General features: G+C 53.0%; 1 protein-coding gene across 2 annotated transcripts; it reads right to left on the bottom strand.

Moving 5' to 3' along the window:
* Positions 1-9,266: 9,266 nt before the first annotated feature.
* On the bottom strand, positions 9,267-58,286 carry SLC4A3 (solute carrier family 4 member 3). 2 transcript variants are annotated; one of them, XM_067560338.1, is made up of 23 exons: positions 57,803-58,286; positions 57,127-57,279; positions 55,373-55,529; positions 50,085-50,410; positions 49,605-49,741; positions 47,584-47,795; positions 38,683-38,834; positions 37,678-37,858; positions 32,414-32,549; positions 31,074-31,254; positions 29,674-29,773; positions 26,772-26,956; positions 23,404-23,617; positions 22,682-22,906; positions 22,148-22,296; positions 18,964-19,158; positions 18,255-18,461; positions 17,198-17,287; positions 15,007-15,173; positions 14,275-14,528; positions 12,869-13,038; positions 12,274-12,447; positions 9,267-11,379 (listed from the first exon to the last, which is right to left on the bottom strand). In XM_067560338.1, the coding sequence occupies exons 2-23, from the start codon at positions 57,178-57,180 to the stop codon at positions 11,302-11,304; spliced, it is 3,744 nt and encodes a 1,247-aa protein (XP_067416439.1). In that variant the 5' UTR covers positions 57,181-57,279; positions 57,803-58,286; the 3' UTR covers positions 9,267-11,301. The 2 variants fall into 2 exon arrangements, with proteins under 2 accessions (XP_067416439.1, XP_067416440.1); XM_067560339.1 differs by lacking the exons at positions 49,605-49,741; positions 50,085-50,410; positions 55,373-55,529; positions 57,127-57,279; positions 57,803-58,286 and adding an exon at positions 49,462-49,600.
* Between the last annotated feature and the right edge of the window lie 2,069 nt (positions 58,287-60,355).

Below are 60,355 nucleotides of genomic sequence, written 5' to 3'. Positions count from 1 at the left end.
CTGAAGCTCTGGGCTGCTTTTCTCCCAGTTCACCAACAGCGGTCAATAGTGAGCTGCCTACAGATTTATGAGTGCAACGGTAGGACAGGGGTTGCTTCTGATGGCAGAGGGGAGCAGGGCCCAAGAGCAGTGGAACTTGCTTCTGGTTTATGTCTTATGCTCCTCAAAGCTCATGCTTCAGGATTGCAGCCAACCACCTCCAGGGGTCAGGAAGGGATTTCCTCCCTCTCCCCCCTCCCACTGTATTCTGGGAAGGTTTTTTTAATCACCTTCCGCTGAAGCATCAGGGATGGCCACAGCTGGAGATAGGACACTGGGCAGGGTGGGCCAGAGCTCAGAGGTGGCACCCAGCATTTTCTCTCTCAGCGGCTTGGCTGGCTGGTTCTTGCTCACAGCTACGGACTGGGGACCGACGGGCTAGGCAGCAGTTCTGCAGAAAAGGACCTGGGGGTTACAGTGGATAAGAAGCTGGATATGAGTCAGCAGTGTGCCCAGGTTGCCAAGAAGGCTAATAGCATATTGGGCTGCATTTGTAGGAGCATTCTGCAAGGCAATTTATCAGCAGCTGTCTAGAGGGGTGACACTGAACAGAACTGGCAGCCCAGCCGGGTTGGTCTGTGTCATGGGGTAATCAATGCGATGCTGAACTGTGTGATACTGTTCAGCCACTATGTGGTGCTGCGTGTAAAAACAACTTTTAAACTCACCTCAGCCACACCTGGCAGAGCATTAAAGGATCCTCCTATGATGAATACATCTGGTGTGTACCCTGCTATGAAGGAAGCTCTGTAGCCAGTTCATATCTCGTACAGGAACTTGATATGATATCAGAAGTAAACTGAGAACAGAAACAGAAGAAAAATTGCAACAAAGATTGCAGACAGAAAGAACAAAGCAATCTTCGAAGAACTTTGGCTTTGACAAACCTTCCAAGTGGACAGTCTGGAAGCAACATTTCGCAAGATTTCACATTGCAAACTGGAGCTATTCAGGTATCTTCTTTAATTACGTTGCAGAGAAAGAGACAGAGCATATCTTTACTTTATTTGACTTCCCTGAAGACAGTCACAAAAATGACTAGGAAAGGGGTCTGGCTATGTTTGATGCACACTTTATACCTCAGAGAAACATGATTTATGAAAGAACTTGTTTTCATCAGAGAATTCAAGAACCAGGGGAAATGATGAAAGTTTTATAAGAGCTCTGCATACGTTGTCTAAAAACTGTGATTCTGGGAATGCACAACAGCAGAATATCAGGAACAGTCTGGTTATTGGGTTAACAGATACAAATCTCTGACAGCAGCTACAGCTGAAGAGAGACGTAACCCTAGCAGCTATACAGAGCACAAAGCAGGCTGAACTAGTCAAACAACAGAACAAAAGGCAGGAGCTACTTGAAAAACCTGAAACTAGCTCCGAAGCCATAAACAGAAAAAAAGCCTCTGAGGAAAGAAGAGAGAGCTGTCAGGCTAAGAGGGACAAATTCCACACAGGATCAGGAGCCATTGTTTCTGGGATCTGTCACTTGTGATGACATAGAGCATGCCTGGAGAGTAAAACGGAACATTCACGGCAAGACGATTGACAGTTAAATTGACTCAGGAGCAGCCTTCAGGGTCATCTCAGAGGAATTCACAATCACCTTCAGCCCCTCCCAGAGCTGACGTCACCTGATACAGCTCTGGCTAGCCCTGAAGATACTCTGAACAGCATGGGCCAGTGCATCACAGCAACAGCTTACAAAGACAAAAGCTATGCGTTCAGCGTGTAGGGGATCCAAGGAGCACAGACCAACAGGCTTCTCAGCTGCAGTATGGCAGCCTAGCCAGAAAGGAGGAAGAACTCGATTAACCAGTTGATAATATTGGACTTTTGAAAGGAGATCCAGTACAAATCATGAACCATGCAGTGTACTTGCATCTGACAGGATTCCTATTCTGTTACTTCCTAAAGTGGAAACTGAGTTAAGGGGATGGAACAGATTGGCGTAATCGAGAAAAATCTCTGTGCTGAAAGCATGGGGTGCCCTAGTGGTGCCAGTTATAAAGAAAAATGGGAAAATACTAATCTACGTAGCTCTTAAAAGACTTAATGAAGCAGTTGTGGGAGAAAAATATCTCCTCCCAACACTGAATGACTTCTGCGCCAGAGGGAACAGGGTTACCGTATTCTGTAAACTGCATGCCTCAAGTGGAGTCGCCCAAATTCCTTTAGCCAAAGAAAGTGCTGAACTGACCACATGTATCACACCCTTTGGGAGATTTTGCTTTCGAGGCTTACCTTTTGGGCTTACCAAAAGAAAGATGGCAGAACTGTTCAGTACAGACTGAAGCTAAACAAAGAAAATGCATTTTCCACCTACCCCCAATAGAGTTTTTGTGACAGACGATAAACAAAGATGGAATAAGTCCTGGCCCTGAGAAAGTAAAAGCAATTTGAGAATTGAATGCACCAATGCATGTACAAGGATTGAGATGTGCACTGAGGATGGTAAATTACCTTGGTCAACACTTATAAGACCTTGTTAGAGCGACAAAACCACTGAATGAACTGTTAAAGTCAAACACATCTTGGCTAGAGAGGCCAAATTAAAAAATGGCCTTCCAAAAGGTAAAAGAGACGATCTCCACAGCTCCAGTTCTCAAGTACCACAATGTGAACAGTGGGCAGTGTGGAGGCAGGTGGTGTATTGTTGGAACAGTATGACTCTGAGTTGGAGCCAGTTGCATTTTGCTCTCTCACGCTCACAGAAACAGAAGAACTACATGCATAGACTGAAAAGCAGTGCCTGGCAAGTGAATGGGCATCTGACCTTTACTGCTATCTGTGTGGATTGGATTAGTTTACACTGATAACAGATCATAAATCGCTTGGAACTCTCATCAACAGAAAATACCTGAGATGCCAGTGTCTATTGATAAGGTTAATGTGATTTAACCCAGTTGCTAAATACATTCTTTGGCAAAATCTGGCAGGAGCAGATACTCTGTCCTGGAGCCCAGCATTCCACTTAACGACCTGAATTTTTTAATTTTCCCACACAAGCCAAGCCCCTCACTCCCTACTCCAGAAAAAGGCCCAGTTGCATTGATCACCAAAGGAGGGGCTCAGATTTGTAAAAGACCACATCTGTGTTCCCCAGGACCTGTGAGTGGTGGTTCTTCCAGTATGCCATGACTCCACACTGCCAGAATGCTTAGGGTGATATAAAACCTGATAGCCCCGTATGTGCCCCAGGATAGCAACCTTCCTGCCAGATGTAGGCCCAGGCCAAGCAGTTTTCCCCAGCGCTGGACACCCCAGCTCTGCCCTGGGAGGCCATTTCCTTGGATTTTGTGGTGGAACTACAAGAATCCAGTGGTTTCATGGCCACCCTGACAGTGGTAGGTCACTTTTCTAAGATGGCCCTCTTCTTTCTCTGCACGGGTTTACCCTGCAGAGGGGAAACCGCCTGGCTCTGGATAAACAATGTACTCCATCTTCATAGCCTCCTGAACAACATCACCTCCAACCGGGGACCACAGGTTACTGCCAGCTTCTGGCACAAGGCCCTGTGTTTATTAGGGGCCCTCAAGCACCTGTCCTCTACCTACCCACTTCAGTTGAACGACCAAATGGAAAGAATCAACTGGATCCTGGAACGGCACTTACAATGCTACATCAACCACCCCCAGGATGACTGGGCTTCCCTGTTATCCTATGCTGAGCTCTCATACAACAGTGCAGGCCGCGCATCCACAGGCCACAGCCCCTTTTGTACCACCCTTGATTTCATCCACAAATACCCACATCCCCCCCCAACCCATCTGCCGCAGATCAAGTACAACACATCCATGAGAGGTGAAGGGACACCTTGAAAAGGTGATGGACTACAAAAGCACATGGACAAGCACAGACAACATGGCTTCATACAAAAGGCATGGCTTTCTACAGAACACATCCGCATGGACAGATCTTCTGGGAAACTAGACTGCCAGTTCCTTGGCCTGTACTGGATTCAGCGAGAAATCAACCTGGTCACCTTTGAGCTCCAGCGCCCTCGATCCCTTAGCGTCCACCCCATGTTCCACATCTCACTTTGCAAACCATGCACCACGAATGCATTGCCCCATAGAGCCCAATCGCTGCCCTCAGTGCAAGTACAGGGTCAGGAGGAATATATTGTGCATGAACACTTCAGCTATAAGATCAAGTGGGGGAAACCATGGTCCCCGACGGATTGGGAAGGTTACGGCCTGGAGGAACGCACTTGGGAGCCAGCCGAAAACATTCCTCCTCCCACCCTGGTTCAGGCCTTGCCTAGGAGCCAAGAAACCTGGACCCATATCACCCAGAAGGTACCCCCGGGGGAGGAGAGGGGGTGATGTCTTGACCCATGGGCCTCGAACCCAGACCCTCGGGGTCATGGGAGGGGCCACACTCCAACCTGCCACCTGGCAACCTGCTGAGAATGGCTTACCTGGGCCCATGTAACCCACCCTAGCGGTAGGCTCGCCCCTGAGAGCCAATCGGTGGCACCCCAGCGTGGCTGATTGGCCCACCAGCAGCAGGAAGAGGAAGCTGTCTGAACAGGTGGGCCCCACCCGGCTCGGGACTGTGTGCTTCCGCCTCCACCCCTGGTCCTGCTGCTTGATTTCCTGGCATCTGACCTGTGGTTCTGGGCTCCCGTTTGGCTCTTGCCTCTGACTTCCCGGTATCCTGACCCAGCCGACTCCTGGCGCCTGGCTGCAGACGCTGGCTCTGACCACGGGCCGGCCGTGACAATGCAGGATATGTAAGGAAATGCTAAACTTGTCGTGCTGTTCAGCCATGAGGTGGTGCAGTGCGTAAAATACCCGCTGGATGCGAACACCCAGAGCTGGCCGACCATGAAAGGTTCTTATGCTGAACACAGCCGGTGCGTCCCTCGCTCAGCAGGAAATGCTGTAGTCCATCCAGCTCTGCTGCAGCAACATGGCACGTGCTTCCTGCTCTCAGAAGCCAGGTTTCACTCTGCTGGGAGTTGACTAGTCCCTAGCAGATGCCCAGGCTGTCTCATGTCTGCGCACTGGCTGTCCAGGCAGAACCAGCTGATTTGCTGACCAGGTTGTTTCTTGCGTTTCTTTTCAGTGAGGTCTTGCTAAGGCGCTCGAAGTCACAATACGGTCCTGTGTGACACTTGTTTTGGGTCCTTCACATGTAGTAAAGCTTGGAGGCCATGGCCTCTCGGCCCTAGTTCCATAGTCCTGACAGCCCACTGCGGTAAGATCAATGACAGTCCATACAGGAGGCTGCTGTACCATATCGTATCACACATGCAGTAAGAGCCATGGATACTGCGCCTGTCTTCTGCTTGGGCTGGAAGCCACGCTGCCTGTAAGTGGTGCATGCCAGCCCTTGAGCACAGAGACTGCGGTTTGAACTGAAACTTGCCTGGGCTACACTCAGGATATCACCAGCAGTGGGGGCAAGTCTTTGACAACGAAGTTCTGTCAAAGAATTTGTCCATGCAGCTTAGCACAGAGAAGGGGGCGGTACCGTGTTCAGAGTCGCTGGTCTCTCTCCCCGGGGGTTTTGCAAGGCTATTACTTTTGCTCTGCACCAGCCCTTATGTATTTAATGTGCCAGGATAACACTAGACAGAAAGCGGGCCAGCTGCTGCCTGCAATGGGCTCGCTGGGGTTGGCTCATCTCACATTTCTCCACCTCCTTTCTGCCACCTCAGGTCACCCAGGATATCCATGGAAACCTTCTATTCTGCCCTCCAGGATGAGATCCATGCCTTCGAGGAGCACATGCAGAGCTGCCAGAAGAGCTTTGACCTGCACACGCTTTACAACGTGCTGCTGCTGCTGTGTGGGAGCCAGACCTGGGAGGTGACGAGCCTAGAACAGCTGAAAACACTTGTCCAGGGCCGGGACTGGACAGGCCAGGACACAGTGACAACTACAGCCAGCGCTGAGCATTGTGACGTCCCTGGTTACGTCTCCTGGCTCAGCTCCTACCTGGGGTATTTAAGTTCTGTAAAAGAGACGTTTGATGCCAAGGTGGTGTTCCCGTTGTGTGAGCACCTGTACGTCAATGATGCGCTCCATGCTGGGGCTGAGCGCTGGCCTCCCGTGGATTCCCACAGCTGGTCTGGTTCTGGGCCCAGGGAGAAGAGGTCCTACTCCGTGACCACCATTGCAGACATCGCCAAGCAACTGTTCACCGTCAGGAGGAAGTGGGCCCTGCTGCTGAACGGGGGCGTGATTGACGACCGAGTCTTCAGCACCCAGAGTCTGAGCGCCCTGCAGGGCTTTGCCAACATCAGCCCCGTCAGGAAGGTTCTGAGGCTGGTCCCTGACATCTTCCACAAGAGCTTGGCCACGGCGGCGCTCGCCAGGCAGTGGGTCAGGCTCCATGGAAGCAGATACAGCATCCAGCTGCCGTCAGAGCAGGGCCAGGAGGAGGACAAGAGTAGACCTGGGCTGGCTCCTGGCACCCCTGTGAGCCTCCTTGAATCGTCCACAGGCGTCAGTGGTGTCTCAGAAGGCCAGTTACATCCCAGATCAAAGAGAAGCAGCTGCAGCACCCACGACGGAGGAGGCTGGCTGGGAAACAGCAGCACGATGAGAACCAAGTTGCGGGAGAGTCGCGAGGAGCTGATGTTCCTGCTCTGGAGAGTGGAGCGTGCCGGAGTGCTGGAAACTCAGCTGCAGGAGATAACTCAGCGCACCTGCAGCCTGCAGCTGGAGCAGCAGGACAAGAGGAAGAAGCTGGATGTTTTCCAGCAGAGACTGGAGCAGGAAGACTGGGACATGCCTGGCAGCATCCAGCGGCTTAGCAGCGAGTGCCAGGCAACGCTCAGACAGATGGAGGCCCTGGGGAGGGACGTGGCGCTGGCGGAGTATCGTAAGAGCATCCTGCAGAGCGACTGGCTGCTGGAGCTGGAGCTCCGACCATCTCTCGTTCGGCAGATCGATGCAGTAAGAGCTTAGCTGCCTTCATAGGTCATGACGCTCAAAACAGAAGTTCTGGAGTGCCAAGAGCACGTCCCCTGCAGTGAGGCTGTGGGCCTGTTTGTGGTGTGGGGCCGCTGGGTGTCTGTGGGCCTGAGAGAGCGAGCAAGTGAGCGAGCATGCGTGAGTGAGAGAGGGCCTGGGAGGGGTGCATGTATCGATGCGCATGGGCCTGTGGGTGCATATGGACAGGCTGGGCCTGTGGGATACACTGGTTCTCAGGACAGACCCTGAGACTGAGGTGAGAGGGAGGGCGCTCGGGGAGCAGAGGGGGAGAGCTGCTAGCAGGCGAAAGGGGAGGATGAGGATTCTCAGGACAAATGTGGCAGCCAGCTGGGCATCCTCATCAATCATCCGCCATGTGGCCTGTATGGCTAGCGCCTGCTGTCAGCACAGGGCCAGCGCACGTGTGACGCCGTCTCCTCTTTCCCAGTTGCAGCAGCGCTGCAGAGAGCTGGAGCAGGCGCTACAGGCCAGGGAACAGACCACGCTGGAGCATCTGCCAGCAAGTAGGACGGACTCTGCGTCCCTGTGCGACTCGGGTCATTGCTCCACCATGTCACCCACGCCCAGGATTCAAGACTGACTGCTCGTGACGGGGGCGGGACACTGGCGGGATGGACTGGCCGCCTCTATTAATTGATAGACTGAATGTATGTTTGTGTGTGCACCTGCCTCACTGCCCTTCGCTGGCTGGAGGCTGACCTGCTGTGCTGTGTTGCAGGTTCACCTTGCAGGGGCGGGAGACCCACAGATGCCGCTGCCCCTGGTGCGCAGAGATTTGGGGCCACACGTGATTCAGGTGCAGACATTAAACCTGAACAGCCAGGAGCATGAGAACAGGAGAGATTCAGTTCCCCCACCTGTGAGCGGCACCTGCCCAGCAGTGCCCAGTTCAGTTCATCTGAGGAACAAGGCCAAGCTGTGAGCATTCAACATGCCCCACCCAGAACAGTCCTTCCCGAACCCGTGTCTTGCTCAATCCATCCTTTTTCCCTGGCGCCTGGCGCTTCACTGTCATCCGAACACTCGGCCCACCTGCCACCGCGGCCCTGCACAGCGCCAGCCCTAGACCCCGCGTCCAGAGGGGGAGACAATGCAGCCATGATGCTGTGTAATGCCAGTGGTATTTCCAGTTAAATGGGGGAGGGCATAAGCTGTTCCCGTTCTAGGGACCAGGCTAGGGCCCCAGGTCTGCTGGGCTGGCCACCTCCATCAACCAGCCCTGCTGTCATTCAAAGCCTGGAGCTCTCCAAATTAATGCCTGGGCCAGCGCAGCGCTAGCCTCCCCTCCACAAACAACTTTAGCAAAACCAGCCCCAGTCTAGGCCCGAGCGCCCTGCGAGGAAGCTTTGCCCGTCAGTCTCCTGCACAGGGATCCCTCATTCTTCCCCTGCATGATCCCATTTCAGCGCTAGTGCTTTCCCACGACCCCAGCCAGCATGAGTTAAAACGACGTCCTCTGTGCAACGTGACTTCTTCGCGTGCACCACACACACGAGGTCACGCCGCCTGGAGACAGGGCAGGGAGCCAAGGCAGCACAGGGCAAAGCTGGGGTTAGAATCCAGGCATCTTAACTAGCCCTGCTTGAACCTCTAGACCAGTGGTCCCCACACATTTTAGGTCACACCCCCCCCTTACCCATCTGCACCCCCCAAGCTGGGGGGGGGGGCAGGGCCAAGGCTGGGAGCAAGGCCGCGGTGGCCAGGGGTCGAGACTGGGAGTGGGGTCTGGGGCTATGCTGGGAGCTGGATCCAGGAGCCACGGCTGGGGGTGGGATCAGAGCAGTGCTCGGGGCAGAGCGGCATTCCCTCCCCGCCCCCCCATGGGGCCCAGGCCCTGCCCCCCCAAATTCCTCCACGACCCCTAGGGGGCACACCTCATAGTTTGGGGACCTCTGCTGTAGCCAGAGCACGGGGCCAGCTGAAGGAGGATTGTTTCATGTAGGGCAGGGGGTTACTGATGGGCTGCCAGCCAGGAGATCCAGCTGGGTAGGTGCTGGGGCAGCGAGAACTGTGGCGCTGGGGGGCCTCGCCTCGTTGCACACGCCTTCCCCATTTTCTGAGGCACCGGTCGGTCACAGGAGGAATCCAGTCCCCTGACATCCCCCACCCACAGTTCTGTGTGGAAACTGGGATTCAGAGCTGCTTCCTGGCTTCCCACACCAGGGGTGGCCAGCCATGGGTAGGTGGAAGCAGGCTCAGGCAGCCCAGGGGCTCCCAAGGAGCAGCCCTTCCCGGTGGGCTGCAGCATGCGGCTGGAGCTGCACAGAGACTCGAGAGCTCGTTCCTGTCAGGGGTTTATTGGTGCAGCCATTTCCACTAGAGGAGTCACAATGCACAGCCGGGCTGGCAGGGAGGCAGCAACAACAGGCCTCCTACAACAACAGGTAGGACAGGACACACACCGCCACAGAAACACACACACACACATCTCCTAAGCAGGAGGGTGTTGCTGGCATCACAGGGGTGTCGGTGTGCCAAGCTGTGGCCCAGGGGAGCAGGGCCCCTGGCTCTAAGGCTCCTTTCCATGTGGGGCCGTGGAGTCTGAGCCTCCCACACAGTCAGGAGCAACCCCACCCCGCCCTGTGAGCTAGGGGAGGCTCAGCCCCATTTTACAGGCAGGCACTGGGCAGAGAGTCTGTGGCCTGGCCCAGGTCCCACAGCCAGTCTGGGGTGGAGCCAGGACGCCCAGGCCAGCACCATCCCAAGGCCCCCCCTTCTTCTCTTGCCCGTGGGGAGGGGCTGGGGAGCCTGCCTTCTCACATCAGGGCTCCCTGCCCAGCCGAGCTCTGGTGCCTGTGATCCTCGGTGTCCGTGCCCCAGCTGCAGGCTGTGAGCGCCCCTGCCAATCTCTCAGCCAGCTCTGGCCAGACCTGCAGGGAGAGCTGGGCTCTGCAGGACCCCACATGGAGTCAGACCCTGACAGCTGGAGAGACCTTGGGGGAAGACATTCGGGTTGCCCAGGGGATTGCAGGACAGGCCTGGGTGCCAAGGGCTCCGGCTAGTCCATGTTCCTGGCCTCCAGACACTGGGTGGGCCGGTTACGGGGACAGGAGAGGTGGGGAGCCACAGCGATTCAGTCACCAGGCCCAATCACTGCAGGGGAGGCTGTGTGTCCTGGTGCCCTGAACACCAGTGCTGTGGGTGCCTGAAACTGGGACGGCTGGCTGGAGCCCACCGGGGCAAAATGCCACTTAGTGGGGACAAGGTGGGGGAGGGTACGTCTTGGGTTGGACCAGCTTCTGTTGGTCAGAGACCCGCTGTCGCCTTGAAGAACAGCTCCGTGTCGCACGCAAGCTGGTCTCTCAGCAGCAGGAGTTGGTCCAATGAAAGATATTCCCGCCCCCTTGTCTCTCTAGATCCTGGGACCGCCAAGGCTACAACAACCCTGCGTACGGAGTGGAAGAGCCGTTCCCCTGGCAGCCCTCGCAGGCGTCTCTGCTGCCATCGCAGTCGTTAACACCGAGGAAGAGCTGGTGCCCATGGGAATGGCTGGCACCGCAGACACCTCCACCCCCAAAACACAACCTGGAGTGCGCAGCTGGGAACGGGACTCGGACAGGAGCGGGGGGGATGGGCATTTGAATTCCTTGGGGCTCCAGAGGTGAGCCCCTGCCTGTCCACAGGGACAGTGCCGTTGTTGGGATACTGGTACATGGGCCAGCAGCACAGAGAGCCAGGGGCAGGGACTGGGACACAGGCTGCTGAGTCCCCATAATCTTGGCCTGGTTTTATAGCCAGTGCTGCAGCCTGTACGGATCGGCAGAGTGGCAGAGCAGCGGTGCTGACACACCGGACTGGGCAGGGCAGAGACGCAAAGCAGCCCGTGGCAGAGAGTCATGCGAGAGCCCAGCCAGGGACCGGGGCACCCCAGCCTGGGGGCGGCGGAGAGCCTTGCCCTGTCCAGGCAGAGTCCGGCCTGCCACTGGGACTGGCGTGCTGTGCGGGGCCCATGCTGCCTCCTGCTGACGGGAGCGTGGCACCCGGGTTGGCGTTTGGAGCTAGAGCTCCGTGGTGAGAATGGGAGGTGGGGGTAACCCATGTGCCAAATGCAACCCCTGTCTCCAAGGAGGGCCGGGGGAGCCCCAGGACCCGAGGGAACGGCTGGATCCAGGTGGAGACAGACTAACGCTTCCACTGAGTGAATGACAGGTGGGGGCAGGAACAGCCCAGCCCCCCTCCCGCCAGGGTTACGACACAGCTGTTCTTTGGCCCAGAGAGGAGAACATCGGATGTGTAGTACGTGATCGGTCCTTAGCCAGGGAGAATGCGCAGGGACGAGCGGCTTTCCACAGGGCGGGGGGCAGAGCAGCCGCTCACACAGGCATGTGCATCTCGTTGTACTCATCCCGCCCATCCTCGTCGAAGTTCGGCTCCGCGTCCTCTGCGTCCAGCTGTGGGCAGAGGCAGAAAGCAGACAGTGGCAGGGCAGCGAGCAGAGCGGGGGCTCCACACCTCCCGGTGAGCCATCCCGCCAATCCAGACACCAGCCCCAGCGGGCAGGGACCGGGGCCCGCACCCACCGCCCAGGGAAGAGTCAGGCTAGGAGGCGACTGGTAACAAGCGCTGTGCCTGTGACGTCAGAGGCTGCTCACGTTGTCTCCTGCTTTCCTTCCACCTCCCCCTCCCGTCCGGCCCATCCCCCTGCCCACATCCCCCTGCCCCTGGTAGCTCCCGTGCCACCGGTGGCTCTGGTGCTGGTGGGCAGCCTGTCTCCTCCTTTGCTACACGGCAGCAGCCCCTAGGAAAGGCAGTGAAGCTCCTCCTCACCTCCAGCTGCTGACCCAGGCTCTTCCCTCGATGAGGACCCTGGGTGCCAGCAGCAGAAGATGGAGAGGCGGCCCCAGCACCCTACGAGCACAGCTTGGAGACCCCTGTGCTTGACTAGATGAACGTCCCTGGTAGATGGGCGTTGGCTGGGCTGTCCAAGCCACGGCCATGGAGGGGAAGGCCAGGTGTCTCCAGCCCTGAGCGTGGAGAGAGATGGAGCAGGGAGCCTCCTTCCAGGCTTCTGCTTGGCAGTAGCTCTGCGCCCTTCCCCACACCCCATCTGCACCTCCCAGATTGTGAGCTCACTGGCGCAGGGACCCCCGGCTCTGTTGGAAGGTGCTGGGCCCGGCCTGGGCACTACTGCAGATAAACCACCACCCACAGCACCGCCGGCGAGAGCAGCGTCTTCGCAGGCCAAGGCTCTCATGGCCCCGCCGTGCAGGCAGTGCCCTGCATGCCTAAGAAACCGGAGGACAGCTGTGTGCCGGGGAGCAGACGTGGGCCGGAGATCTGCTTACGGCTTTGAGCTCCCTGTCCTGAAAGAAGCGGGGCAGCAGGAAGCGACGTAAGGGCACCGTCATGATCAGGACAAAGGGGAAAGCTAAGGAGGCCACTGTTGACTTCACCACCCACAGCACCACGATGCAGGCCAGCTGAATGCAGGTGAAGAGGTTCATTCGCCAGGTCTTCACCTGGGGACACAAGTGCAGCCTAGCAACGCACCATCCCTCAGGAGAGAAGCCACCCTCCCCATCTACAGCCCCGTCCTCCGCCCGCCCAGCTCGGCTCCCCGTCTACAGCCCCGTCCTCCGCCCGCCCAGCTGTGGAAGAACCCAAACTCGGGTCCTTACTAACATGTCCGTTGCCTAGCGGATGGTCCAGAATAAACCAAACAACAGATTAGCAAAGTCAGAGTTTATACAGCCCCGTCCTCCGCCCGCCCAGCTTGGCTCCGCGTCTACAGCACGGCCGCACTGGGCCCCTCCAGCCAGCGTACAGACAGCTCCCCACTTACATCTACCGCCCATGGCCTCTCATCCTACCTAGTGCCCACCCGCCAGTCCCCCCGTCTCTCAGCCCCAGCCCCTCCCAAAGAGCCCCTGGCTCACTCACCTTGACGACGTAGATGTGGTCCGGGTGGTGCTTGGAGGGCATGAAGATGAGGAGGAGACGCTCATAGAGCTGGATGCCGGTGAGAGACGTGACCCCCATGTAGAGGAAGATCCCGAAGAGCACAGCCAGGGGGATCCGGCGCAGCATGTTACCCATCACGATGGACAAGCCTGCAAGGACAGAGCTCAGGACACACCACTCACCCACGCCTGCTGCCTCCGCACCTGCATGCCCGGTGCACCTGGAGCATTGTCCTGGCACCCCCTGCCTTTCTCTCTATCTACCATTGAGTGCAGGGTAGGTTCTGCTCAGTGAGGAGCCCCCAGCTGGGGGGCTGTGGAGAGCAGGATGGGGCGCTGGCCGGGGGGAGCTGTCGGGGGTATGGGTGGGGGGCACCGGGTACAGGTTCTGGCTGCGGGAAGCTCCTAGCTAAGGGAGCTGTAGAGGGAGGGACAAGGGCACATGCTGTAGGGAGCAGGCCTGGGGTAGGATTGCTGGGTGTGAAGAGATGTGGTAGGGTCACTGGCCGTGGGGAGCTGTGGGGAGCAGGCCTGGGGTGCTGGCGGACACGGGGAAGTAGTGCTCGCCTTGGGGGGCAGGTAGGGGTGCTGGATGTAGGAGGCTGTGAGACACAGGGTAGGAGTGCTGGTTGTGGGGGCAGGGTTGGGGCGATGGCCGTGAAGTAGGGGCAATGGCCATGGGGTGAAGCACTGGGTATGGGGGTGGGGTAGGGGCAACGGCCACGAGATAGGGGCACTGCGTAGCTAGGCCTGACCTGACCTGAATAATTACCATCTGGAGAGAGGCCTCATTTCTTGGAGGACAGAATTCGAGAGGTGAATAGATCATTAGGTCAAAAAAGATAAGACTGTCTGAGCCAGCTAAGACAGGCGGGAGAACTCCCAGGGAACCGTTTACTAACAATGGACAAGATTAGAGAGAACATGGAGGCGAGTTGGGAGTAATTGAGTGTGGACAATTCGTGGACGACACAAGCTACACAGGATTGGGTCCTGAAAATGGGTGATGCCACGTACAGGAGGTGTAAATGCATGTCAAGGAAGAGGCTTGCTGTGTAACTTTGGAGGTGTGCTATGCCCTAGACCCACCCCCGACGCTTGAGTCTGACCAACTCAGCGTAGTTTTGCGGTGTGCCAAATAATGGCGCCTGAGTGATGAAATCTGGAATCCAGCAGTGTTTTGGATTCCAGAGAACGGGACGAAGTGTTCTCCCAGAACTGGACAGGCGGCCTGGATAAGCCATGTGGAAAAGGTCTTGGATGGAGTCCCAACGGGCTGGGGAGGGGTGTGTGTGTGTGGGGGGGGTAGATCCACTGACCACAGGCTGCTGCTGACCATATCCCTTGGCAACCCGGGGCCCCCAGGCTGAGTCGCTTGGAGCTCACCAACAAGGACGGCTATTACAACGCCCGTCACGCGCTGCTCCTTCACCTCCTCGATCTTCGGCTTCTCCCCAGGGGCGATGGCCTTGCTCATGACCGTCAGGGCATTGACGTGGGTGACCGAGCGCACGGTGGCAGCGGTCAGCCACGGGAGCCCAAACAGTGCACACAGCCCACCCATGGTGCCGATAAGCAGCAGGTCCAGATGGAAACCACAGCCTTTCAGCAGCTTCCTCTCCTTCTTACTGACAATCAGGCTGGAGGGGAGAGGAGCAGAGGGTCCCGCTGTCAGTGCCAGGCCTCGTCAGCCCTGAGTCCCACCCTGCAGTGGCGTTGCTGGGACAGAGCAAGTGCCCAATGGCCCCTGGAGCAGGGAGAACCTGGCTGGGAGCTTTGCTCACCTTACCGCACAGAGGGGAGAGGGGACATCTTTGTCCTCCTGGCCATCATCCTGTCTGCCAACCCCAAGGGATGGGCTCCCTTCCTGGATTAGGCTGGGACAGGCTGTGCAGACTGCACCGGGGAGGGGAGGGGAATACACAGCCACAGTTGGGCAGGAAGGGCCAGGGCGGGAGAGCCCCAGGGAGCAGAGGCTGGAACTACAGGACCCTGCCTCCCCGCATCCACAGTGGGCATCTCCCAGGGCCCAGCAGAGTCAAGAACACCCTCCAGGCCTCTCGCCACACGGCTGCCAGAGGCCGGAGGGAGCTGGGGCTTGCAGAGAGCAGTACTCACGTGGTGATCTGGGTCTCCATGAAAATGAGGATGAAGACCAGGAGTGCAGGGATGGCTGAAGCAAACATCATCCACATTGGAAAGGCCTGTCTGCTGCCCATGGGGTGAATGAACCAGCTGCGCTTGTGCGGAGATGTGACTGAGAGTCCAGAGGGGACATTCAGCTTCTGTCAGAGCAGCCCAAGACCCAACCTTTAATCATCAACATTCAGCCCCACCATCCCCCATGGCTGCGACCCGGCTCCCGGTGCCGCCGGGATCCTCGGCCCCACACGGCTCCCGGTGCCGCCGGGATCCTCGGCCCCACACGGCTCCCGGTGCCGCCGGGATCCTCGGCCCCACACGGCTCTCGGTGCCGCCGGGATCTGCGGCCCCACCCGGCTCTGACCCGGCTCTCGGTATTATACGTGTTAAAACCAGAAGGGGCCATTATAACACCCGGTCTGACCCTCTGCACAGCACAAGCCAGACACCGTCATCCATCAGCTCCTGCATCCAGCCCATCTGCTGTGACTGAGATAGCGTGCAGCTTACAGAAAGACGTCTGGGCTTGACATGACGACTCAGTGATGGAGAAGCTCCACAACCATGGGTGACCTGTTCCCTCCCTGTTAAAACACGCGGGCCTTATTTCTAGTCTGGGGCTGTCTCGCTGTAGCTCCCATCTGCCGGATGTCGCTCTGCCTTCGTCTGGCAGATTAAGGCGCATTTTGCTCTTGGAGCTGGTCTGCGTGGTACATGAGTCTGAAGCAGAGGGTGTGAGTCCTACTGAGCGAGCGTGCCTCGTACCCTGCCAGGGGCTGGCCCTGGAGCGGGGAAGGCACCCAGCCTGCCTGTGACAGCCTCTGCTCAGGAGAACGAAGCACCCCGCGCTTGCTGGATGGCAGTTAACTAGGTAAGGAGCCCCTGGGACAGGGAGCAGAGCACGGAGCGCGAAAGCTCCTAAAGACAGCTCCTCTCAGAGGGGAGCTCGGTAGTGCCCCCATCAGGAGGAGGCTCCCCGGGAAAGAGCAGTGAATGCCAAGCCCTAGCAGAACTGGGTCCCAGTGAGATGACCTCACCAGGTTGCAGCAGGCGCTGCAGATCACAAGGGAATTAGAGGCCATTCTGGAGAAAGGCTGCCTTGGTTTGAAGCCTGTTGGGGCTGTTCCCCAGAGGCCCTGGCTCCAGACGAGGATTCTGGATTGAGAGGGCCTCACTGGTAAGAAGCCTGGATGGAGGCGGGAGACGGACAAAAGTGGAGTTGATGGACTCAGCCCCTTTCTTCCTTCTCCCCACCCAGCTAGGATGCTGGTGTGGAGACTCATCTGTGAGACACATTTCACCATTTTGGATTAAACAAACTAGACGCCTGAAGGGGCACAGCTCTCTCTCTATATATATGCGCCTCGTTGAATGTATTGGAAGTGTGCTAAGGGAAACTGAGGCAGGGATGCAACCAGGGTTCCATGTACTACGTGGTCTGGGGGACCCTGCTGGTGCGCACAAAAAGTTCCCATTTCAACAGTACTCCATTAACACGCATTAGGGACTTTTAGTGAACGACAGCAGGGCCCGCACTGGCCAGCTAGTGCACAACATGCTAGTGTGCACTAGAATTCACACTCCCTGGGCAGACTAACGCACCATGTAGACAAGCCAGAAACCTCCCTCCAAGGAGGTACTCGCATACAGTGATCAGGTCACCTCGTCACCCCGCTGGGATACACTAAATACAATGAGCTCCTTAATCTCACCACGAGGCAGGTTTTCCAGATCCCCTTTCAGTTGTTCAGCATTCCTTCTGAAGTGTGGACACCAAAACTGGACACAGACTCCAGGAATGGTTCCCGTAATGCTGTATTCTGCGGGAATACCACCTCCCTTCTCCTATTTCAGTTGCACAGACCCTCAGTTGAACACAGTTCTAATCCAGCTCTTGGTATCACGCAGACCCTCAAACTTGCATAGCTCTGATCTGGATCTTGGTGTCCCTTATGACTCTGACCCACATCTTGGAAGGATTCAGTGCCTCCTGGGGCTTTCTCCCATAGCTCTGATTCACAGGAGTATGTGCACAAAAATCTCTCGTACTGACCGAGAAGGTGGGAAACCCCGAAACATCTAGCTACCCAAGCGCAGAGAACGGAATGGTCAGTGGTCCCCCACTTGCAGGTCTACTGTTGGGCCTGAAGGTAGCGCCAGCACCTACCTGTGTGTACGTATCTGTGATGGTGTAATCCACCAGGACCATGACCAGGATCGAGATGGGGATTCCAAAGTCTCCAATGATCCGTCGAGCCTGCAAAGCAAATGCATTTCAGTAGGAACAGAGATGGAATGCCCGGCGCAAGCTCTTAGACACTGCGACGACGCCAGGCGCTATACATGGCTCTCAGACAGACAGACCACCCATCCCAGCCTAGGGACAGGCCAGCTGCCTAGCAAAATTGGGAAAGCTACTAATGAGCAGAGGATACAGGTCCCTCCCTGACCCCACTGGGCTGCTTTTCTCTTGGTTGGGCCCCAGCTGCTCTCTAGCCACGTTCAGGTACCTGGCTGCTCCAGACACCATCTGGCCCCTGGCAGACTAGGTGGGAAGTCAGCAGTCACCGGGCTCATTCTAGCTGGAAATTCCTCAGAGAAGCACTTGGGTAATGTGGCACTGAGATGGGATCCCAGAGAGAACCAAAATAAGTTTATCCCTCCTTCCAGGCCAGGTTGTTCTGACCAGATACTGGAGTCCAGTCTCCTAAGCCTGATATATGGAGACTCAGATACCCGCTAGTCCCTCTGTCTGTAAAGCTCCAGTTTAGCAGACCCCGGACTATGGCTCCAGCCAGAGAAGCCTGGCTGAGGGCCTGAAGAGTTTGGGCCCAAGCAGTGTTTGTGCTGCTGGATCCCTCCATCGGAGATACCCTGAGGCAGACGTAGACAGGACAGATAAGTGTCAGCAGCAGCCAGGTCTTGTCTATGGCCTGGACGCCTGCCCTCTCAAATGGCATTCAGAGCATGTTGGCATGTCGTTTAGTGGGGAGGTCCCGGATGGTCCCAAACTCACCTGCAGAGAGACAAGACCGCAGGGTGCCAGATCTCCCTACCAGCACAGACAGCCCTTGCGCACACAGTGAGTGAACCAGGGCAGGGTACCAGGTTCAGATATGCTAGAATGGATAATGCAGCTGCTACAGAGGGCAGAAGTCTGCAGACAGAAGGGATGCATCATGGGTGAAGGGGCCATTCTGGCTGGACCCCTTGGGACATCTTACCTTTCCACCTAAGAAACGGCTGTTCTTGAACTTGCGCATAAAGAAAGCAATGAAGAAGGTGCCCAGCATGAGGATGAGTGAGAGGAGGGCTGTATTAGGCTGCATCCTGGTTTCCAGGGCCATGGCATCAGCAGAGAGCGTGCTGGCATTCAGGCCACTCTGCAAACTCGGCGGGTAAAATTTCAGCAAAGGATGCTCTGCAAACACCTGGACAGGTGAGACAAGCAGAGAGTGCTGTCACCACCCGTGCAGGGGTGGGGTGGAGGTAGAGAGCAGAGTGTGAGCACAACCCTCTGGTTTGCCAATCCCATCACTTCACATCCCCGAATAGCTCATCTCACAATCTACCCACACAAGTGAGGTTGGAGAAGAAAGAAAAGGAAAAACTGGTTGCTTTTCAAGTGACTGCTACAGGAGAAGGAAGAGTGTGTGTTTGGGGTGTGTCCTGTGAAGTTTCCCCCAATCCCTGCGCACAGCAGCCTAGTTACAGCGCCCAGGGGGCACTTATGTTTGGAGAGTTTGAGGGGTGACAAAGATTTGTTTTCCAGGCCCAGCCAGAAATGCTAAGGCAGCTCTGGCCCTGCGTCAGAGACACTGTTCTTATTGTTCTCTCTATTGATTGTGGGAGGCCTTGGCCACTCAGGCAGTAGGTTCCTAGATCAGACAGATGGACAGACACTCTGCAGCACATATCCTGGGGAAGGTTCACCTGGTAGAGTTTGTAGAAGGTTTCGTAGATGAAGATGAGGGAGATGAGGAAGGCAAAGATCTCTTGTGTGAAGGGAGAGATGTATCGCACCAAGAAGCTGCCTTCAGCTGACACAATGATGAAGATGAAGACGATGAGCCACAGGCCAATCCACACTCTGCCCGTCAGGTACTCGATGCTTTGGCTCTGGCAGAACTGAAATGGGGAAAAAAGGGGTTAGTCACGCCCCATAGGGCAACCTCTCTCCTCTGTTCTCCCACACACACCCTCCTCCCCTCTCCCCCATTTACCCACTGCTGGGATGGCTTATGTACATCTTTCACATAGCCTGGCAGGGAAGGGGTTAAGGTAGGGCTGGAGAGAACAGGAAAGGCTTCAGATCTGTGTATTAATAGCTGTTGTTTCACTGGGCCTGTCCTGCTCTAAACGGTTGTGGTAGTTCCCTAGGGCACACACAAGGGCATACTGTGTACTGCACGTCTCCTCTGCCCTGCTACCATGCGACACAGAAGCCATGACCCCGGTACATGACCCCGGTACGACTCCTACTCAGTCTAGTCAACTGCCCATCCCAGCCCATTCCCAGGAGAGACGGGTCTGCATGACAAAACGCCAATGACAAAAGTGCCAAGAGCCCAGCTGTAGGCACATAAAGGAACTCTGCCAAGCAACAGCAGCAGACACTATGCTTCAGCCAAAGCACCATACACTCCATCCCAAGCCACAAACACACTTCACTCCAGTTCAGGCCTGGAACCACAATACAGACAACCTCCCTCAAGCACACAGAGTGCATAATCAGTACTCCGAACAAACCACAAACCACAAGATGCTTGACTGCTAGAGAGCGCATCTCTCTAGCCCTTCACCAGTTACAATCTCCACAACCACAATTTAGTAATCTAACGACAACGCTACATGTCATCGTAGGACTGTTGACCAGATGGCGGGCACCACTTTCTATGCATTTTATAGATTTCCAAGAAGCCACTGAGACAGTGGATAGAACAGTTTTATGGAAGTTGCTATGCTGCTATGGAACCCCTCAGAAATTTTTATTCAGAGCTTTTCTGAAAATAGGATTACGTGTCAAGTGATACATAACTGATTAAGCCACTCGAGGTTACTATGGGCATCTGATAAAGATGTCTTATGTCACCCATCATCTTTTTACTGGCAGTGGATTGGGTAATGAGAAAGACCACAAAACAACCAAGAGACAGACAATGGACTGTCGCACAGAAGTTAGAGGACCCTGACTTTGCAGATGACATCAACTTTGCTATCCTGTGCCCTTAGACATGCAAGCCAAAACAGATGATCTCCAGGCCTATGCAAAATTAGTAGGGTTGAAGATCAACACAGAGAAAACTAACACCATTAGAATCAACACACATGACACACTAACAACACTTTCTGGGACTGACATAGAAGAGGTCTGATATTTCACATATCTTGGTAGCATTGTAAATTCAACAAGAGGAACAGATAAGGACGTGAAAGCCAGAATAGCAAAAAGCTAGACGTGTTTTGTAACTCTAAAACCAATCTGGGAAAACCGAAATCTTGCCTTCCACACTGAACTTCAAATATTTAACACAATTGTAAAGTTGGTCTTACTAGAGGGTGTTGAAACTTGGAGACTTACTATCTAAACTCCAAGTTTTCATAAACAGCTGCCTTAGGCAAATCCTCAATAGCGATGGCCAGAAAAAAAATCACAAAGAACTCTGAAAGAGGATGAAACAGAAACCAATAGGACAAGTTACAGAACAAAAATGGAGACGGCTAGAACACGGGTGGAGAAAAGACCCGAATAACATGACAAGACAGGTGCTGGACTGGAACCCCAGGGCAAGAGGTGTTGAGGGAGACCAAGGATAACACGCAAACACACAACAGAAGCAGAATTGAGAGCTCCCAGAATGACATAGGAAGAAGCTAAGGCTGCAGCTGGAGGCTGGCAAAGATGGAAGCCAGTGGTGAGGTTGTGTTCTGCATGGACTAGAGAGGCACAAGACAGAGAGCACCTGAGGCACAGACTCGCTGGCCAAGAGTGATTAGAACCACCGTACCTGAGACGAGGGGGACACACAAAGACCTTTTCCATTCCACGCTCCACGACATAAAGCAACACAAGAATGAGACTTCTCCAAACTGGCTGGCACAGAGCTTTCCTGAACAGTACCTCGGGATAAGCCCGAGAGGCAGCACAAATACGCACAATATAAAACCCCTGCTCCCACATCGGACACAAAGAATAATGCTGGGTGAGCAGTTACTACTGGGAAAATGCTCCTTGAAAGACTTGACCGTACCTCATCGGGTGCAGACAACACTGGGGTACAGGTAACTGAAACGGGACAACGCCCCAAATGAGAGGAGGAAAAGTGACAGAGAAAAGGAGAGTGGGCTGCACGTGTAAACTCTCAGCACAGCAACGCCCTGGCTGGGATGATTTAGTGGGGCCTGATCCTGCTCTGAGCAGGGGTTGGACTAGACACCTCCTGAGGCCCCTTCCAACCTTCGTCTGCTAGGGCTCTATGAAAGCAGATGAGGCCTAGTCTGGGCCTGAGCTTCTGTCAGGGCGGCTGGCGAGGGCAAGGGCAGCACTGGGGAGCACTAACAACGTTCACAATCCGAGGTGCATTCAGTGTCATACTGACCATGGTGGCAAGAGGCAGAACTAGCTGTGGTGTGAGCTGGAAAGGATCAGCGTGGGGCAGGGCTAGGACTGGTGAACAGTGAAACGGTCACTGACAGTCTGAGGGGGGCAGGGCTAGCACTGGTGAACAGTGAAACGGTCACGGACAGTCTGAGGGGGGGCAGGGCTAGGACTGGTGAACAGTGAAACGGTCACGGACAGTCTGAGGGGGGCAGGGCTAGCACTGGTGAACAGTGAAACGGTCACGGACGGTCTGAGGGGGGGCAGGGCTAGGACTGGTGAACAGTGAAACGGTCACGGACAGTCTGAGGGGGGGCAGGGCTAGGACTGGTGAACAGTGAAACGGTCACGGACAGTCTGAGGAGCCCCAAAGGGTCCGCACAAAGGTGTAGGCGTCCCTCCGTTCGGCATCAGAGAAGTGCAGCTAGCCGCTCTGACCAGACAAACCAGGGCAAGTGACGCACAATACGGTGGCAGAGGAAGCGTGGCGCAGGGTGAGACATGCTGGTTTACAAGTACCTTGAAAAAAGCTTCTTCAAACACCAGAAGGGGCCCCGAGAAGCCAATGACAAGGAGTGGCTGAGCTCCAAGCAGGGAGAACAGGATCCCCAGAACAGAGGTGGAGATGATCAGCTCCGAGACCCCCATGAGACCCTCTGTCTTCTCTCCTGAGAGAGAGAACAATGGAATGAGACCCGAAGCCCTGCAGAGAGCACAGTCTCCCCTGGTTTTACTCTGGCTGCGCTACACCCACCTGCAGACACACCATGCATGGGCAGGGGGCTCACATTCGAGGGGAGAGCCCCTCGTTACTCTGCTGTGACTCCGCTCGGAGCCCTGCATGCAAACACACTGCAGAGTGTCCACCACAAACGCATCAGGAGCCAGAGGGGGGAGTAAAAGAGCCGTGTGTGTAGCACAACTACAACCTCCTGAGAGCAGCGCACAGCCCTGAGCCCAGGGCAGGCGCCGGATCTCAAAGAGGCAGCGCCAGCGCCCCGAGTCCAGCCAGGCTAGTTTGTGCAAAGAGCAGACAGAAAGCAGGCCCATTACCTAGGAGTCCCCCGAAGGTGATGGCAGGAGAGAGAGCAGCAAAGTAGATGAAGAGAACGGCTGCAAGGCACTGGCTGTGCACGGCGTCTCTGATGTCACTGAGATATTTGGGGTACCTGCGCTTTATGTCCCGGACCAGACCTCCAAAACAAATGCCGGTGCGCCTCAAAGGGTCATCCTCAGCATCTCCCTCCTCTTCCTCCTCGGCCTTCACTTCACACAGCTCTGGGGAGACGTGGGGCACAGGGGTTACAATGGGAACTTAGGAACAAGAACCAGCTTCCTCTGGGTGCAGATCCTGGCACGTGCGCATCTCCCACAGAACAGGCTAGAAGGGCAAACTCTCAACAGGCTCCATACACACCCCACATAAAATCTGGGCTTCCCCCACCACACCTGTGGCTATGCCCCGCCCCGCTGGACCTCCCACCCCCACGGCCACGCTCCGCCCCCTCCTCCACAGCCTCCCACGTCTGCAGCCATGCTCCGCCCACTAGGCCTCCCCCCCCTCCCGTCATGCACTGCCTCTGGGCCTCCCCATCTCTGTTGCAGGACTCAGTCCCAGCTCACCCCACACTGGCTGTCCTCACTTTATCCTGTGCTAGCGGGAGGCACAGAGGCTCCTAGCCAGAGCCCATGGCACACCCCACTGCACCCACCCAGGGCAGACAGGGAGACACTGGGTGCAGACTCATTATCTGCCAAAAACAGAGTGAAGAGACCTTTAGCTTCCTGGACAACTCCTTCCTTCATGGACTTCTGCTCCCTCTCCTTCCTCTTCATCAGTAACTCTTTCTGGAAGGTAGCGATAGACCTGAGCAGGTCTTTTCCCTCCACTTCTGACGGCGGGATGACAATGCTGCAGTCCAGGAATTCATTGATGGCATTGAGCAGGTCCTGGCGGTCATCGGCCAGGTACGCGGCCTCGTGGAAGAGCTGCAACATAGACAAGAAGCTCAGCCACTCACAAAACATGACCAGACTGCTACTGCAGCTGCAGGAGCATGGCTCCTGGCATGCTACCACGGCCCAGCTGCCCCACACGCTCCAGCCTCCCATCTACTCTGGTATCTTTTCTCCTTCTCTTTCCTGTGTTGGATCAGCGCAAAGGAATGGACCCACTACCCTGGTATCCCTGTGTCTCTGTGTCTGAGCAATGTGCTGCTCATCTAGCCCAGTATCACAGCTCCTGGCACACCAGGGCTAGGCTATTTTAGGCTTTTCTAAGGTACTTTTCACCATTGTATCTAAATGCTGTAAGTCCATGAGATGCTCCTGCTAGTCCGTCATCCAGTCAGGCACTCAGGTACCACAGAGATGGATGGAGTATAACATTAGGTCCATAGCGCATAAAGAGCTCAGACCTCTGGCCCCGACTCCTGATGTGACACAAGAGAACGCCGTTCTTTCTAGTCTCATCTTGTGTGTTCTGCCGCACTGACAGACTAATGGGGAGGTATCCATGCTTGTGGGAGAAGGCTGGGAATTGTAAAGGACCATAATCAAGGCACAAGAGAACAGCGCTGCCTGCATTGCCCTCAGTATCTCAGAACGTCTGCAGTTCTGCTTTAAGATGATGCCTATAATCACGTATCACACTTCAAGCCTTCACCTAGGTTCCCGGAAGGGATTGTTTCCTCCAGTGCACAACTGGCCAGACGTATTCTGAGTGGTTTTTTTCACCTTCCTCTGAAGCATCAGAGATTGGCCCCAGCTGGAGACAGCACCCTGGATGGGAAGGACCAGAGTTCTGAGGTGGTACAGAGAATTCTCTTTCTAAATGCCTGATTGGGATGTCTTACTCCCATGCTCAGGGTCATTCTGACTGCCAGATTTGGAGTTGGGAAGGAATTCCCCCTGGGGTGAGATTGGCAGGAAGTGGGGAGAGGGGTTGCTCGTCTCCCTGTGCAGCATGCAGTGCGGATTGTCTGCCGGGATCATCTGGGCATATCTCACTAATCAGTTCCCTGCCACTGCCAGGTCTCAGGCACCGGTGGCACCTCGGTCTCTGCTGCCCTCTCCCTGTAGTGCACAGCCTCGTCTCCTGAGGACTGGAATGCTTTGGTCTAACTGAAGTCTGTGGGCTTAACATAGGGTAGCTGGGCGAAGTTTATTGCCTGCGGCATACAAGCCGTGTTATCAAAGGAGCTCTTTGTCTCTTCTGACCTTAAACTCTGAAACTATGAAAGAGCTTTGAATGCAAGGCACAGGGGGAAGTCAGTGCAAGGGGCGTCACAGAGACCTGAGCATAAAGACACATAAAAAGGGAGAGGCAGTCAAACGGGAATTGTCAGGGGAAGCCCTGCAAGGAAGAGGGCAGAAAAGGTGGCGCATAAGGCCACGTCTACACGCCGGGCTCTGAAGCGGTGCCGTAGCACTATAGTGTAAACGTTTTCTGCAGCAATGGAAGGGGTTTTCTGTTGCAATAGGTAACCTACCTGCCGAGCTGCAGTACTAGGTCGAGGGAAGCATTCTCCACTGACCGAGCCGCATCTACACTGGGGTTAGGATGTGAGCCCCTGCAAGCTGAAGCTATGTCAACCTCACTTTTCTGTGTAAACCGAACCTAAGTGAACGTTGCCAGAAGGGTTACAAGAACGAGAGGTTTCTAGACTAGAGAAAGCAGGAGGGACAGTTGCACAAGAAGAAAGCAGGCCCATTAACACCTGCGGGAGTTCAGTGAGGACTTTGAAATGGCTGAGGCGCTGCACTGCTGTCAGTGTCTGCAGTGACAGGGATGGGGAATCAGGACAGAATTAGAAGTCTGGAAAGTAGGTCAGGAACAGCTGAGCTCTCTGCAATACACAGACTCCCTGGAACCAGAGCTTCAAATCCTGGCAAAGCCAACTTGGCCCTTCATCCTTCCTAACATGGTGGGCAAATGATACCCAGCACTTGCATGGTCAAAGCACGGCACTAACATTAACTAGCTAACCCTCACACCCTCTGGGCCAGGTCACTATCGTTTTCCCCATTTCACGGATAGAGAAGTGGAGGGAGAGGTTAACTGGACTTCCCAAAGCGTCCCACAAAACGAGTGCAGAGCCAGGGTTAGAGCATAACAGGGCTTGGCTCACCAGGCCTGTCTCAGCCGAGTCCCACGCACGCACTGTGCATGTCTTTCAGATGAGCACCTTTGAAGCCGAGGAGCCACCTGCTCTAGTACTGAGCACAGGGCATTTGGCCAAACACCCTTCCAGTCACTCAAGTGTCCCTGTTATTCTCACAGTCCCAGTCAGTCCCTCTTATGCAATAAGCAGCAGATCCCCCCAGGCTTCTTTGGATGGGCTTCCTTCTTCTGGATCACGAAGCTGCACTCCATGCAGCCTAGGAGTCTCTGCTGACACCGATCTGGCTGTGTTTGTTACCCAGCAAACAGCTGGGTATATAAAGTCTGCTATGTACAATTTCCTGCAGCAAAGATGACCCTGAGAGCTAGTCCAGGGATGTTTCATTCTCACTCTCCTCCAACCCTGGATGTCTGTAGCAGGCGCTTACCATTATCTCTCTGTCAGAGAATGCATTTCACCAGCACATTATTCAGTGCTTAGACTCTGAGGCTTAGATGCTAATCTGCACCAGTCACTATCACTTCCAGCTCCTGGTGTCCGTGTTTCCTATGCCAGGTATTGGGCACAGACACAAAATGCATCAACCCTCCTCTCATTCTTCCTCTCCATTTCAGAGCAGACCCTCCCTCCTGCCTCACACTGCATGTTGGAAATACACATCAGACCCTTTGAACTGAGCGCAATGGCCTCTTCTCCCCTCCCCTTCTGAAGACCCCTTCACTCCTGCCCTTGGAATCTCTCCTTTTGTATTCACCTCCCAATTTAGCACTTCCTGTCCCAGCCTGATGTCTGTCCTGTCTCTCTCTTGGTCCTGGGCCATCCTACCCTGACCGAGGCCTCCCTGTCCCAGCCTTGGCTTCTCTGGTAAGACTCGTGCACCCCAACCCTCCCTGTCCAGTGGGGCCTTGGTCCAGTGTCACTGCAGCCTCCCTGTCCTGTGTCTGACCTCCGTCCCACCGGACCACCACCCTAACTCATTCCCCAGGCTCTAGCTCTGGAAAGCACAGCCAGCTCCTCACCTTGTCAGACATGAGGGTGGAAATGGACCGTCCAATTTCATGGTAATCCATGTTGGCCTGACTTGGTCCCAGCAGGACAAAGATGAACCTTACAGGAACTGGGACCTCCAGGACAGATTCCAAGAAGACAGCCTCATTGAGCCGGACAAAAGCCATAGTGGGCTGTTCAAGAAACTGCACACAACCTGCCGGGGCAAAGAACAAAGCCATAAGGACACGGCAGAAGTCAGGAATCCCAGGCAGCGCTGGCATGGAGAAGGGACCCTCTTGGGCACATGCTCAGCTTTGATGCCACATGGTAACTCTCTCATTCAGGTATATGACCTCCCTGCACCCTCTGCCAGGATGTGCCCCGGTAACATGCTGACAGTGTCATGCCTGAGGAAACGGGACCATGAACCTGAATCTCAGCTGTCGCTGAAAATACCAAGAAAGTCCCTTTTCTTGGCTTTGACAACACTCCTGACAGAAATCTTTGGATGAGGTTGGAAACGTATTGCGAGGTGGCCCTTGTAGTACCATTTGCAAGGTTGAGAAGCGTTTTCTGTTTAGAGCCAATTTTCAAAGTGCTCTACAATCCACCTGCATCCGGAGATTGGTCTGAACATGACTGTGTCAGCTGACGATCCAGGGTACAGTTAGTGAGAACAGAGTAGGGTCATTTGGTCAAGGGGTTCCTAAGATGCAGCACCCATCAAAATGACCTCATTTAAATATGTGCTGGCTCTTATGTATGTTTGCCCCACCACCAGGGGAAAACCTAGACAGGACTGATAAGGAACTGACATGAGCTTATCTCAGCTACTGAAAGCCATTAAGAACCAGCCACCAAGCAGCCCAGTTTTTAAAGTGCTTTAAAATGAACGGACACATTCAAATAGGCTTGAAATGTAGCCATGGTCAACTGTGACCAAGTGGGCATATGTTGTAATAATTTTATGAGCCCTGTATGTGCCGTGTTGTTACCCAGTGGATGGAAAAGGACTCTTAGAGCAGAATCAGACACATAGGTGTGGGTGTCACATGGCTGTCTGGGCCTGCTCCCCTGATCAATGGAACATTTGAGAAGATAATTGCAAATCCAATCACCAGGAAACTGACACCTAGCAACCAGTGCCCCAGAGGGGTTCAGATTTCCCCATCTCTCAACAGGGAGGCTGAGCAAACTTCCCCAGCTAGAGAACAAAGGGTGGAGGAGGTGTGAAGTGGGGGACAAGATCTGGCTGTTGGCAGGCATCAGAGCTCTCACCTGGGATCTGACCAGGCAGGTCAGACAGAGAGACAGACAGAGCTTGAACCCAGCTTGGCTGGCCTCTGGGCTAACCAGGACAGACTGTGCTTTAACCTCCAGTTCTTTAAACTGCCCTAAGGCTTTCCTGTGCTGTGTCCAGTTAAGGAATAAACCTGACTGTTCTGACAGCGCTGGGTGAGTGTTGCTGCTGATGCTGGGTGAGGTGCATTAGTCCTTGCAGAGTGGACAAGTCTCCCTCAGGGTCTGTCTCAGCGGGACTCGCGGAACAGAGCCCAGGATGTGAAGCAAGAGGGTTGCAGGCCCAGAGGTCGGGTCTAAAGAGGTGGTGAAGCTGCGTGGCTTTCCTTGGAAGAAGAGTGAGATCCCTAGGGGGTCTGGTGCACTGAAGGGGTTCCTCCTAGAGACCATTCCAAAATTGGGGCGTAGTCCTGATCCTGCGGCTCCGTGACATCTACTCAAAGCTTTGGTCAGGGGTGCGATTCTTCATCAAAATAGCTAAATCAGCACAGTCCTTGGCATGGACACAGATAAATCAGGAGAAAGGTGCCTTATATTTACAGTCCTGACATTTACAGCAATAAGCTATGCCAGTATAAGGACCTTTATAATGGTCTAACTGCATCCACACTAGGGCTGGTACCAATTTAACTATACCAGTTTCAAACTGATAACATTAAAACAGTACAAAAACTGTGTGTGGACAAGTCTTTAGTATGCCAGTTGAGAGCCTGGGATATAGTTTGCAGTGTCAATGTAGGGTCTTTTGTTCAGATGGCTCCTAAGATACAGCTCCCCTCAAAACAACCTCATAGGTTCAGCATTTGAGACCAGAAGGAACTATTAGATCATCTGGTCTGCCTGTTGAGCACAGGCCAGATAATTTCACTCCGTTTACCCCGTTTTGAGCCCAATAACTTCTGTTTGGCAAAAGCATCTCTTCCAGAAAGGCTGCCAGTCTGGATTTGAAGCCATCAAGAGCTGGAGAATCCACCACTTCCCTTGGGAGTTTGTTTCAAGGGGTAATTACCCGCACTAAAACTGTCTCTAATTTCTAATTTGAATTTGTCTGGCTTCAACTTCCAGTAAGTTTTGTATGCCTTTCTCCACTAGATTAAAGAGCCCTTTAATATCTTGTATTATCTGCCCAGGAAGGTACTTCTATATTGTAATCAAGTCACCTTTCCGTCTCTTTTTGATGAGGTGAACAGATGGAGGTCTTTAAGGGTTTGTCTATACAGAGAGTTAGTGTGTGGGATGCTTAGGTGTAAATCTACATGCCACTACCTTGCCACAACACTAACTGGCCATGTGTACCCTGCTGCCAGGCACTACAAGTTCTCCAGCCCTGGAATCATTTTTATGGCTCTTTTCTGCAGTCTCTCTAAAGATTCAACATCCTTTTTAAAATGTTGGTACCAGAACTGGAGACAGCGTTCCAAACTCTGTCTCACCAGTGCCATATACCGAGGTAAAAATCATCTCCTACTCGCTACTCCTGTTCATACATCTGTGACAGACGGCTGGCCAACAGCAGCTGTACCAGCACTCTGATCACTGGATCAGCAATTGAATCACCCTGTGTCTGGCTGGTCCCTGGCTTGCCCTCTGAACTGGGCCTCCCCAGTTCATTTTCTGACTGGCACCTCTTACCCACAAGGACCACGGATGCCTCAGCATCATCAGGAATCTTCTCCATCAGTTTCAGATATTTGCCGCGATGACCCTCGGAATTGTGGAGATGCAGATTTTTCTATCCCAGTCAGAAAGAAACATGCACAGGTGAGGACTGGACTCCTGGGCCGACTCCTCCCCTCCCCAATCCAGTGCTGCACAACACCATTTACACCTGAGCCTGATCCCCCACCCCCCACCCTGCACCTCACCGTTAATATCTGGGCTCGACTCTCCCTGTGCCACCATTTACCCGTGGGCCCGAGTCTCCCACCCGGTGCGGCGGGGCACTATTTACCCCTACGCCCAAGTCTCCCACCCTGCACAGCATGTCAGCATTTACACACAGACCCCGTGGGGGATAATTCATTAATGTTTATAAAGCACTATAAAATCTTTGGGTGGAAGGTGCTGGGAAGGGCAGAGGCTGAGTAGTATTATTTGTGTGTACTGCAGAGGTCCCAGTCATGGATGTGGGCCCCTTTGTTATGTACGCGTGTGGTTCCTTGCACAAAGGGAAGGTCCCTGCCCCAGAGAGCTCACAATCTAAGATAAGAGCTGACAGGTTGATACATCAAACCGACAGGAATGCTTGGGTCCAGTAACAATTGTTTTCCTGTCTCTAGACATCTGGGCATATGCTGATGATTGACAACATCTTCAGGGTGACAAACACAGTCTCTGAGCAAACTCCCCACCTGCTCTGCCCTTCTAACCACACAAGGACTGACAAGATCCAAAACGTGGCCGGGCGCCACATGTCAGTTACCTCCTCCTCTGCCATGGTGGCGAATCAGCCCCCACCTTCCAGAAGGAACTGGCTCCAGACCTCCTTCCCAGAGGCTTTCCCTGCACCAATTCCATTCCTCTACCCTCATCTTCAGCATCCTAACCAGCCTCTCAGTCATCCGTAGCACCACCAAGAGACAGAGGCATGCAGACTCTGAGGTAATGCAGCAGACAGACAGACAGACAGCACTGCACTGTCTACAGGGAAAGGTCCCAGCCTACAGTTCTGCCAGGGCAGCTGTCACTCGCACCAGATATTGAGGCCAAGATTTATCAAAAATGGGGGGTTTAAATGTAGGTTCCTAAATCCATATTTCGGCACCTAAGTCAGTGTCCTGGATTCAAAGCACTGATTGCCTTCAGTTCCTGCTGCGTCAGTGGGAACTGCTAGGCACTGAGCTCCGGTGGAGATCAGGCCACTTATTCAAATGCCTAGGTGTGGATTTCAAAGCCTCACTTTTATTTTTATTTTATGTTTATTTAGAGCCCCCAAAGGTGTCGCCCGTGGTCCCTGCCCCAAAGAGCTACCTGGCAGGGCTGGGGAATGCAGGCCCGTGGGAAGCAATAACTCACATGTCCCCTTTCCTCACCTCTTTGCACTCCGAGTCCTGGGATCTGGGGCCCACCATCTCGATGCGCTCCTCACCCATCAGAGGCACACAAGTGTCGGTTGTGTGGTTGTGGTTGTGATGGTGATTCCCCACTATCGAGTTCATACTGGAGCTGGAATGGTTTCGGGGGAAGAATCCCTCCTTCTCATCATTGGGATGGCTGGAAAGGACACCCGCAGCTTTCAAAAGTGCTAATGGGAGTCAATGGGACAGGCACTGCCCTTCGGCTTCAGCTCACAGCAGTGCTGACGGAAGGACACAGACACTCCCGTGGCAGCACTCAGCTGACACTTGTCGAGATCGGGAAGCCAGTACTGATAATTCATTCCCCACAAACCAGCTGTGGCCTGGACAGGAGATGTGTGGATTCCCCACTCAGAGATTCCTCTAGACAGGGCCCAGGCTCCCAGGGGAGCAGGTGGTGTTGGGAGACAGCAGACCAGGCCCTAATGAAGACAGGGACTGAACTCCCTCTGAATGCAGGAGAAAGGCTTATGACTCTGGCTGGTGCAGGACAGGGCTGAGCACCGGTGCCAGACACTCCTTTGGCAAGAATCAGGATTAAAGCAATTGATCTCTGAGCTGCTCCATTCACTCCACACACTGCTCCACACCACATCCCTCTCACTGCCCCACTGCGGCCCTTCTACCTCATTATCAGCTTGAGCCCACAGTCCCCACCGTGCTTTCACTCAGGGGCCATTTCCTCACCCACTCACCACAGGCCTTCTCCCTGTTCACTACCCACACTCCTTCCCTCTCTAGTCACCCTTCTTCTAGCAGCCCCTCAGGCGTTCCTTCCCGAGTGTCCTTGTCTTGCTCTTCCATTGCCTCCCCATTCCGTCCCCCACCACGGCCCTGCTCTCCCGCTGCCCCCATCAGGCTGTCACCCCTCCCTGCTCCCCCTCAGCATGGCCCTGTCTCCTCCAAATTCCCCTTCTCCCTCCCAGGCTGTGACACCCCCTTCACAATGGCCCTGCTTGTCCCTCTCTCCCCCCAGGCTACAACCCACCCCCCTACGCCCCTTCTCCCTCCCAGGTTAGGATTTTTCCCTCTCCCCTCCTGCCAGGCGGTGGTCTCCCTACTCCAATGAACACCCCCTACTCCCTTTCCTTTCCCCACTCCATCACGCCCTGAGAGATTCTAGTCCCGCCATCAGGGTCAGGCCCTATTCTGAATGCAGGCTGTGAACTCCACCCCTTCCCAGTCCGTTCCCTCTTGGTTCTGGTCCCAGCTAGCCACCGCTGAGTCTCTCCCATCATTCCTGTGTGCCCTCCCTATCACGCAGTCCCCCAGCTCCTCCCTTCCTGGCTACCTACCTGTGCTTGAGCAAGAGGGCACGCAGCACATTGGCTCTGTCCTCCCCTTTGATCTGGTCTGAGATAATCATGGTCTCCACCACAAGGTGAGCAATTCCCGGTAGGGTGGTCTGCTCAAGGTCCAGCAGCACAGCGCCTGAGAGGAGGGAAGGAAGGAAAGACAGCCGCTCATGGTGTCCATCTCTCAGCGTCCCCACAGACCCTGCCCAGACACTGGTGTCACCAGGGGACACAGCAAGCAGCAGCACTGCCTTCAGGCAGGACTCGGCGAGGCCCAGGAGCCTGGCAATTCCCCCTGGGCAGTCACAGACACAAAGGCATCAGCCATCTTTTCACACTCATCCCACCCACACGTGCCTCTGAGCCTCACCCCCATCCCACACTCTTCATCCCTCACACTCAGGGTTTGTCTGCACGGCAGCACCACAGACATCCGCACACTAGCTCTGATCTGCCTCGCTGGAATAACAAGCGCAGCGATGCCGCGGCTGATGGCTGGCAGTGCAGGCGGCGCGTTGCTGGGTCCATATTCCAGCGGCTGGCCCGTGCAGCCCCGGCTTTGCTGCTGGCGGTGCTGGAGCTAGCTGGATGTGCACCACACACTCACAAAACACAAATACACCACTCGCCCCTCACCCTCATAGGCGTGCACTGCTCGTGCGCACACACACTCACAAAACACAAATACACCACTCCCCCCTCACCCTCATAGGTGTGCACTGCTCGTGCGCACACACACTCACAAAACACAAATACACCACTCGCCCCTCACCCTCATACGTGTGCACTGCTCGTGCCACACACACTCACCCTCATACGTGTGCCTGCTTGTGCACACACACTCACAAAACACAAATACACCACTCCCCCCTCACCCTCATAGGTGTGCACTGCTCGTGCGCACACACGCTCACTGACTCTCTGTAGCAGGACGGCTTGCTCATGCGCTGGACAGCCTGGGACTAAGCCAGCCCTGATTACCAGCATTAGCCCCCGGAGAGGAGTCGGGGGCTCCAGTACAAAAGGAGCAGGACATGGCGGGGAAAAGGACAGCCCAGGAAACGGCAGCTCTGGCTGTGGACACTGCAGGGAGCAAGAAGCAGGGGAAAGCTCAGGAAGCAGCTAGAGTGAGGAAAACTCTCCAGCAGGGAGACTGGGAGAGACTGCCAAGCCCAGAGGGGACTGGAAAGGCCTGTGGAGAAGGACAAGATCAGGCAGGAGGTGCTGGGGAGCAGACAGACAGTCGCTCAGGGAGGTGGGGCTGTGCCCAGCTGAACCTGGGAGGAAGAGTGCCAGTTTGTGCTCCGGTTGTAAGACTGTCTGCTATTTTGGATTCTCAAGAGAGAGACGCTGCACTGGAGCGTCAGGATACACCTGAGGACTCGATGATTTGGACCCCAGGAGGGGATTGTTTGGCATGCCCATATTACATCCCTGGCTCACCTCACACACCCCACTCATAACATACTCACACCATTCACCCCCCTCTCTCCTAGACAGGCGCCATACAACATCCCAACACTACACACCCCTCTCTCTCGTACACACGTGCCACTCACCCCCTTACACTCCTCCCTCACACAGCTCCATTCAACTGCGACTTATTGGTGGACGAGCTATAGACGAGCTGCCAGCGGGTCACACAGACCATCTGCACAGCACGGGGCTTCACGCTGCCCTTGGGGTTTGCTCCCATGTTCCTGTCATTACCCTCTGTTCCTGACTCAGTGGTGGCAGGGAAGTAGCGTGGGGCAGTCTCTGTGTCTCTCTCCATCTCCCGGGATTGGGCAGTTTCCTCATCACTCGGTGATATAAAGTCTGTGATCATCCCCAGTAAATTATGGAAAGCTCTTTGCCTTTTTCTGGGCTTGGGAGTCAATGTAGGTATCTGTCCCCATCTCTCCTCTGTCCTGCTGCATAACCAGCTGCCCTCTCTGGGCTTGGCCTGGGCGTTGGGTCTCCTGGTTTCCCTCTCTGCACATGGAGTCTGTGTGTGGGGAGAGTCGGCCGTAGCTCTGCCCAGACCACGTTGGCGCTGGGGGGGGGTTGTGCGCCCGCTAACTCAGCTACTCATGTTACCTGGGCTGCTCTAGCAGTGGAAGCATGCTTTGCTTTGCCCCGGGAGCAATCTGCGGGGTTGCTGTGCCTGGGGCGCGACACTCTGGGAGTGAGTGGTGCTGGCAATCAGGGTTAGCGGCGGACCCTCTTGTGCTCTGTGGTGCGGGACAAAGGGGGCGTTTGCTGCACTGGCTGAGGTGGCGCCTGAAGTGAATGCTCTGTTGTGGGTGTCAAGGAGCAGGGGGAACCAGCCCAGTTCTGTGAGGTTCCCACATGCAGAGAGTTTGTTTGCAGAACTGCAACTGGACCACAGTGCTGAGTAGTTTTAGCAACAGTGTCTCCAGTGGTTTCTTCCAGGCACTGAAAGCCTGAAAAGCTTTTTGTCGTCATGCTGCTTTTCTTTTTTTTTTTTTTTTGCCAGTTTCATCTCTTTATTTTCTCATGAATGTAACTATATAAAAACATAAGTTATGAAACTGTCACAATGTGTCAGCTGGGGGGGGGGGGGTAAAAATGGAGGGGGGGGACAGAACCGTCAGTGAAACACAAAATGGGGAACCTCCCCCATTGCCTGTCCCCCCAGCTAAAAAACACAGGACAGCCCCCCCCACATCGGAGCCCGCTGCTTTTATAGGCTGTCTGAAGCTCCCTCCTGTGTTTATTCTGAGGCCTGGGTTTGTATCATTGCAGATGTATTCAGACTTGTGTCTCTGCAGTAACATTTTAGTTTGTTTTGGGGGCTTTTTCTGAAATACCCTCCTGTAAGGTCGGAGGCCTTGTGTTTTGGCTAAGATTCAGCCTTGTTCGTGGGCTAAGCAGTAGCAGGCATATCAGGAGAGACAGCAGCCACACGCTGAGTAGCAAGAAGTCACATCTTCACATTCCTGAAACTACTTCAAATCAATGTAACATCCGGCTGTTAAGAAGGTGCTACTGTCTTAATAGCACCTGCCACCACCAGATAAAGAAACAGATCTGAAGATGCTTAAAGAAAACGTCCTTTGCTAGCATTCTGCCTGGCAAGAAATCACTGAACAGTTGTGGTTGTAGAATCCACACGTCTGATTGTTCTGCCTGTATGGTCCCCAGTTCTCTAAGGTTTATCTGAGAGATTTCTGTCTGCTTCTTTGGTTGTTCCTGTCTGTTATATAACTAAGTGTGCACGATTTAACTCCATGCAGGTGATGGGCTATGATTGGTTAAAGAACTGCATTGTAATGGGCTGGGATTGGTGTTTTATAGTACTTTAGTTTAAATAATTGGTTACAGTACAGCTAAGCAGGACCCAAGTTTTAACTCTATAAACTAAGGTCCAAAAGGAAGTGCTTTGGAACCTAACTCCAGGACCCAGCCCAAGAAGATCAGAGCGGCCAGACCTCAACACCCTGCCAACCACACTGTGCAGAAGCTGGAGTCCCCAGATGATCTAATCCTGACTGGCCACCAGGAGACGTTTGTCTGCCTTATGGGGAGTGGTGAGCATTGTGTGCTTAGAGTATGTATTCTGTTTTAGTAATTGTTAATAAATAAAGAATAAGGATATTACTGTGTAAGGCTCCTTCACTGGTAAAAGATCCTGCAAACCCACAGTACTATACACCCGGAGCCCTATGAGTTTGGGAAAGGGTGTGGGTACTTATATTAACCAGGTTAGTTTCATTTGGAGCCCTATGGACTGGGAATGGGTGACCCTGAGCCCTAAAGTGTGAATTGAGTAAGGCTAGGTGCCTTCCCACCTAGAGCCCTATGGATTGGGAAAGGGTAGAGGGGTGTCTTTGAGCCTGAAAGTGTGAATTGGGGAAGGGTGGGAGTAACTAAATTAATCGGGTTAATTAAAGGGTTATGCCTTGAGCCCTACGGATTGGGGTAAAGGTGGGGTGCCCTAGTGTGTGGTCCTGGTATTGTACAAGGTTCTAGTAGATGCACATGTTTCTTTGGAGATGCGTTGCTCAGAGCATTTAAATCCAATACATATAAAGAATGCCTCTCCTGGGTGAGCAGGTACCTCTCCAACTTTCTCTCCCACATAGTCTGTACACTAGGAATAGCTCAAAGTCATCCTCTTTCCAGAACACCAGTAAAATAACAAAGTTCAGCTCAAATCTTCTCCACAGGCAAGGCTGATCCTAGGGCTCCTTCCTCAAGAGCACTCAGCCCACTTCCCAGATCCTCTACGTGTAGAGGGAGACTCTTCCCTCACCCCGCTTGACTGCATCAGCAGAACCCACCTACCCCTTTTTGGGCAAGATGAGGAGCCATCCTGTCACACACGGGCTCTGGGGACCTTTCATTACAAAATACAATAGAGTCATATCAGTGCTAAAACAGCAGCGCATTTGCCACCCCTGCTCCAACACAAACGCACTGACCAGCGAGCAGCAAACATGGCACACACCAGTCCCCCACCACAGCAGTCCCCACAAACCCAGCCCCAACCACTGCCCAAACGCTTGCTCATGCAGGGAGCTTCACCACAGTGGGAAAGGTCAGCAGACTCAGACTATTCCAGAACAGAGGGAGCGAGTTCCAAAGTCAATACCTCCACCCAGAGAATGCTCTGCCAGCAGTCCCAGCTCTTTCCTGCTGAGGGGGCTATGGCTCGGGCACCACTGCTGCTCCTAGCTGTGGATGTGTGGCCCAGGGGAAGAGGTGTCACCATGGTAGGAGTGGTTCAGGCCAGTCAGAGCTTCAGTCAATGTGACTCACTTCAACAAAACACCTCCAACCAGCAGCTCTCAACCGCACAGCTCTTGGCAATGGGGTGTCCCTGTTTCACTAGTTCCCATCGAGGTTGCCACAGTCTCCTGCCTAGAAAGGACCTGAATTTCTTCTGGTAAAGACAAACTTTGAAAAACAAAACCCTGTTTGGCCTCTTTATGGGCCCAACGCGCAGACCCTGACGCAGGGTGGGTGACACAGCAGTGCTCGGAGTCAGCAGTTGTGTCTGATAGAACAGGGGCCTGGCATGCCAGGGAGGGGACCCTGACATCCATGCCAGAGCCTGGTTACGCAGGCCATAGGACCCTCTCTCATTGCCGTAAAAGAACCTGGGTTGAGACATTGCTGAAATGTCTGTTGAGGAGACAGAACCCGTGAATAGCAGCTGCCCTACAAACGTCTGTCCCATCGTGAGGCCCAAATTCACCTGAGCAGTTCTGTCTTCTCTGCGGGAGCCCGTCGGTCATGCAAAGGCTGCTGTGACTCACCATGAGCAATGGTCTTCCTGAGCTCCAGCAGGCTGCGGAAAGAGAGTGAGGCTATGTGAGGCTTCCCCCATCGTGCTGTGTCCTCCTCCACATCCTCCTCAAACTTGATCCAGCGAGCCGTCTCCTTCCAGTGCATCTCCTGGTTCTTATCCACTACCAGCTCGTTCAGTTCCACAAACACCTGCCGGGATTAAAGCAAAGACATGAAACGCTACAGCAGCAGGGAGCCTCCTCAGCAGTACAGGTCCCACAAGCGATGTCACCTGGTCCTCTGCTCACTCCACCAGCTGACCACAGAACACTGGGCCAAAGAACTCTGTCCTTATTGACAAGGTGCTTGCTGACCCAGACCCAGGCTACCTAAAGGAATGGGTGAGCATGGTGTCCTCTCTCATGCTAACTTACGAAAGGTTTGGTGAACAGCAGCAGATAGAACAAATATGCCAGCGACAGTTGGCAGGAGCCCTCAGCAGCGCACAACACCAGCACTGAGAGTACCCGTTCTCTGAGACATGCAGCTCCCGGGCACAGAGTGACCCCGGAGGGACATGAATGGTTCTATACTGTAGCTCTCCTTGTCCGCAGTGCAAAGATTTTGCCTTTCTTACCAATCACTGGCCAAGAAAAGAGAGAGTCCCCCACCGCTCCAAGGAACCTCCAATCCTGTCACTGCTCTCAGCAGGAACAGTGTCACACTATGGAGCCAGCTCTCCGGATTTTATTGCAATTCTCATGATATTTGAGGTTTTTCTTAAAACCTGACCTTTTGGAGTGATGTGATTTGTGTATGAATCTCAGCTTTCATTTTAAAAAAGTATGTTTCTAGCCATCCTGGCTGTGGAGGAAAGATTGAAAATCTGAATTTGAAAGGCCAGAAGCCAGAAAGCAAACAAACAGAACCGCACATTCACTACTTTTAAAATTTCATTATTTTTAACCCATCTCCTGATTTTGGGGGCCTTACTCATGATTTGTGGACACCTGGAGTGGGTGTCACACGTATACCTCATGCGGCCTCCTGTCTAGCTTTTTCTTCTTCTTCTTCTTCTTGATAGATGGGGTTGACACCATCTTCTTGCTGGTTCTGGTGATCTGGCTCCTAGATGGTTTCTTCACCAGATGTCGCCTCACACCTGGATTATCTTCAAAGCGGTGGCCTGGAGACAAAGTAAGCAAGGAAAGATGGATGATGGGTTTGGCGAAAATGTCCTGTCAGGCAGGCACACACACATATCTCTCTCTAGCTCCTGCTAGCATTCACATTACAGCTGGAGTGCTCACACTCCATCAAGTCAAGTCTTGGAAGCCTTTCTGGTCTAGCCCTCAATATTCAGCTGTTCCTAACATTGGAGATTGCTCGCCTGTTGGGATGACGCTTTCCAGGCTTGCATTCTGCCTGAGCATAAATTAATCAACTCAAGGTAAAGTGAAATGGCTCTCCCATATCTGAGTAAAGAAATCCCACGTGTTTCCCAAGAGAAACTATATCCTGGGACCCTTTTTGGCCAGAACTAGCACCAGAGCGCGTGGGAGAGCAATGCTAAAATCTGACAGGGAACCAGTGAGATGTGCCTCTGAATGCCCCAGGGGCTGGCAGATTGACAGGGTGGCTCCAGGAACAGTCTTGCAGGGAAACAATGCTAAGGCTGGGTAAGAAGCCCTGACTGGGAGAATATTTTTGTGCTACATTTTGATGTTCCTCTGCTCCTTTTGAGCGAGAGACAAACCTCTCCCCAGAAATGGGCTTGCACTGGCTGAGTCTGTGGGTTTTTTGCCGTAACATGGTGAGAATTAGGCCTGATTAGGCTCTGCTGGGAGAGTCTGAAGATCACAGTTTGTGTCCTTACAGAGCTTGGGGGATGAGGGGGGGGGGGAGGGGATGTTGAAAGCAGTTTTTGTCAGTGCTTCAAATGTAGGAAGGCCATGCTACACGTGCCTGTGGCTAACTCAGCTGTGAAGTGTGGAGGGGAGGGATTCATGGAAGTATCTATGGCTGCAGAAAACACTGAACGATGTTGTTTGTATTACTTGGTCATGCAGTGAAAAGCTGCAGCGTAATAATGCAAACACACAAGGGGTCAGAGTGAAGGCTGCACAACTAAGGCCCTGTCTACACTTATCTCCGAGATCCGGCGGCAGTCGACTGGAGTTACGCAAGCTACGCAAAAAACTTGCGTAACTCCCATCGACTTCTGTGGTTCTCTTCTGTGCTCTGTCTTCACTGCACTGCGCCGACGGGAACTGTGTTTCTGTCAACGCAGCGCTGCGCCACTTGCGAAGGTGGTCTTAGTACGTCGATTTCTGGATTGACTGAGCGGGTCTTCACTGACTGCTCAGTTGATCCAGAGAAATCGATCTGACGGCAGTGAATTTGCCGCCATCAGTGTAGACTTAGCCTAACTCCAGCAATCCCTGACTTCTGAGTGATCAGTCATGCAGCTTTCGTGATCTCCTTTCGTTCCGAGTTGCAGAGCCCAGCTGGCTGAGTCAAAGACACCAGAACAGCAAGGCTTCGAAAGCTGCATTCCAGATTGGCCCCTGTACGCCGTCGTGCTGGCTGTTACAGCTACCCCATGGCTGGCTCCTGCAGTGCTGCATGCATCAGCAGTACCAGAGAAAAGGGACAGAGGACAAACTCCCATGCAGCAGGCCTGAACAAGGACTGCCCCTCTGACTGCACTGGTGCCTGTGACAACAGAAGGCTGTGGAGTGGTGAGGGATCCCCTGGGGATTGTCCAAGCCTAGGTGAAGCTGAAGCTTCCTCAGAGAACGGAGATGAAAGGGGGCAATGGCACTGAGGGTCTTGTTACAGGATGAAGGAGCCCCAGCGAAAGGTAGACTAGGCCAGAGAGGGAGCCCCCTTTTTCCCACTCTGTGTGGATCCTTGCAGCCCATTAGGCCTGCCTGCGGGGAAGCTAAGATCAGGGAAGCAGACTCGGCTTGCTTGTAGGCCCGCAAGTCTCACAGGACAGCCCTGCCCGGGGTGGGAGGAAGGGCAGCATATGCACAGCTCCTCTTTCAGCTGGGACTCAAGGGCTTTGACCTTCAGAATGTGAAAAGCCCCAGACTTCAAAGCAAAGCAATTTCCCTACTGGCTCTGCAGCATGTCAGCTAGTTTCTGGTGACACGCCCCTCTACCCACGGGAATGTGTGCCCCCTTCCAGCCATGGGAAGGTGGTCTCCAGCACCAGGTCAACCATGCCACAGCCTTGCTCCTTAGGAATCTGGGTCATTAAATTAAATATAGAATAAATCCATACCGCGCCTGTGGGGATTTTTCCCCATTGGCTGCACTGCTGATGTGAGTCCAGCTGACAGCTGGAGTCCTCCACATTCCACTTACTGGAATATTAATGGAAAGCAATAACTGCCCCTGGACGCCAACGTGCTGCTGCTGGTGTCCTGGGAGCTGCCCTGGTGCGTTCTCTCTGCATTCGTGTGTGCGCGCATGGATTTCACGAGGTGCATGAGGTGTGTCTGTGGCAGAGCTGTGTGTCTTTGTGCGTGCCTGTGATGTGAATGTATGTAAAAACAAGTGTGTGGCTGGTGTGTGAGTGCAATGAGTGTGTATGGTCTGTGTTAGGTGACTGCATGAGATGTGACTACACATTTTAACAGTAGGCACATACAAAACTGATTTGTTGGATGCATACATTTCTGTGCCTCCATCCTTAGAGAATATGAGCCTCCCATGCATTCCTGGATTTAGTCTCACAACACACCACGGAGCAGGGAAAGATTAGTTATCCCCACTCTACAGGTTGCAACTGAGGCCCAGCAAGCCCGAGTGACTTGTCTGAGGTCACACAGCGAGTCCCCCAGCCCAACAGCAGCTACATTCTGCACTAGTCACCGGAGGGCACCCTAGGCCTCAAGCCCTGCAGTCATTCAGCCTCAAGGTGACAGAAGCCTGGAGAGCACTGGCGGGGTTCTGCCTGTGAGACTGAAGAAGCCAAGCTTCTCACTAACCCCTCCAGTGGCCTCTGGTACTCAGTGAATAAGAGGGGGTAGAAGATGGAACTCTGTAAGCCCTGCACGAGGGCCCTCAGGGTGGGTGAGCAATTTCCCTATAAATACCGCCGTCTGGGATCTCTCTGGAAGAAAGCACTGGAGCCTCCGAGACACCTCCATTGCCCCTGCTAGGAACTGCGGATGTGTCATGATGACCACCTGGTAACTATGATGGAAGGTAGCTGACAGATCTAAGAGAATCAGCATGCAAAGATGGGTCTACATCCTTCAAAAGCGGCCACTGGTTTGGGGTACCTCAATAAGGACCCCAGCCTGAGGCACCTCAGGCCCCATTTTTAGAAGGGCTCCCAGTGACTTCAGTTGGATTTCTGGGTGTTCTACCCTCCACAAATCTAACTCCAGGTATCTGAAGTTGAGCACCTAAAATCAGAGGTCGCTATTGTAAATATGGCCAGGAGATTATCAGCGAAAGGCTTGTCTAAAGAGAGACAATGCAGGGCAAGCCTGCCAGGCATCACGTGGCTGTGTGGACCCTGCAATCGCACACGAAGAGTTCTGTAGTGCACTTTGATGCCTGCTGTTACAAAGTATGGAACTTCAGTGTGCAGTAACAGGGTCCATGCGGCCAGTTAGTGCCTGGCTTGCTAGTGCCCTCTAGGTTTTCATCCTGGCTTGCCAGACACTTAGTCTCCATGTAGACAAGCCCTAACACAACCAGAATAGTCCGTTTGCCCCATCCTGGCCTAAAGTCAACCGGAATGGAGTAAAAAGAAACATGCAAGGACTCCAGATACTGTGGTAGTTGCCCTAACTCTACCTTTCTGTGATTGTGTCGAGAGTGAAGTGTGAGACAGGACAGTAATTGGTGAGACAGTCAATGTCCAAACACTCTTTATTGATCAAAGATCTAATGATTGGTGCAAAGGATCATCAAGGGTCTACCACTCAGAGATTCAGCAGTTCCTCCCTGGTCTTCACCAGCCAAGGAGCACCTGCATCCAATAGTCAAGCCGTGGCCCAAAGCTCCCTAGCCCCTCAAGAATCTTAGTTTGCAGATGGCACAAAGACGGGGAAGGGTGGACAATGCAGAGGACAGGTCACTGATACAGAGCGAGCTGGAGCACTTGGTGAGCTGGGTGCGAGCAAACAACGTGTGTTCTAATGTGGCTAAATGTAAGTGACTATATCTAGGAACGAAGACTATCCTGGAGAGCAGGGACTCTAAAAAAGAAGAGGGGGTCATGCTGGATAACCAGCAGAACATCAGCTGCCATTGTGGCTAAAAACACGAATGAAATTCCTCTGTTTATGGATCCAAGGATTACGAGCAGGAGCAGAGAGGCTATTTTACCTCTGTATTTGGCATTGGTGGGACCCCTGCTGGAATCCTGTGTCCAGTTCTGATGCCCACAGTTCAAGAAGGATGGTGATAAATTGAAGAGAGTTCAGAGAATGATTAAAGGATTGGAAAACACACTTTCTAGTGAGAGACTCAAGGAGCTCGATCTATTTAGCTTTACAAAGAGAAGGTTAAGGGGTGACAATTATGGTCTATAAGTATCCACATGGGGAACAAATATTTAATAGTCGTCTCTTCAGTCTCGCAGAGAAAGGTATAACAAGATCCAGTGGCTGGAAGTTGAAACAAGACAAATTCAGACTGGAAATAAGGTGCACATTTTGAACAGTGAGGATAATTAACCATTGGAACAATTTACCAAGGGCCGAGGCGAATTCTCCGTCACTGGCAATGTTTAAATCAAGACTGGATTTTTAAAAAAATATGTTCTAGCTCAAAAGGAATTATTGTGGGGAAGTTCTCTGGCATATGCTATGCAGGAGGTCAGACTGGGTGATCACAATTGTCCCTTCTGGCTTTGGAATTTATGAGTAGAAGTGCATGTAGCTGGCTGAAACTCAACCAAAAAAGACTGTTTGTTCTCCTCTTCCCTGACACAAAACCTGAGGGATGGTATCTGCAAAGTAACTAAAAACTCCTGACAGGAGTATCCCAATTCGCGACTGGCTTGAGAACACCTAGATTGACCAGGCCATTCATTACCCAGAACAGCTCTGCTGCCTGGGATTTACCAACGTCAGGGCAGGTAAAGAAACCCACCTTTGCTTCCTCCGCAGCCCTACTATAAGATTTCTAAGAGTCTGTGCGCTGCATCAGTCCAATTCAGAAACCGCTGTCAGTGAAAACAAATAAACCACCAAAGGCGGTGGGGGGAGATCAAACACACAAACCCAGCGCACACCGGGGCCAAGTGCAAATCACCACATTTCAAAGGAGGGAAGTAACAAAACGTGGGTCTATAATCCCCTGCCAGCTTTCCAAGCACCTTGCTTTCCACTCCCAGCACCTTCATTATTAGCAGCCGTGTTACAGCAGCACCTCAGGGCGTCAGCCAAGAGCAGGGCCCAGTGTGCTGGGTGCTGCAGAGACCCATAGTAAGGGCAGTCCCTGCTCCCCAAAGGCATGAGCCAGGCAGAGGGTGAGAGAAGGGAAGTATTATCACCAGTTTACAGAGAGGGACGGGGGCACCGGGAGGTTAAGCAACTTTCCCAGGATCATACTGGGAGTCTGCAGCAGAATCAGGAACTGAAGCCCAAGCTCCAGAGTCCTAGTCTGGGGCTTTACCCACAAGACCACCCTGCCTCTTTTCTTTCGTTTTCAGGGCATGTGAGCTCCTTGGGCCGAGGACAGTGCCCAGGATGAGAGGCGGCCTTTGGGCAACTTCCACAACAAAAATCACACAGTAATGCTGCCACCCTCAGGATGAAGCGTAAAGCCACCTCTTCACCATTGCTTTCCCCCCACCTCCTAAGAAAACACAAAACACCCACACAGCCTGCCCGCTCTGACCCGCCCTAGGGGAGAGCCGGGCAACAGGAGTCAGGGTCTCTCGGATTTCTATAGAATCTCTGGGAGGGCCTCAGAGACCAGGTGGGTGGGTGGATAAGGGGAGAACCTAAGGTGAGTAGAAAGAAACTGCTCCCAGCGTATTCTCTCTCTCTCTCTGTTTTAGTCCACACTGCGGAGCTGAGAACTTGATACCAACCAATGGTGTATCAGATCCCAGACCCCAGCTCACATTCCAGCAGAGTACATAAGAACCTGGAGACTCTGCCCCAGGCCTTGCATTTCCTGGCCTCTCCAGACTACACCAGCATTGTGCCAAAGACAAAAGGTGAAATGTCACCGCTGCAGTAAGTTCCAGTCAGGGCTGCATCTTCTCTGGTTGTGGGGCAGACCACTCCGAATCTGCAACCAGGGCTGCCCAGGTAAGACAATGACAGAAAAGTACCACAACATCACAGAGACTGGTCCTGTACAAATCCCAGAGACACACCACAGACAGTGGGCAGCGTCTTCCAAGTGCTCAGACACAGGGACACATAGAGGAAACAAGGGGACCTGTTTGGGTGGGAGCTGTGTGCCTCAAACTCTAAGTCAGGGGCGCCTTGTCTGAGACAGACAGCACCCTACCCTGGGTGTGTCAGTGTGGGAGAGAGAACCCTGAGCCCTTCAGCGCAGCGTAGGATTGCAGGTCAGGTACTTACAGACAGGCTCCCCACCAGGGTAACCCAGCTGGTTTCGGATGGCCTCCCATAAATCATAATCTTCAAAACTGAGGGCAAACTCTTCCAAGTCTTCATAGCCGACCGAGTTGTGGATGCAGACGCCTATCCCCCCCTCCGGGCTGTCACCCCCTCCTGCGTCCTCTCCCGCAGGAATGGCCGTCATTGTGTCCTTGGGAAGGTCAGGAGCCAAGGCTCATGAGATACGCAGCACACTTGCAAGACCAGAGTTTGGTGTAGTTTATCGGAGTTCCAGAAGACAGGTCCCTGCTCTGGACATGACCGGTCAGGATTTGGCTACAGCCTGGAAACTGCCATGCCCTCACTGCCTGAGTCCCCCTCGCCGGGGGAAACGAGTCGATGCTGCTTGTGGCAAGCCCCAGGGACAGATGAGGGCCTGGAAAGAAAGATTCCACCAGGGGAGGTTTGCTGCTGGAAAAGCTCTAATGCAGGGCTGCCTCCACTTGCTTCCTGGGCCAAGGGGACTTTCATCCGCAGAGCGGTTTCCTGCTGGAGGGCCAGGGACCCTGTGCATGTGGCACTGGGGCAGCTGCGTGCTGCATGGAGCTCTGCCTGCGTCTCTCCCTCCCTCTCTCCCCGTTGGTGTCTCCCTCCCGCTCAAGCCGGGAAAGCAGCCTATTGAATTCTCCATGTCCTCAGGCCCAGAGCATTTCCATGACGTCTCTTCCATCTGCTCTCACGTATGCACAGGGGCAGATCCCAGGACACGCCACACCCCAAGGTCCCCAGGTTCCTCTCCAAACAACAGGAAACCCAAGTCATCAGTCCCAGCGGAGGCAAGAATTATCCAATGAGCGCCCCAGCGTCATTTCAGCAGGCGTTTCTCCCTTTCTAAGAGAGGACAGCTCCGCACAGAAAGCTGGGCACTCTCCTGGCGTACGGAAGCACCGACAGCTGGGAAAGTATGCCAAGGGGAGAGGTCTGGGACTACGGGAAATGCATGGAGCCCTAAAAATCAAGGGTAGAAGGGTGGAGGTGAAAAAAGGCCCAGAGCCCAGAGGGGTGGGAGGTGAGGAAATGTTTGGAGCTCCATGAGTGAGACAGAACTGAGGGCATTGGCAGAGTGGAAGAGGGGAGTCCAAGCAAGGATAGCAGGGACAGAGGGGCACTAGTGGAGCTGTGGGAGGAGAAAGAGAGCCAGGATTGGGAGAGCAGAAGGACTGCAGAGCAGGACAGAAGAACATCAGCAGAGCTGTGGGGAAGAGAGACAGTCCAAGGCTGAGATTGAAGGGCATGGCAGAGCTGCGTGTGGGAAAACCCAGAGCTGGGATATCGGGGGGCTGCATCAGCAGATCCCGGGGCTGGACCAGCAGGAAGGGTGCAGAAGGAAGGATGGAGGGGCATAGCTGGAGGGGTAACGGGGAAGAAGTGGTACCTGAGCTCTCTTGTTCCAGGAAAGCAAGTGAACGTCGAGATGGTGGCGCCTGTGAATGCAGTGAACAGTCTCCAGACACAGCTGCCCGAAGGGGTTAGAGACTGTCTAAACCATCGGTTCAGAGCCACATCTAGTAACCGGGGCCCTACATTCCACACCAGGAGGGGAAGGCTCCCTGTGTGATAAGGAGGATGGTTCACGAAGGACTCCACAGCACTTTACAAACTCAGCAAACTGAAATCACCTCAGCCAGCACTGACAGGCAGCCTCGACTCTGGGGTGAGACACAGCAACTGTTCAGCGGAGCACAGGAACACACCAGCAAGGGTGCAGGAACAATATTTATAGCAGTAACCAGGGATTTGGTTGTTATTACTACTTCAAGCCAGAGGTGCTACTGCATCTCCAGCCCCCTAGTTCCAGCATCCCCGCATTCCAGGTTCGGACAGAAAGTAAAGGAGAATCCCGTCTCCAAAGGAAACTATTGGAGGAACCTAGGGAGGCAGATTAATTCCCCCTGGGGGAATTTGATCAGGACATGGGAGATAATACCCCAATGCACGCTAAAGGGGCCTGGGTTCTGTAGCGACTCACCATGAACTGTCAGGATTTCAACCAAAATTCAGCACAGCGCTGGGAAACAGCAGGGTGAACATGCCTCCGGGCCCCTGTACCCAAGGAATGGGGGGAACCTGTCACCGGGGGAGATAATAGGGCTGACACCAAGTGGGGAGGGAAGATATGGGCAGATTACCCAGGGCTGACACCCGGGGGGCTGGGCAAGGGGGGCAATACCCAGGCCCGACACTCAGTGAGGATGGACGGGGGAAGGAAAATACCCAGGCCTGACGGGGCAGGGGGAAATACCCAGGCCTGACCCCAGGGGGGATGGGAAGGGGGGTGGATCACACTTGTACAAGAGGCACATTCAGCGTCACAAAGCAGGGCCTCACTTTTCATGTCATCCAGGTCAGCAGATGCCAGCATCTGAGCCTCAGCCTCGTCGGTGGGGACGCGCTGGTACACTGCGCTCTCCAGAGTGGTCATGCTGCCGATGCACATCCTCTCCTTCAGGTCATAACTCACCCTCTGCCCGCTCACCACCTGGTTCCAAGTCTTGCGCTTGTCCCATCCCCGAGACAGACCATCTCTGGGCCCGGAGAGGCTGCGGAAACAAATGGGGAACCCGGCAGTAGCAGTGAAGCAGAGCTGGCAGCGTTAGGGTAGGAAGGAGGGGGAGAGGCTGCTGAGCTCTTGTTTGTAGATGCTTTGACTTTTCTCACAGGATCATTCTCTGGGCTGGAGGGTCCCCCCTTGGCCCTGGCCCCAGACCTAGTTATTTAAAAAGCTTGTGAGCCTCTGGGCAGGAACAGGCATGTCTCAGGGAACTCCCAAACTACAGCCGGGGGCAAGCCCTTAACCCTTCAAGAACTGAGGCCCAGTGAACTCTGCTGCTTCTCCCTCTGCTCCGGCACCCTCCCCTACAGGTAATCCCCCCTTCCTTACAATGGATGGAACTCTCCCGTGGGCCGGCAGCCTTGCGAGTCCTGGTCTGCATCCACAAACCCTGGCCCAGCCTTTCCCACTGCTTCCCAGACTGGGGGTCAGGAATCAAGCACAAAGGAAAAGTCAGGCCGGAAGGGCAAGCTCCTCTCTCCTTGGCATGGTGCCGCCCCCCACATTCCCGCCCTGGGGACCTGGCCTAAGTGCCCAGGTGATACCCCTGCTGGTAAAGGGAGCCTAGTCGGTGCCTCCAGCAGGTCCCAGGAGGTGACCATCTGTGCCTGGAAACCAGGAAGGCTGCATTCAGGCCATGCCCTCGTTGGCCCCTGTAGCCTACCTGACTGAGTGAGCAAGCGATTCGGGGACCAGGGTAGGTACAACTGGCACCTTGCCCTCCTTCTAGGCAAACCCACATGGTGACAGAGAAGGGGAAATGGAAGGAAGAGGAGTTTGGATGCAAGGATGTCTCTTGTGTCAGAGTCAGCCAGCAAAGGAGAATTCATAGATTCCAAGGCCAGAAGGAGCCCTTGTGATCATCTAGTCTGACCTCCAGAATAACACAGGCCAGAGAAATTCCCCAGAATAATTCTGAGAGAGCTGTTAAAAAAAATCCAACCTTGATTTAAAAAGTGTCAGTGATGGAGAATCAACCACGCTGACCCTTGAAGGTATTTATAGACTGGGATAAAGTCATAGCATAATATCCTCTTTGATAAGCTACATGCATTGGGCTCCTGGAGTCTAACACTATAAGGGCTTGTCTTCATGTACAGTGCTACAGCTTTAGTGAAGACACTACCACACCAACGGGAGAGTCGGTGTAGTTAATCCACCTCCCCAAGAGGCGGTAGCTGTGGATGGGAGTGCACGGGGTTAGATGGGTATAACTGTGTCACACCCTGGAAGGACGTAGTGATACGGATATCAATCTGTAGTGCAGACCTGGTCTACGCCAGGTTTTCTAACACTTTAATCACTCTTGTGGCTCTTCTCTGAACCCTCCCCAATTTATCAACATCCTTCTTGAACTGTGGGCACCAGAACCGGGCACAGGATTCCAGCAGTGGTTGCACCAGTGCCAAATAGGGAGGTAAAACGACCTCTCTGCTCCTAGTCAAAATTCCTGTGTTTATGCATCCCAGGATCCCATTAGCTCTTTTGGCCACAGTGTCACCCTGTTCAGCTGATTATCTCTCGTGTTCAGCTGATTATCTCTTCCCCACCCCCCAAAACCTCTCAGAGTCCCTGATTCGCAGGAGAGAGTCCCTCCTTCACTCTTTGTTTAATATGGCTAAATGGAAATGCAGGCATTGCTTGCCCCCGCTTACCGAGAGATCCAGATTGCTCGGGACCAATGACCTGTCCTCTGCATTATTTACCTCTCCCCCCACTCCTGCGTCATCTGCCAACTTCATCAGTGATGAGTTTAGGTTTTGAACCACCAGCCAGCCCCAGGCCAAGTCCATCCTACCTGCAGAGAGAGGCCTGCCCCTTCTCCTGCAGCAGATCAGCAAGGCGTGGCATGGGGGCTAGGATGCCGTACTCCTCCACATGGAGCCGTGCAGGGGCCATGGCACCGCAGGATTCATCATCACTCCCAATGGTGAACTGCAGAGAGGAGACAACCCTGAGCGCAAGGACCAGCCCCTGCTGTGCATGAGCGAGCCAGCCCCTCCCCTAGATCTTCCCCACACTGCTCCTGCAGACATGGGCCATCCTAGCCCCAACCTCTGCCACCCAGGGAATGGACCATCCCATGTCCTCCCCACTAAGCCCTGCCACCCAGGGTATACAGCCAGCCAGACGGCCACCTACGCCACCTGGTATCGACCATGCTAGTCCCTCCCCCCAGGTGTGAGCTCTCTCAGATCCTCCCGCCCTCCCCCCATGCCACCTAGAGTCACCGGACTCCATCAGCTCCTCCCCCCCAGGTGTGGTGCCTACAGCTTGCCTTTGGTTTGCTAGGGGGCTCACGCTTCGGAGTGTCGTCCTTCTCATGAGCCCCTGCCTCGGACTCTGGTGAGACCTCCTTCTCCTGAGCCTCCTCTGCCTCCGACTCGCCTTCCTCCTCCTCGTCCCCCTCCTCCTCCTCGTCCCCCTCCTCCTCCACTTCCTGGATGGTGGGAGTGATGTCTGAGGGGGGCACCGAGGTTTTCTTCTTTTTTCTCTTTCTCTTCCTCCTTCGGCTGGCCTGGGGGGGCCTCTTTTGGAACTTGAGGGCAGGAGGCAGGTGGGTGGAGAGGGGGTGGTGGATGTGGTGGGAGGTCTGGCGATGGACTGAGAAAGACAGAGAGAGTCAGGGTCAGGAACAGTGCAAGGCACCTCAGAAACCACTCCAGGAAACTGCATGGACTGGGGGATCAAGGGCCAGGTGGGCAGTGGGAGGAGCCAGCAGCCCACAGGGACACAACAAATCTCCTTAGCTATTGGGGTAAGCTCTGTCTCGCCTGCCCAATACGAGCCAGGCCCGCTCTGTAACCCGCACTAGCCTATCGTCACGCTCCACGACTCGGCTCTCTCTGTCCGTGGCCTGATACTGCACAACAGGGAAGGGCACTCCTGAAGGTGCTGAAGGGGATCCAGAGGGCTACTGAGAGCTTCTGTGACCCACCTGAGGCAGCAGGCTGCCCGTGCTCCTTAGCCCTATTAGAAGTGGGGCGAGCCTTTTACAAACTGCCCTCCTCTGTCCACAAAAACGCCAGGGGCCACATCTATTAGGGCCCTATCATTTGCAGGTGCAAATCAGGTACTCAGTCACCTGCGTGACAGGACTTGAGCCTGCAGCCACCAAGGGAAGATTACATTTAAAAAATCTGGATCAAAATCAAGAAAAAAGAGACAAGGCTTTAGTTTAAAGCAATCCACAGAAAGGAATTCGCTGGGTATGATGCTACGCTAAGGGAGTCACAGGGACTGTGTGGAAATAGCAGCATTACTGGGCATTGCCTCAAAAATGATCATCGTCACCCCCATCGGTACACTAAGAAGCATAAGCTCATCTCCATGTGAAAGGAAAGAAAGCTGCTTCTGCAGGGTTTTACTGGAGACAGCCAGCCTCCCAGAGACAACCGGCTGGAGACACAATGGTTCTGTGGGACTTGGAGCAGAGACACTGAGACAGCCCGGGTGGCAGCTGGAAGTCACCAAAACACTGCTGCTCTGCAGGATGTGCAGCTTTGGGTCTACACGGCAGCTCTTTCGGCCACATTTTGTTTAATCCACTTTCATTTCATGCTTTCTCCATTTTCCTATAATAAATCAGTAAAATCTGCTTGTACTGAAAAGTGATCCGCAAAGGACTTTTAAAAGGGGAGTTTGCACCCCCTTCTCTGCACACAAGCCTGTCAGGTTCATTGTTGTTCCAGTTTGGCTTTTCATATGTTTTGTGGTATTGTTTTTTGGGAGGATTTTGTTTTGTTTTGGGGCATGGTTCTTCCCCTAGAAATATCAGGAATGTTGAATCTGCCCTGCCCTGGTTCTACTGGTGAAGCTCTTGGCAGGGGCAGAAGGGTGCCTCAGGGATGTGTACTGTGACCTCTCAGACGTCAATTAAAGCAGAGTTCTTACTCTTTCACAAAAAGTTTCCTTCACCCAAAATGTTCACTGGCCATTTGAGTTAAATATACAAGCCCAAAACCAAACAGGGACCAGAGCGCTTTACACAGTCTGACCGAAAACCCCGTGTTCTGCTGCTGCACTTTCACTCTCTTGGCTCTTCTCTGCTCACCAGAGTCTCCAGGGTGTGCAAGACCCGAATTTCTAATGACATATTAAGTGGGGGTGCGAGGGGGGGAACGAACTTGACAGAACTAAAACCACCAGAGCTTCCAGGGCTCTTTCACCAACAGAAAGGTGCAGGCCCAGTCTTTTCCCTTTGCAGCTCACCTCTGAGAGTCCTTAAGGAATCCATTTTAAGGCACTTGGAAGAGAGGAAGGTGATCAGGAACAGTCAACACGGATTCACCAAGGGAAAGTCATGCCTGACCAACCTGATTGCTTTCTATGATGAGGTGACTGGCTCTGTGGATGTAGGGAAGGCGGTGGATGTGATATACCTTGACTTTAGCAAAGCTTTTGATACGGTTTCTCACAGTATTCTTATCAGCAAGTTAAAGAAGTATGGGTTGGATGAAAGGACTATAAAATGGATAGTGAACTGGCTAGAGCATAGGGCTCAACGAGTAGTGATCAATGGCTCCATGTCTAGCTGGCAGCCGGTCACAAGCGGAGTTCCCCAGGGGTCGGTCCTGGGGCCGGTTTTGTTCAACATCTTTATTAATGATCTGGAGGATGGGGTAGATTGCACCCTCAGCAAGTTTGCGGACGACACTAAGCTGGGGGGAGTGGTAGATACTCTGCAAGGTAGGGATAGGATACAGAGTGACCTAAACAAACTGGAGGATTGGGCCAAAAGAAATCTAATGAGGTTCAACAAAGAAAAGTGCAGAGTCCTCCACTTAGGAAGAAAGAATCCCATGCACAGCTATAGACTGGGGACCGACGAGCTGGGCAGCAGCTCTGCAGAAAAGGACCTGGGGGTAACGGTGGATAAAAAGCTGGATATGAGTCAGCAGTGTGCCCTGGTTGGCAAGAAGGCTAATGGCATATTGGGCTGCATTAGGAGGGGCATTGCTAGCAGGTCACGGGAAGTGATTATTCCCCTCTATTCGGCATTGGTGAGGCCGCATTTAGAATATTGTGTCCAGTTTTGGGCCCCCCAATACAAAAAGGATGTGGACAAGTTGGAGAGAGTCCAGCGGAGGGCAACAAAAATGATTAGGGGGCTGGAGCACAGGACTTATGAGGAGAGGCTGAGGGAACTGGGCTTGTTTAGTCTGCAAAAGAGAAGAGTGAGGGGGTATTTGATAGCGGCCTTTAACTACCTGAAAGGGGGTTCTAGGGAGGATGGGGCTAGGCTGTTCTCGGTGGTGGCAGATGACAGAACAAGGAGCAACGGTCTCAAGTTGCAGGGAGGGAGGTCTAGGTTGGACATTAGGAAAAAGTTTTTTACTAGGAGGGTGGTGAAGCACTGGAATGGGTTACCTAGGGAGGTGGTGGAATCTCCATCCTTAGAGGTTTTTAAGCTGCGGCTTGACAAAGCCCTGGTTGGGATGATATAGCAGAGGTTAGTCCTGCTTTGAGCAGGGGGTTGGACTAGATGACCTCCTGAGGTCCCTTCCAACTCTAATATTCTATGATTCTATGATTCTATGACACCTGGGAAGGATCATGCAGAGGATAAGTTGAAACAAAGAACCTGAACACTGACCTAAGGGAAGGCTTGAGCTGCCTGCCAATGGCGAGAGTCTGCATTCTCTGTTCCAAATCAGTGCTGATAGAGGGCAGGCATAATGCCTGCATGGCCACAGGAAGAGGAGAACTCTGTGCTGGCCAATGCACTTGGCCATCTTACAGTCAGGATTGAGTATTCGTAACAAGAAAGCCCATCTCAGAGCTACTAACACCACATAGCTCTTCTAAATACACTCACACCTCAGTACCTCCTCCCAACCGGTCCCTCTGCCCCTTCTGTGCACCCAGCACATTTTCTCCTTGCCTGCTCCATGACAACTCCTGTCTACCTGAAAAGTTCTGCCTCAGTAGTGGTTCAGATACTCAACTGCTCCTTTTAAACCTGTCTTCTACAAGATAAATATAGAAAAGAAGTTTGAACAATCAGTCTGGAAGGAAGAGCCTGTGTAATGGCTCCTGAGAAGGAGCAGGGGATGCTTGTAAAATCAGAACATATACAACTCAGTGAGCTTATATGATGTCATTCTAGATCTTAAGAGAATTAGCTCATGAATTTACTGAACCACTGATCCTTAGTTCCGAAAAGTCCAGAAAAACATGGAGAGGCATCAGGAGAGCAGAGGAAAACAAATGTGGTCCTGACTTTTAAAAAAGGGCAGAGGAATGCAGTTAGGTTCACTTCTCTCTCTGGCAAAGTAATGGACAATTATTAAGAGAAAAGTCACTGAAAATCTAGGGTCAGTTTTTCAGAGAAACCTGTCTGGCCTGCACAAACACCTCCACGCACACACTTCCAGCACTAACACTTGTGTATGTACGTAATGGTTCTGCACGTAAGTACGATCACTAGTGTATACGGGTGTTAACATCTGCCATCTCAAGGCAGTTGTTAGTGCTTAGCAACTACACGGAGGTGATTGTGCGTGCTGATGTTTTGAAAATATGGCCTCATTGCTCATCCTTCCAATTCCACGAAAAGCAGCAGTTGGGGGTGGTTTATAACAAACAAACATCAGTGCTCGTTTGATAGACACTCAGAATGAGTGGCCAACCAGAAAGCAGCATGTGTGATATATATGAAATTTAATAATACATTTGAGAGAGTGTCTCACAAAATCTAAATTGGAAAATAAACTGAAATTGATGTGGAATGAAAGACCAGAGCTTGGGAAATTTATCAGACACTTGCTAGCCAGAAGACTAAATCTGTTGTCTTCTCTTCTCTCTCGGTCCCTCACACCAAACATCCTGGCTGTTGAAGGCAGTCTCTGCTTCTCTGCTCCTTCTGTGAACAGCTCCTGTGCCTGCCACTACTGGTGTTGCTCAAGCAGCTGCAGAGTGAAACTAACATGATTCTGCCAGACAAGGTGGATGAGGTAATATCTTTTGCTGGACAACTTGTCTCTTGCCAACTCTTACCTCCCCCACCTTGTCGCTCTAGCACCCTGGGGCCAACATGGCTACAACAAGGCTGCATGTAACATGATTCTGATCAATTTCATCGCTGCTACTGAGAAACCTATAGGCATGTCTGAAACTGTGGCTTTGGAGCTGTCCATCTACAGATTCAGGAAGGCAGCTTGGCTTCAGGCCACGTTTGGAAGTTTCTTCATGGACATCACATCAAGAGAGGTTTTTAAGCAGAAAATGTAAATTTGTGGAAATTGCTGGGATGGCTCCCCATTGCCAGGGTGAGGGGCGGGTGGAGCTCCCAGCCTCCCAGGAATGCTTTCATGTGGACAGAAAGTGGCTAAACCTCTACAGAAAAGGTGACAATAAACAGCAACTGGCGGAGAATGGGGAGGGGCTACAGGCATCGGGGCTGAGACTGGGCTTACGTAACCACTTCATTAGCAGTCTGCAAGAAGAGGTACACAGCACATTAAGGAGATCTGCAGACCAGACTGAGCCCCAGGGGGAGCAGGGGTTTTGGCCTGATGGACAGTGGTAGGCACATGGGCAGGTGGAGGGTTCAAACCTACATACATTCAAAATCTCTCTCATTGTAGCTGCGTCTCTGCTCCTCTACATCCCTTGATGCTGACGTGCTTATCAGGTCCCCAAACCTCTTGATTGACAAGGTCTTATCCAAATCCTCCTCATCCTCGGTACGGGGAAAGGCTTCTTCGGCCTTCTCGCTGCCCTGCACAGAAATCACCAGATGACAATCAAACCCTGGAGAGCCCTCCAGATCTCCGCGCCCCACTTTGCACGCGCTCAGGAACACCCCGCCACGGAGCAGCACACACCACAGTGATGCAGGCTATGAAAGTAGCTGGGGACAGAACCCAAATCTGAACAGAGAACCAAAAAAAAAACCCATCAGGGTCGCCAAGTCTGACCCCCCACATCCTGTGACCCCTCTCCTCCTCATCACAGTCACTAGCACCTTGTTTGTGCTGTTCCAGTCTCTTCGCAGTGAAGGTGCTTTCATCACCTACTAGTGGGGGTCTATCCCATTGCCTAATTGCTCTGATAGATAAGAAACATATCCTGTTTTTAGCTAGAATTTCCCCTTGCTCAGTTCAGGCTGCTGCTCCTCGTCCTTCCCTCTGCAGAGTCCGTGCTAATCTTCACCCTACATTCTTGCTGTTCCCATTAGGTATTTAGCAGCTTGGTCCTGCCTTCTGGAGCTTCCTCTTTCAACATGGATGACGGGCTAACGTCTCAAGGCACCAGTGAGTGAGCTCATGGATGAGGGTTTCTCCCCACAGCTGTTCCTATGACACTGGCTGCCCCACACTCTCCCCTCTCTAATGAGGCCTATGCCCCTATTCTCTGGGGTGTTTGAACCCAGCTGGTTTCCTTAGGGGTCTCTCACCTGCTGCCCCTGTATCCCAGGATGCAGACACCTAATGCTCTGCTTTTTCCTTCTAGAGAGGCTACCACAATAGCTTGAACATTAAGCCCAGGTACTTCTGCCCCTTCCACTTCCTAAGCAGAAGCAGCTGGTAACATTTTCCATTAACGTAGCCTGAAATGCCAGTGCTGAGCTGTTGTGGACCTCTCCGTTTCCATGGTAATAGGAGGCCCAACTGTGACAGATCTGTCTGTGCTGAGCTGGAATAGGGAGCAACATGGCCTCAGCCAGCCTCCCCCATGTGCTCCCAGCCTGCTCTAAGCCTCAGCCGCCCAGCTGGGATGCTGCAAACTGCCCAGAGCTGCTGTCTTGCTGTGGCCTGCCCAGGAATTTGGAAAACCAGCTGGGCTATGACCAGCAGTGATGATGCTCCCAGAACAGCACTGAGAGAGGAGCGCCTGGCATGTCCAGTTCTCCTTGCCCAGAAGGACTGTGAGGCAGGAGGGAGGATGGGCAGAGTCAGAGGGAGAAGGGGGAAGAAAAGCAGAGGTACCGCTGAGAAGTGCAACCTGGGAAGAGGCAGGGTCCCACATAAAAGATTTTTCACAAGGGAGTGGTTACAATGAGAGTCCCTCAGTTCTACAAACCAGGCTCTGCCGTCCATCATTGGCATATCTTTCCTCTCAGTCTCTAAGTGTCAGCTAGGCACACCCCCACATGGGGGAGAGAGTGCGAATCTGACTTTCCGAAGGCGTCAGCTACACAGCCCCCATCAACGCCAAGGCCAGGTGGTGCAGAGTCTTCTCCACTTGGCAGATGGGACACTTGGGAAACCAGTGAGAACTTCCCCAGATTCACAGGCAGGTGTCTGCACACAGTCCTGCAAGAACAGGGCTCCCTAGGAAGGGACAGAGTCTTTGCTGTTTGATTTCCACCTCACCTGCTGCAGGTTGATGAAGACGCCTCCTACGGGAGGTGACTCTCCAGCTGCCATTTTTGTTCAGGACCTAAGGACCGTCATGCCAAGTCTGAGCAAGTATCAACCTTTCTCTTTCACATGCAGGCACACAGCGAACCTGGAGAGTGGCATAACCTGTGGAGAGAGAGCAGGACAAGACATGCGGTGGGGAATCTATCACCTGTTGTACTAACCTGCTAGGGATCCTTAATCCCTCCACTAGCTGCCACATACAAAGGGATCCGTACCTCACATTCAGCCAGGACATCCTCCCCTCCCTCAACAGCCCCAGCCCCAGCAAGACTATCAATTTGTGCTAAGTAAATGGTCTGCTCCATCAGGAGAGCACAGATTGCTCTGCCTGTTCTACCAGCCCTATTCCATTAGCCAGTGGGGAAGGGAAGACATGTCCCTGACATCTTTCTGCCCCTTTCCAAATGACTTGTCCCATGGAGGGAGCAAGGGCTGAGCCGTCCCTGCTCAATGGGACTGCTCCTGTGTTCTGCCCTTACACAGGCCCACAAGAAGGGAAAAGGCTTCATGTGTCCCACATATAGTTGCACAAAGGCAGATCACAATATGACCCACAATGGCAGGGATAAACCAAGAAAGCCCAGATGCTGAGAGGGTGGGATGGGAGTAGGTGGGGTAACTGTACCTTGTTAATTAAGTTAATGAATGCATGCCAGAGAGGATTGTGAGGAACTTCAGAGGGACCTAAACAAGTTAGGGAAATGGGCAACACAAGAGAAAATGGTTCAGTGTTGATAAATGCAAAGCAATGAACATTAAAGGACAAATCTTAAACTTCTCATACACTTTACAGGGTTCTAAATTAACTGTATCAACTCCAGAAAGGGATCTGGGTAGCACTGTAGACAGCTCAATGGAGATCCCTGCTCAATGGGCAACTGGAATTATAAATAAGATGTGATGCATAAGGGATGAGAAGGAGAACAACATAGAAATATAATAATTTAATTGTATAAATCAAAGGTGTGGCCTCATGTGGAAGTACCCATCTCACACAGGATATTGTAGAAGCAGAAAGGTTTCTGAGATACGGACTGAAAAAACTCTCCTATGAAGAGAGATTGAAAAGATTGGGATTGTTACATTAGAAAGTAATTGAATAAGAGAGGACATGAGAAAAGTAGATAAAATAATGAATAGGATAAAGAAGAGAGATTGGGAACTTATGTTCTCCATGTTTCATAGCATAAGAACAAAGGAACATTCAATTAAAATAAAAGGTGAAAATAAACACAAACTCAAAACTGATCAAAGGAAATACTTTTTCACACAAAGATGTCTTTGCGGCAAAAAAATTTAGCAAGATTCTAGAAAGTGTTGGACATTTATATGGATAACAAGAACATCCAGAGTTGTAGTATGTTGTTTGCAATATTGTTGTAGCCACGTCGGTCCCAAGATATTGGGCAGACAAGTGGTAATATCTCTAATGGACCAACTTCTATTGGTAAGAGAGAAGCTTTCAAGCTTACACAGAGCTCTTCAGATCCGGAAAGGTGTTCAGAGTGTCAGAGATAAATACAAGGTGGAACAGGCTGTTCAGCATAAGGAGTTGACACATGCTCCAAGAAACGGTTCAAGGTGAAGCTACATAGGACAAAGGAGTGCAAGTGGTTACAGATGGTTGTAGTGAGCCATAAATCCAGAACGTTAGTGTCTGGTGTTATGAATTTAAGCTCCCAGACTTGTATTCTCAAGGTGTTGTGCAAGTTTTCTGTGAGGATGAGGGCAGAGGGTAGATATGGACTGACTGTTTTGTGACAAGTGTTCACTGCTAGCAACATGGCGTTTTTGTCTTTTCTTCTTTTTCAGTGAACGTTATTCGAGAGTGTAGAGCTTGTCTTGTTTCACCCACATAGCTGATGGTGGAGCACTTGATGCCGCTGCTGATGGTGGGCACCTCGATTTCAAAGATGACGTTGACAGACTGGTAATTCCTATGTTTCTAATATCTTTGGGGGTCCACAGAAGGTGCTGTTAGAGATTGTCTGCTCATTCTGTTTATCAGAATGTATAGAAGTTAGTTCCTGAAAGAAAAACTTAGGATTAGCTGCGATACCGTTCTTCTTAAATGCAGATCAGATGACCAAAAGAGTCTATTCTCCTTGCCTGAGCCTCTCCCTCTCTCATTTTCTTAGATTTCTCATCTTCTCTCTATTAAACTGGTTGGTGTCAGTTGTGTTCAACATCTTCATTAATGATTTGGAGAATGGGGTAGATTGCGCCCTCAGCAAGTTTGCAGATGACAATAAGCTAGGGGGAGTGATAGATACACTGGAAGGAAGGGATAGGATACAGAGTGACCTAGACAAATTGGAGGATTGGGCCAAAAAGAAGAAAAAAAAAATCTGATGAGATTCAACAAGGACAAGTGCAGAGTCTTGCACTTAGGATGGAAGAATCCCATGTACTGCTTCAGATTGGGGACCGACTGGCTAGGCAGCAGTTCTGCAGAGAAGGACCTGGGGGATACAGTGGACAAGAAGCTGGATATATGAGTCAACAGTGTGCCCTTATTGCCTAGAAGGCTTATGGCATATTGGGCTGCATTAGTAGGAGCATTGCCAGCAGAACGAAGGAAGCGATTATTCCCCTCAATTCGGCACTGGTGAGGCCACATTTGGAGTATTGTGTCCAGTTTTGGGCCCCCCCCTACAAAAAGGATTTGGACAAATTGGAGAGAGTCCAGCGGAGGGCAACAAAAATGATTAGGGGGCTGGAGCACATGATTTATGAGGAGAGGCTGAGGGAACTAGGCTTGTTTAGTCTGCAGAAGAGAAAAGTGAGGGGGGATTTGATAGCAGCCTTTAACCAACTTAAAAGGGGGTTCCAGGGAGAATGGAGCTAGGCTGTTCTCAGTGGTGGCAAATGACAGAACTAGAAGCAATGATCTGAAGTTGCAATGGGGGAGGTCTAGGTTGGATATTAGGAAACCTTTTTCACTAGGAGGATGGTGAAGCACTGGAATGAGTTACCTGGGAAGGTGGTGGAATCTCCATCCTTAGAGGTTTTGAAGGTGCGGCTTGACAAAGCCTGGCTGGGATGATTTAGTTGGGGTTAGTCCTGCTTTGAGCAGGGGGTGGACTAGATGACCCCGAGATCCCTTCCAACCATAATCATCTATGATTCTATGAAATCATACGTGTAATTGCTGCCATGGAAGCAAACAAGATAATTG

The sequence above is a fragment of the Emydura macquarii genome, unplaced genomic scaffold (genome assembly GCF_026122565.2).
Source record: "Emydura macquarii macquarii isolate MOO-44397 ecotype Brisbane River unplaced genomic scaffold, CSIRO-AGI_Emac_v2 contig_2288, whole genome shotgun sequence".
Taxonomy (NCBI): Eukaryota; Metazoa; Chordata; order Testudines; family Chelidae; genus Emydura; species Emydura macquarii.
Note: the sequence above shows the minus strand (reverse complement) of the source record. Positions and strands in the feature narration are given on the sequence as shown.

Coding starts and splice junctions, on each gene's coding strand:
- SLC4A3 (XM_067560338.1), bottom strand. CDS start 57,180: ATGGCAGCTGGAGAGTCACCTCCCGTAGGAGGCGTCTTCATCAACCTG. Junction 50,411..55,372: donor CAATGAGAGAGATTTTGAAT/GTATGTAGGTTT, acceptor TGTCTTTCTCAG/TCCATCGCCAGACCTCCCAC. Junction 49,742..50,084: donor AGCCCCCTAGCAAACCAAAG/GCAAGCTGTAGG, acceptor TCCTCTCTGCAG/TTCACCATTGGGAGTGATGA.